The following is a 72,089-nucleotide window of genomic DNA, read 5'->3' as shown; positions in this document are numbered from 1 at the left end:
AAATATATATTTATACACAATAAGAACATCTATAGTATCCCACATGCCTATATGTATAACCTATTTACATGCCTTATGCAAACCTATATGACAAACATGAAAAAGAAAAGTTAAAAGGATAAAATAGTTTGCAAGACAATGCAACTTGCAAGGAATCGATGAATGATGGAAGAAGGCAAATATATACTTATTCTGGCTGAAGGTAAGATGAATGTGTGTGTGTGTGTGTGTGTGTGTGTGCGTGTACTTATGTATCATATTCATGACTTAGACAAAGGGAGAGGCGGACAGCCCACATCTCCACATATGAATAAAGTTTTGTTCAGTAGTTGTAGACAAAGTTCGAAAAACAAAAAAGTAATCATGAATTTGTTTAGAGATAATCTTCTTATATGCATTTCATTTCACATATATAAGGTGAATGAAAACATGAGATAGGAATAAAAAAATAGTATTGCAAGGAACACGTTTATTCATAAAAACAAACAAAGAAATTGACCCATCTACAATGACATATATGATGCAACAAATATATTGGAGGGAAATCAAATGATAACCTCAAGGTAGAATCCATTACCAAACCCTAGAATCCACTAAGAATAATTGAGAGAAAACTCACGTTTGTAATGAAAAAAATTCAAAAGGTAACAATTCCAACACCACAGAATTGAATTTATACGTGCATAATACAAAATAAAACCCTAGAAGGTCTTAACAATCAAATAGAAAATAAATAAATAAAATCGTAAACAAAGTTCCAAATACATTCCTAAGTTACAAAACTTGTACAAATTATGAATGGAAGACATTTACAAAACTTGTACAAATTATGAATGGAAGACATTTACAAAACTTGAACAAACTAACATCAACTAGTACCATGATAGGTAGAGCAGTTGCATCCCTAACATGTGTAATGCAAATGTGAATGAGGCTAGAATGTGTGACATAGGTGCATCCAATGATCTTACATTTCCAATACAACAAAAACTTGAATGGTATCTCAACAAATTAACAAGACACTGGGAAAGGGGTAGGGAAATATTGCTAAGATATATCTCCCCTTATTGTGTATGATCTCCTAGATAGTGGGAAAAATGAAACATAAATGATTCGCACATTTGCTAAAATTAGCATCACCAATGGCAAAGGTAAGTTTAAGTTCAACCAAATTAACAAGACACTGCATAGAATCTAACATATGGGACTTGAAAGCTCGGCCTAGTACCATTTCAAGAACACGACAATTATCTTTTTCCTTGAACTTATGAGGTCATCAAATTATCACAAAGGAAACCAAGAGGATTCAGAGTTGATAGAACCAGTTGAAACCTATCAGAGAAGGCAAGTCTTAAGATGAATTGCTAACTTTCCACGGTGACTATTATGCGTTTTTCTTTACTGCGCGCACTAACGTATTCTCAACTGTTTCATCATGAAATAGCTTTTAACAGGAACATATTGGGCCAATTTTGTATCCTTATAATTTGGTTTGTTAAGTTTACTAGATTACAGAGTTTGGACACTTGTTACACGTTTGAAACCTCACAAACGCAAATTTGGAAACAAAGGAAAGATTAAACAATTTGGAAGCCAAACAAATCTCTATCCAAAATTATATACTAGCCTTTATGCCCTGCCGTTTTATGATGTAAATTATACCAAGTCATTTGTTTGAGAGGACACTATCATCTAAAATAGCAGAAAGCTGACCACACTAATGCCTATATTAAGAGCGGAAATTGATAAGTTTTAATTCATAATGATACTTCGATTTCTCTCTATTTATTCTAAGAATGACATGAATGCCATTTAAAAGTTTGAATGATATATCTCACCAAATTAACAAAAATCTGAATGATATATATCTTCGATCCTTGAATCACAAGGGATAGGGAAATATTGTTGTGTTCTCCTAAGCAATCAGAAACAAAAGTATTAGTTTCAGGTTGTAACCATTGTACTAAAACCAGTAATGTCTATGAGTGAAGAAATAAGTCAAGTTTTGATCCCCTTTCTCGGGTAAGTTACAAGGTTCTCATAATGTGAATGCTTGCCCTATCGAGAGCAAGAGTTCCATTCCGTTTCCAAAAGAAAGGAAGGTCCAAATCTCATCTCAATTCAAAAACGCTAACCCAAGATTCCCAATTCGAACCCTAATGCTCAACCCAGGATTCCCAATTCAAAACCTAAATCCCTAAATATTGTAATTAAAATAATTCAACAAAAAAATGAGAAAATTGCACTAATAAATAATTGAATTAAGGGAGAGTGAATTAAGGGATACTGGGTGCTTACTTAGTAATGTTGTGGCGGCGGGGAGACGGTGTGGCGTCGAAGTGTGGCGGATGCGAGAGGGAGAGTGACAGAGAAACAGAGAAATAGAGAAAGTGTGAGAGAATGAGAGAGGGAGAGACTGAGATAGTGAGTGATGAAAGCGAGAGTTGGAGAGAATCAAGAGAAAGAGAGAGAGAGAAAAGAGTGAGTTCATACAGAATCGAGAAAGAGATAGAGTGAGTCTAAGATTGGGGTTTTCACATGCATAGAATGAGAAAGATAGAGTGAGTTTGAGATAGAGAGAGACAGAGTGAAGGCGCTAAAATAAAAACACGCCCAATTTTCGCAAAAAAATCAAATTTTTACATGTTTGCCCAATGAGGGTGTTCAAATTTTCATCGTGCGACCAATTTTTAAATAATAACAAAACGAATTTTTAAATTTTTGCACGACAAACATTTCTATACCGTCGTCGCGCATATTTGTAAATTTAATTTATGTTTTGGTTTAAATAAATAAATTTTTTTTTTGTTTAATTAATTTTTTACAAATTTTAAAGGAAACTTTTGTTTGTATAAAAAATAAATACCATTCAATAAATATCATTACATTTACATCACAAGTTTTCATTAATCCTCATCTGAACTAGAATAAATATCATCGCTTTCGTCAGATTTAGACTCTCATTCCTCCTCGTCTTTAGGCACGTCAACATCATTGTTTGCGTGCTCGGGTGAATTGTATCGTGTTAGATCCCCGAGATCAATCATAATGGAGTCGATCAGTATTTTGATTTCAGGACCTCCGGCTACCTGATACGGTTCTTGTACAATAATCATATCCCGCAGTGTATCTACACCGAGTTCCATTTAAGTCTTCAATTGTTGGTCAGCAACGTCACCATAATCATCATCGTCAGCAGGATCTTGGTCCGGAATATCATACAGCCCTCTATGCTCAATCTTCTAAACTACTTTCCATCCTCTCCTGCCCTTAGGATCATCTATATAGAAAATTTGTTCGGCCATCGTTGCCAAAATGTAGGGGTTGTCGTTATACCAACATCTGTTAGTGTTGACCGATAACAAACCATCGTCTCGCTTAACACCTCCAACCCTACGTGGGTTTGTATCAAATCAGTGACACTTAAACAGGATAACTTGACAACGGTCTTTGTGAAGCAATTGCACATAACTTGTCATCGCGATCAACTGCCAAAAACTTGATGCCATTTACATGACAACTGGAGTACAATTCTGCGCTTAGGGGCCCAATCGCCAAGTTGTACAATTCTTCAGTGTAAGCGGGCAAATTCATGTCCTTCAATTTCTTCACCTAAATTAATGACAAAAAGTTGACATGTTAGTTTACCATTTAAAATTATGCAAATAACCAAAACACGAACAACTTACATTTTCATGAAACCAACGAGGAAACAATTCACGGTGTTTCTTGGCATATAAATGTGCAAGATGTTCCTGCTTCATCAACTCTTTATGCTCATTTAGGTAGGTAATTGTCTCATCACAATTGTTAAGTACAAAGCAATATGCTACCTCCATGTCCATTTTGTTAAATGACTCAAATGCGACCCATGCCTCCACGATTGATCCTTCGGGCTTTGCCCTGTTCTATACACTCTTTTTTAATTCACCCAGTAGTCTGCATCAATAAAAAAAAAATAATGTGTCAAATTAGTCAAATCGTACGTACATACATCATGAACTAAAGGAATTATGGCGATTGTCTACCTTTCTATCGGATACATCCATCAATAGTTGACGAGTCCCGCTAGAAGTGCTTCATCCGGCAAGTGAATTATGACGTGGATCATGCTTGTGAAGAAAGTTGGAGGAAATATTTGTTCAAACTTGCATAACACTTTAATAATATTGTCACACAACTGTTTAACATCAGACTTATGCAAGGATCTTGCAGTTAATTGAGAAAAATATCTCGCCAACAACATTATAGGCTTCACCACATCTTCGAGCAAGAGGTGTTGAATTCCCATTGGGAGAAGGTGTTGAAGTATCACATGACAATCATGACTCTTGAGGCCTAAAAATTTGCCTCTATCCACGTTTGCCCAACGGAGCAAAATCCAAATGATTCACCTAAGCCAAAATTTCATCTCCGAACCATTCTCTAGGTCTTGGCCTAAACTCCGTGCCATTGAAGAAGGTTGTCTCATTCTGACGCCACTCATGGTCCCACGGCAACCATCTACGATGCCCTAGGTAACAAACTTTTCCTGCATGCCAACTAGACGTTGTGTTCTCTTTGCAAACTGGGCATGCGTATTATTCCTTAGTGCTTCACCCAGACATCATAGCGTATGCAGGAAAATCGTTTATAATCCACATCATGATTGCTCTCAAAGTGAACATCTTCCAGGTAGATTTATCGTACATGGGAACACCATTTTCTCATAATTCTTTTAGTTCATTGACCAACGATTGTAAATAAACATCAATAGATGTGCTAGGATCTTCCGTTATCAACAATGTCATGATCATATGTTCTTTTTTCATGCACTTCCAAAGCGACAAATTATATGCAATTGCAAAGATTGGCCACGTGTTGTGATTTTGGTTTAGAACCCCGAATGGATTAAACTCGTCTACTGCAAGTCCTAATCTACCGTTCCGGGGCTCACGTGCAAAATCGGGGTATAGCCGATCAAACTCTTTCCAGAACTCTCCATCTGCACGCAAGGTTCTAAAAAACGCTAGGCGCTAGTCGAGCGGCGAGCTGGTGCCTAGCTCCTAGGCGCCTAGGCGGGGTTTAGGCAGGCGCCTAGGTGGCCTAGGCAGATTTCGGTAAATTTCTTATATATTTTATGAATTAATTAAATTTACTATATCAAATGTAAATAATTATTTGACTAATATGTTATTTCTTATAGAAGAACATACATATGTGAATGTTTTATGTACATATATAATATGCTTGCCTAGGAAAAGAAAAACAAAATATTATCTAAATAATTTATAATTTATATAACATATATTATATATATAAAATATATCCCAAACTTTTAAAAATATAAAAAATCCACATAATGGGTGGTTTTCATTATTAAAACCATCAGCTTTTGACCTTGATTTGAGATCTGAGTCTTCAACTTGCACGACCACATAATGAAATGTTCAAGTCTTTTTCTCTGTCTTCGCACTTTCTTTTCCCTCATCTTCACAGACGAGCTGCAGAAATTCATCGGCAGCACTCTCTCTTCCCTCATCTTCACAGAGACGAACTGCAAAAATTCACCAGCAGTCTCTCTCTCTCTTCACACACACACACACACTCTTTCTCTCTTTGTACTCTCTCTTCCCTCATCTTCGCAGAGACGAGCTACATAAATTTTTCAAGGCCTTGCTGCTACGTATGAGATTGGAAGTTGTAGATCCTTTGCGAAAATTACAGCAAGTTTGGGATTTGCAGCAAGATTCAAACCACTTAGACTGCTGCCTATGTCCTCCCCGCCTAACTGAATTTTTTGGTCTAAATTGGATCAGAGCTTCGCCGCCCAGCACCTAGATGGCCGCCTAGGCCGATTTTTAAAACACTGTTTGCAGGATGTCTCATAACATTGTCATCCACTCACCTGGCCTTATGCCACCTCATGTCGCTTGCAGTGTGCGCCAACATATATAATTGCTGCAACCTGGGCTTTAATGAGAGATAACACATTACTTTTTGCGGAATCTTCGTTGTTATATTATGAGAGGTCATTTTAAACCGTGACTCAGTACATACAAGACATTTATCCAACGCTTCATTCTCTTTGTAGAATAAAATGCAATTATTTTTACATGCGTGAATTTTTTCATATCCCAATCCAAGGCCACTCAGGACTTTCTTTGCACTTTATGATCTTTAGGCAGACAATTGTCCTTTGGAAACATCTTCTTGAAAGCCCCCAAAAAGTAATCAAAACACTGGTTTGACATACGAAACTTTATTTTGCCATGCATTAACTCAACAATGGCCGTGAGCATCGAAAATCCTTCACAATCGGGGTATAATTCTTGCTTGGCATTTTTTAATGGTTTATCATATTTTTCAAATGCTTAACTATCCATAATTTGTATTTGATCTAGCGTTTGGAAAAGCATCATTGATAATGTCCATAATTTGTTCATTTTGGTCCACAACAGATTCAACTGTCTCCACTGCTCGGGTACTGTGTGAGGATGAAGCATATTCCATTTATTCTCCATGATCATTCAACGTAGTATAGGTCTCCATCATCCCATTTCTAACTAAATGGTATTGAACTGTTTCAAAATATTCAATCGTTGAGTTGTTACACTTTCTACACTGACACCGAATTTGAGTTAAACCCCGGTTGTTTGCAATTGCAAAATCAATGAATTGATTTATTCCATCCAAGTAATCATTAGCACATCTGTTTTAGATTATGTATCCACTGTTTGTCCATATCACCTACAAGCATAAAAATTTTACATGGGTTACAACAACTTGAATTATGACATGTCACCTTATGCCTCCGATATGAGTCCTATCTCATTCGAGAATGCACAGTTACTTGTTGTAATTTACGGTTCCAACATAATAGAGTTCGATCATGGGAAAACCTCAGCAGCATCTCCCTGCAGTTCTTCAAGTGCACAACGTAGATACAAAAAACTACGATGCACCCGAAGAACGCAAAGAGATGCTACCAAAATTCCCACATTCAAACTCTAATGCGTGAACTGCAAAATACAACATGTAATTGTGCATTCTCAAATTGTCCAAAATTTTGGGACAAGTCAAGAATTAATTGGACCGCAGTCATGCTTTCACATCCATTTGGGAAATCCAAGTAATTCTCAAACGAGAAACTAAACTCAGTACATCCATACAAAAATGTTTGCATACAAATACATAAACTCACAACAATTATAAATTACATACAACATAATTTAAATGATTGGAAATTAAATAAGTTAGTTAAGAAAATATACCTCCGAGATTAACGGCAACTCAGTATTCAAGGTTGCTGGAAATTCCAGAAAGAAGGCAATTGCTGCAATTGTTTTGCAACTTTTGCCTTCCTGTATTCTAGTTAAATTTAGTAAAGTTAGAAGACTTTTGCGCGACGAAAGCACTGTTGAGCAAAACATGCTACTTCCACTTTTGGCGCCATCCAACCACGATTTGCCGCGTTTTTTTATAACACTTTGCACGACAACTAATAGTTCGTTGCGCATTACCTTTTTTTTTTTTTTTAAAATAATAATTCTGTTTAAAAAAAAAAATTAAAATTTTTCCATTCGGTCTTCATTTATTTTTTCAAACCACATAAATACTTAATAAATCAAGAACTTATTTCATTAAACAATTTGTGCATAATCAAGTAATATAAATATTTATTAAAATGCATTAATTTTATTCAAAATGAACATTAAGTACATGTTTAAGTAAACCGTTCATAATAAAATAAAATAAACTTATAATTCATATCTCATTATTAAATAAGTACTAAAATTAAAATAAAAACACTATTCTACTCCTCTGCTGGTAATTCTGATTCTCGCTAAAGTTATGTCGCACGTTAGTTATCAAACTTCCACTCCCAAAAACGAGACTTGAACATGTTATCGATTGCCTTCATCAGATTTGGGTTACTTTTGTCAATGTCCCAATTAGGCTTTCATGCAAAAATTAATAAATTAAACTCTCACTATTATATTAAATTTAACAAATAGAATTATTATTTAACTAATAACTTAACACATACAGCTAACTCATCAATCATGTGCATCTTTAGCTCCTCAAGGACGGCTTTCCAAGAATCCCAATTTGTGGCACATTTGTCATGCACCAATGCTCAAACGTTCAACCAAAAGCTGGCACGCATATCTGACTTCACAACCCCTATTAATTCGTTAGCAATGATTCGGTAACGGCTCCCACCATAAGTGTGTCGAACCTGTACAGCAACTCTTTTCTTCTTGTCTATCAACAAAATATATATTCATAATACTGAAGCTAAATAAAAACCATATACAAATGCAAAATTTACAACTTAAACCTTTTCCAGAACCTTCGTCATCCATTGTCTTTGAAGAACGCTCAGCACTATCACCCATCTCACCAACAATCAAAAAACAAATTGATTATAATCTGCAAAGCTCGTAAATTGTTTCCAAAACGCATTCTGAAGAAGAAGGAGAGCAGAAATGCATATATATAGGAAGGTTAGGCACTTTGCGCGACGAAACCTTTGTTGCGCAAACATCTGTAGTAAATACGGTTTTGATTCCTTTGATTCACATGCACTGAATGCTCTAACTTAAAAACTAAACAACCTTTGAGCGACGAAACCTTTGTCACGCAAGGTTTTATCACCTAGCGTGACGAAACGTTCATCGCGCAAAACATATAGGTTCAAAATATGGTGGTAAGGTTATCCGTGTTTTTGCGCCCCTTGCCCGACCAAACTATTGTCACCAAAAATTTTGTGCGACGAATGAATGGATTGTAATTATGAAGTTTACGTAAGCATAGATCTTTAGTATCTATATTTACGTAAACTTCATAATTACAAATAAATATTCAGTTATAATATTTATTCTAAGAATAGTTAAAAGCTTAAGTAAATTGAATTAATATTCCATGCAATTATTTAAACAACAAAACATGAATTAAGCCCTAATTAAGTCCAAATACATAACCGACTAAAAACCTTAAAATTAAATATTGTCCTCAAAAACATAAATTTAAAACTACTGTTTCGATAGTCCTTCATTCTGCTCCATGGTATAACCCATCGCTTGTAAACCCCCTTCAACGCCTCATCCATCAACTTCATCAGCTCTTCGTTCGTTTTGTCAAGAGTATAGATACATTGTTACACATATATGCAAATAATTAATTCCAACATATAACAAAAAATTTAACAAAACTATATATTTTCAACTTTTGTCACACTTATTGATAATTGATCCATCACCACTTTCTTTGCATTCTCGATCATATATTTCCAAGAACGCCACTCAGCAGTAGGACAATTAGTCCACATTGCTGCATCAATCGCATACACAAACTCCACAAATTGGCTCATATCATAGGGCCCGGAGGGCATGCCCTGCTCTCGGTTTTTATTCTCCATTCGAGCACAAAGAGAATTGTGAAGAATAAGGAGAGCATAAGTGCATATTTATAGGAAGGTTAGGCACTTTGTGAGATGAAGCCTTTGTCACACAAACCTCTACACTAAATACAATATTGATTCCTCTGATCCATATGCATTGAATGCTTTGACTCAAAAACTAACTGGACTTTGCGCGACGAAGCCTTTGTCGCACAAGTGTTCTGCTGATTACCAAGTGCTGAATGCTTTGACCCAAAAACTAAATGCACTTTGCGCGATGATGCCTTTGTCGACCAAGGTAGCCGCGGGAAAAGTTTCGTCCTGCATTTATCTTTGCACCAAAAAAGAAAAATTACCCGCAGTTTTCTTAGTAACTTTGCCTGACGAGCATCTTTTTTTCATTGTGCAAACTTTATTAAGCAACAAAGTTCTCCCTCGCGCAAAGTACATCAATCTTGCGCGACGAATATATTTTTTTTGTTGTGCAAAACGCCCTTGAGCAACAGATTTTTCTTTGTCGCGCAAATAGTTTTTCCTACTAGTGTTTTAGAACTAAAAAACACTTTTACTAAAAAAAAAGCTTTTATTCATTGGAATGCACTTTCGTCTTCTAGCCATTATACATGACGAGTAGCAACAAAGCAACAGAAAATGCGGGTTTTTAGCCGACTAAATTAATTAGCAACCAGACACGGGGGACGACAACCAGGGAACGGTGTCGTGTTCTTCACTAATGTACAAGTTAAAGCTTACGTCGATTCCATGCGGTTGCGCTTTGGCCAAATTTGGCTTTGGGAATCAGGATCAGCACCACAGATTGACTTGGCGTGCTCTCATTGCCAACCCGACGAACAGATCTATACAAAAGTACGTCAAGGTCATTGTTACACATTTGCAAGATCAATATTATAGGCCAAATTACTTGGTTGGTCCCTGGTCTTTTCTTTTATTTTGTTTTATAGTTAATAAAAAAGGAAATTGAAAAAAAAAAAAAAGTTATTGGCATTGCAAAATACTTATTTTGCACGTTAAACTTTTCGTATCTAAAGATAAATACACTTGTGAGAAGTGTACAAATAAGACTTTTGTAGTGCCAATAATTGTTCCAAAAATAAACCCATATGTATTAATGCTTTTGTCACCAAATTAACTTACATTAAACAGATTGCATGTCATGTGTCGTTTCGATTCAATAATACTATGACCAAGATTATGTAGAGTAATACACTTTTGTCACCAAATTAACTTACATTAAACAGATTGCATGTCATGTGTCGTTTCGATTCAATAATACTATGACCAAGATTATGTAGAGACAATTTGCACCAAACAAAGTGTAGATAATTGTTAGCTTATTGTTAGACTTAGCCCACTCCCCCACTCCCTAAGTATAAATAATATCATTTGTTAAACAAAATTATTAAATTGAGATCTCACAATAATAGTGAACTCGTTTCATATAAGTTATTCTCCCTTGTGACAATCCAAAAACATGAATACACACATGCATTTCATAACAAAAAATAGTATTACGTGTGTTATTACGTGTTTATGTCCTAATATTCCTTTTTGGAGTAGGTAAACATAAAAAATATGGCCAAAAATAAGTAAAGTTTTAATAATATCCAAAATTATCTTTTTCCTGATTAGGATTTAAAAAGAAAATTACAAAAAAAAAAAATCAGGTAATAGGACTGATCAGTGGTTAAGTTCATTATTTTTTAAAACGTATTTAAAAATAATAATATCTAAAATAAGTAAAACTTACAAAAAAAAAAAAAAAAAAAAAAAAAAAGGTAAGACAATAAAAAGCCCATTACCACATATAATACCGTGTTCTTGTGTTTACTCTAAGTACAACTTAAAAAAAAAAAAAGTAAGGCAATACAAAAGTCCATTGCCATAGGCCTGTATGCGCATGTGATAAAGAGTAGTATGTATATAATACCGTGTCCATGTGTTTACTAGTTTCCAATATTTCTATATCCTTAAATTTGCGTTTGGTTAGTTTATAAATGACTTGTATTAGATAAATCTTCCTAATTCAAAACTGTTAAGGGTATACATGAAAGTTATATGATGTAAATCACTTGAAACTTAACAATTTCGGATCAAATCCAATTGCATTTGGGAAAGATCGAGAGCCAAAAAGGTTAAGTATGAAACGATTAACCTACTAAGCTAAGGTTTCCTCTTGATTTTACAGCTAATTTCAAACAAGCATGTTTACAATTCCTAATTAAACAAGGACCCTTCATACCACTATATATATATATGTATACCTTTCCTACGTACCATAACCAAGGCATTCAACAATTTCACACCACTATAAACACACTGCTTTGAGAGCTGCACGACTTGAGCGTCGGAGAATTCTTCATCAGCACCGATATAGTAAATTTTGTGCCTCGCGGGTGCGGCAAGCAAACTGCAAGTGTTGTAATTGTGCTGCGAAAGGTGGCAGAATTAATTGCTGGAAATTAAATAAAGTTAGGGTGTTATCGGTGGTTGGTAATAAAAAAAAAAGAATATTATTAGCCAGCCAAAAAAGAAAAAAAAAAGGAAAAAAAAAAAAAAGTTGGGGCAGAATCGGAAAAGAGAAAAGTTGCATGAGAAACTCGGAAGTAGAGGGAAGAATATGAGGACGCTTGGCGTGATGGCGGAACCATCTATTGCCAAATGCTAAACTGTCCCTCTCTCTCTCTCTCTCTAAAACCATCCAAAATCTCTCTCCCTTTTCTCAGCAACGAAACAGAAAGGTAGAGCTCTCTAGCTGTCTATCTAGCTCTCTGGATGATGGGGACAAGTAGTAAAAAACTGGCTGCGATTAGTAATTCCAGCAGCACTCATCAGCATGCATGGTGGTCGTCCTCCTCGTCGATTGCGGTTCTGTTGTTTGTGGTTCCGCTGGTTGTGGTTTTCGGGTTGATTTCTGTGCTGGGTCCGAACACCTCCAATTGGGTTATTATCTCCCCCTCTGCTTCTCCTAGTTTAAATTTAACTGCTACTAGTCCTAGTAGTGGTGGTAGTAGTGATTCGAATGACGACGTTTTGGGGTTGAGATCGACGGTGGCTGTTCTCGATATGCACAGCATAGAAGAAGCTCACTCCGATGACTCCGTACAAAATCAATCCTCGTCGCCTCCGATCGCCATTGAAGATGAAGCAGAAGCTTTGCCAACTCTTCAACAACCCGTAAGTCCTTCATCCTTTTCATGCATGTTAAATTTCTTTTCCTATATTTCATGCTTTAAATTTTTTTGGATTATTTTTAATTGCTTGCTTGTTCTTGCCATCTTTTTTATGCTTATCGGGTGGGAAAGTTAAATTAATTAAGCTCTTAACAAATTAAATCACAAAAAAATTAAAAAAATAAAAAAAAAAAAAAGAACCTGGATTTTATTTATTTATTTTGAAGTAAAAGAATTGTTCCATACTTTCTGTTCTGTAATTTTTGGGTGGCTGATCTGTTGACCCACAAGTCTAAGAAAATAATCTTTGACATCAAAATTTTAATAAATTTACTACACGTTTTTTTCATAGAGGAAAAATAATATAGTTGCGGTCGGTATTATGTAATAAAAATCTTGCTGTCACAGTTAATGTCCCTATTCCTCATCACCTCTGGTATTTTTGGGAATGAAGTAATTGAGATTAAAATAGTTAAAAAAAAAAAAAAAGGAAAAGAATTAATTAGGTGCTTAATCCCTATGCTGCACTCTGTGTGCTTTTGCATCTACTATTGTTACTTGTTTAGTGTCTCCTAATTAAATATTGTCCCAGGTAATATGCACCATATGTGTGTAACTGGTATATGTTCCAAACTTATTAATGTATCACATGCTCTATCTAAGCAACAATTTGATTCTTCTTCAGATTTTAATTGAAAGAGTGTTGATTATTTATTGATTTGAGTAAGAGTTGCGTGTTAGTCAATCTGACAATTGATTTTTATTTTTTATTTTTTATTTTTATTTTTACAGAATGTGACAAAGGGAGACGACTCGAGGAATGAAACTCATGATTCTATCATGGAAAAACGACAAAGAAAGAATACAAATTTAGGGTGGCTGGAGGCCCGCCTTAGAAGAGCTCGAGCTGCCATAAGAGAAGCTAAATTTGGAAATCAAACACATGATGTCGATTACATTCCTAATGGTCCAATGTATTGGAATGCTAATGCCTTTCACAGGTACGTACCTACTTCAATAATGTTTATAATGAATTAGTTTCAATTTGCAAGTTACAATTCAGAAGGTCAATTTGGTATTTCGTTGGTTCAAAATTTCATCATGTTATGGAATAAATTTGCTACCTAAAGATGTAGCACAAATTATATAATGGTATGATCATTGCTATTATTTTGGACATGTTATCTCAGTGGCACTTCCCATTTGAAATTGCAGGAGCTATTTGGAAATGGAAGAAAAGTTCAAGGTCTTTGTTTATGCAGAAGGTGAACCCCCATTGTTTCATAATGGCCCTTGCAAGAGTATATACTCCATGGAGGGGAACTTTATACATGAAATTGAGGTGAATAAACAATTTCGGACTCAAGATCCGGAGAAAGCACATGTTTATTTTCTACCCTTCAGCGTGACAATGTTGGTCCGTTTTGTCTATGTGCGCGACTCACATGACTTCAGTCCAATTAGACAAACAGTGAGAGATTATGTCAATATTGTCTCTGAAAAATATCCCTACTGGAACCGAAGCCTTGGAGCTGACCATTTTATGCTTGCTTGCCATGATTGGGTATGGTTCTCTTACCACCTTATATCCTTTACTATCGCATTGCAATAAAATCCCATATTTCATGAATGTGTTCTAATTTTGATTACTTGGATTGTAGGGGCCTGAAACTTCAAATTCCAATCCCCATCTTCGCAAAAACTCCATTCGTGCCTTATGCAATGCCAATACCTCAGAAGGGTTCAACCCATCAAGGGATGTGTCCTTTCCAGAAATCAATCTTCAAACAGGCGACACTCACGGCTTCCTTGGTGGGCCTTCTCCAAGGCTACGCTCGAACCTCGCTTTCTTTGCTGGAGGAGTTCACGGTCCTATTAGGCCTATTCTGCTAGAGCATTGGGAGAACAAGGATCCAGACATGAGAGTCCATCAGTACCTTCCAAAGGGTGCTTCGTACTACGACATGATGCGACAAAGCAGGTTCTGCCTTTGCCCAAGTGGGTATGAAGTTGCAAGCCCAAGGGTGGTGGAGGCAATTTACACCGGATGCGTGCCGGTGCTCATCTCAGACCATTACGTGCCCCCATTCAGCGATATTTTGAATTGGAAGTCATTCTCCGTCGAGGTTTCGGTAAGTGACATTCCCAATTTGAAGAAAATACTAACGAGAATATCATCAAGGCAGTACGTGAGAATGCAGAGGAGAGTGTTACAAGTAAGGAAACATTTTGAGGTCAATTCTCCGCCGAAGCGATTCGACGTTTTTCACATGATCCTCCATTCTATATGGCTCAGAAGATTGAATGTAAGAGTACATGATGATCAATAAGCCCTTTTGAGTTTGATCCTCCATTCTATACGGTTTAATTGTATTCTTCCTCATATGTACGCTTTCCCTGTAGTAGTCTCCTAACTCTGGACAAACAATATCCTGAGGTCACCTACAAGTCCAAGTGGTTAGAAGTCTCCCATTATTACACCAAGAATGGTCATAAGAGAATAATAGTGTGACTTCTTGAAAGAACGTTGCTCAAGGAGCACAACCCCAAAAGTTCCGAAGATATGCTTGCATACCAATGCCATATTGATTTCCCATCCTGAAGCAGGCCTGATTTTGAATTGTTTCTTTACTCTAAATTGTATCAACAATAGTTGACTCCCATGTTTTTCCTACATCAATAAACAAGTAAATTTTAATTTACATTTTGTCTAAACTTGATTTTATTGAATACTGAGTTACTAAGTTATGTTAATCACAATCCCACAGGAGAGCGAAGGGGAAGGAAATAAGTTAATATAGGAGGGAGAGTCTTGATGTCTGGACTTAGTTGTTTTTCGGGAGGAAAAGGTTGCCTATGCTAGATAGACAGTAACCGGGACGACATGCACTCAATTACTCTCATCTGAACCCTTTACCTTTTTGTGTAGCGAGGCTGAACCGGGTCACCATCTGCTTTGCTTGTCAATCTTGTATTATATGTCTCAATCTTGTAATTTATGTAGCACACATGCTCTTTATATCTTACTTCTTATACTTTTTGACTAGTGCAGTTGTCTCACTAGAATTGCTCGCTGCTTTCACTCAAGCTAAAAACACAATTTAAGACAGCCCACATGGGCTGACTGAAACTTTTTTACCTGAGAGTGAGCTCTTTCATGACGCTGTCCAGTATCTAGAGCTATCAATTAGTGTTCAGACAGTATGACTTCTTATACTTGAAACCCAATGCAGTATTGGGGAGTTATACATCAGTACTAGGACGTTGGTTCATAGTCCCATAGAGGCAAACATTACCAGAGTACCAAAAAAGTGTTATGTAGCGGCTTCGCCAGCGGGCAGGCTAATAGAGACAATCAAGACCGAGGAAATAAAAATCGTGGAATCAGAAGAACGTGCCATGTCGGAGGACAACAAACTCATGGCCATGTTAACAATATCACCCACAGATGATCAAGACAATCTTGACCTGATCACGGGGACATTAGATACTCCGATTCCTTCTTTAGGGTTTTGATTGACGCGGGTGCCACCCACACGGTCATATCACCCTGGTTGCTCAATTGACTTAAGGTACCTCTAACGGATACAACATTAGAATCGCAATGTCGTGAGGCAGAGTCTGTTACACATCCAGCGGAATAAAAAGAACACACTTTTCTTATTGAAAACCAAAAGGTGCAAGTTAATCTCCTTCCATCGAAGTCGTAGACTTCCACGTGATCCTAGGAACGGATTAACTGCATCATAGTCATGCTCTGGTGCTTGAGTGCTTCAATGTTTGAATTAGATATTTCAAATTGTATGTGAATTGTAGTTCATTGGAGAAATTTTTATTAAAATGTAATGGATGCCTTTTGGGTAATAATGCAAGACCTTTGAATTTGTTGATTCAGATGTTTGAACATAGTTGAAACTCACTATGTTATTTTTGCAGTTGGATTATGAATTGTTAATTAGAGTTGGCTAATTTTGTTACTAAGAGTTTAGGGCCAATTAACAAATCTATTGAGTGATTTGTAAGAGTCTAGAAGGAAACCTTTTGGAGAAGTTGAAGTCATTTGGAGTAAACTAATAAAATTTAACTATCCTGGTCAACATGTTTTTTGACTATTGACAACCTCTCAACCATATTTATTGATTGCAAGAACTGGTTGCATTTGGAACCCATAGCATTGCGTGGGCAAGTTTTACTAGTTACCAACTATATATCTATAGAAGTGTACAAATGAAAGATTACCCACTTGTCAATTGTACCACACATTTGAGTTACAGATGCAACTAGTTCTTAGACCTGAATTATCATTGGTTATCTCATGTTTTGATGAATATGATCTTTGGTCTCGCCTCAAAAATTCTCAAACAATAGCAGAGTCCTATAGTGTGAGGTTTAGGATCAAATGCATTAATATGAAGATACGTGAATGTACAACAAGTGATATGTCACCTTCTAGGTAACCATGAACGTTGATATTCGAGGAGCCCCTTGACGATCTATCTCCAGAAGTCTTTGGCCAAAACAACATGCAGGAGATACTTCAGGGAGGTCATATGCAAGCTTAGAGTTTGACAAATGAACCTAATTCATGTTTTAGTTAGGGGTACAATTTGGGCTAGGTAAACTCAAAGCTGCGAATGCCTAACTTGATTATAAACTGATCGAGCTTATTAAAATCAAATTCAGTTAGACCTTAACCAATCATTTATCAAGCTGGTTGGGGTGATGCGTTGCACACCTATGACTTTGCAAACCTAATACAATTTTGGGCCCAAATTTGCTCATCCACATAATACTCATCCCACTCCATATAAATTACTAGGACAATTTAGACTTATACTCAAAAAATGAGGCACATTGCTCCGGCCAACTTTATTAAGTTTATTCATTATTATTATTATTATTATTTTCTTTGTAATAATCCATCAATCTTCCATACATAAAGGCCACAGGAAAGTTCATGGATGGAGATTAAGTTCGCCCGAGGGTATAAATGGACTAATCGGCAGTACCAACCCGTTCATCAACCAATGGCAGTCGTTCAATTTGGATAGAGAAGAAAGAGTGTCAAATTGCGTGCTCTCGCAACGCAACCAAGTTGAAATTTCTTTTCTGGTATAAGTGAAATATCACTTGAATAAGAAAACAAAATATACTTGGATCCGTCAGTCCGTTGTTTAGTCAAAATTTGTCTGAGTCAATTAAGTGTGTTGAACACTTAAAATACGTTTCGTGAGTTATATATAATTATACATTTGCTGTCTTGCATGCGTAGTTGATTATTACTTGCTAGTCGTTTAGTCGTTTGTTAGATTGTACATTAGAGTAGAAAAATTGTGATAAAAAATAAATAATTATTACGATAGTGATCAGGGTTATGTAAATTCAATGAGTCAGGATGAGAAACTTAATCACATCGCATCAACACATCATCATGGTTGGGAACTTTTTCTTATTTTAGAATCGTTGCTCCTAGTCATATATTACTACTTGTGATTGAAAAGGCCAAAGTGGCAAAGGCATGGCCGAGGGATTTTTGCTTAAGGTTAGGGTTTAGGGTTGCGTCCGGTCCAGAAAAATTGCGAGTCAAATGGGGTCTCTCCACTTAAGACAAATTAGGGATTATTAATATTTAGTGTTGGTGACTAACTTTATCATCTCTTGATTGATTGAGTAGGAGACTTGAGTTGAATAATTGAGCACGTGTTATAAAACTGAAGTCCAAATTAAGATGCCATCATGAGTAAACAAATGAATAATTGAGCGCGTGTGACAAAAACTGAAGTTCAAATTGAGATGTCATCATGAGTAAACAAACGAATAGTACAAGTACGCAAGTGCGGCTTCTTTATACGACTCGAAGCATTTCTAACAATACTAACTAAAATTTTGTTGTCATAGCTAACCAAATAACTCAAATGTTAATTTGGTTAGCCACCATTTCAAACAATACTAGTTATTTTAGCTTTAGTTACATATTTTAATATTATTTTTTCGTAAGCTTAACACCCCAACTCCCAAGCCGTTTTTCTTCTCTTGAAGCCACAAACAATGCAACTTTATAATTTTTAATGATTAGCAAAAATTTGACATTTCCTCTCCTCCTAGTTAAATCTAGTTTGTTACTATTCGAAATATTAAGATAGCTAGCCTGTTATAGCTTGCTTTTTCTACATTTTTTTTTTTGTTTGTTAAAATAGCGGAAAAAACCTCGTTTAATTAGACTGTTGGAGATTCTCTATTGAAAGTTACAACTTGAAATCAAGCTGAAAACCCTAAACCCTAGATTGTGTTGAATCATGACTCTCCTTATGTCAATGTCTGCTTTGGCTGCTGATCTTTAATCCCTTTATTTGTGGGATTAACGTGTGATTGACTTCTTAGCATTGTGTTTGGTGTAATTCCTTAAATTAGGAATAGTTGTTAAGTGTTTTGTGTTTACCTGGTCTCTAGGGTTTAGCTTAAGGATGGTTGATTGTAACCAGTCCTTTGCTTTTCCTTTATATCTCCTTTTGTAAATTTACACAAGTTATGAAATACACAAACACTTAAACTAAAATTCAACATGGTATCAAAGTAGTGTCATTCCTAACTTGTCTCTGCCCATTTTTCCGTTGTTGTTCATCATCGAATTCCAATCATGGCTGAAGAAAGCTCGGTGAATCTTAAGGGAGAAAAATCACTTGAATAAGAAAACAAAATATACTTGGATCCGTCAGTCCGTTGTTTAGTCAAAATTTGTCTGAGTCAATTAAGTGTGCTGAACACTTAAAATACGTTTCGTGAGTTACATATAATTATACATTTGATGTCTTGCACGCGTAGTTGATTATTACTTGCTAGTCGTTTAGTGGTTTGTTAGTAGCAAAATTGTGATAAAAAATTAAATAATTATTAAGACAGTGATCAGGATTATGTAAATTCAATAAGTCAGGATGAGAAATTTAATCACATCGTATCAACACATCATCATGGTTGGGAACTTTTTTCTTATTTTAGAATCGTTGCTCCTAGTCATATATTACTACTTGTGATTGAAAAGGCCAAAGTGGCAAAGGCATGGCCGAGGGATTTTTGCTTAAGGTTAGGGTTTAGGGTTGCGTCCGGTCCAGAAAAATTGCGAGTCAAATGGGTCTCTCCACTTAAGACAAATTAGGGATTATTTATATTTAGAGTTGGTGACTAACTTTATCATCTCTTGATTAATTGAGTAGGAGACTTGAGTTGAATAATTGAGCACGTGTTATAAAACTGAAGTCCAAATTAAGATGCCATCATGAGTAAACAAACGAATAATTGAGCGCGTGTGACAAAAAACTGAAGTCCAAATTGAGATGTCATCATGAGTAAACAAACGAATAGTACAAGTACGCAAGTGCGGCTTCTTTATACGACTCGAAGCATTTCTAACAATACTAACTAAAATTTTGTTGTCATAGCTAACCAAATAACTCAAATGTTAATTTGGCTAGCCACCATTTCAAACAATACTAGTTATTTTAGCTTTAGTTACATAATTTTAATATTATTTTTTCGTAAGCTTAACACCCCAACTCCCAAGCCGTTTTTCTTCTCTTGAAGCCACAAACAATGCAACTTTATAATTTTTAATGATTAGCAAAAATTTGACATTTCCTCTCCTCCTAGTTAAATCTAGTTTGTTACCATTCGAAATATTAAGATAGCTAGCCTGTTATCTTGCTTTTTCTAAATTTTTTTCTGTTTGTTAAAATAGCGGAAAAAACCTCGTTTAATTAGACTGTTGGAGATTCTCTATTGAAAGTTACAACTTGAAATCAAGCTGAAAACCCTAAACCCTAGATTGTGTTAAATCATGACTCTCCTTATGTCAATGTCTGCTTTGCTACTGATCTTTAATCCCTTTATTTGTGGGATTAACGTGTGATTGACTTCTTAGCATTGTGTTTGGTGTAATTCCTTAAATTAGGAATAGTTGTTAAGTGTTTTGTGTTTACCTGGTCTCTAGGGTTTAGCTTAAGGATGGTTGATTGTAACCAGTCCTTTGCTTTTCCTTTATATCTCCTTTTGTAAATTTACGCAAGTTATGAAATACACAAACACTTAAACTAAAATTCAACATGGTATCAGAGCAGTGTCATTCCTAACTTGTCTCTGCCCATTTTTCCGTTGTTGTTCATCATCGAATTCCAATCATGGCTGAAGAAAGCTCGGTGAATCTTAAGGGAGAAAAATCACAAACTTCTCCTTCTATATTGCCCGACACTGAGATCAATATGAATCAGCGTCTATGTTCAGGCTTGTTGAGTGAATTCAACTATCTTCCATGGTCAAGAGTTGTGTCCCTAGCCCTAGGAGGAAGAGGAAAGCTAGGATTTATCAATGGAGCTGTTGAAGTTCCTGAGGTTGCCACTTCTGCACACGAAGCTTGGCTGTGTAAAGATCAACTGCTTATGTCTCTATTACTCAACACCATGGAGAAATATGTAGCTGAAATATTTAGCTACTCTGAATCCTCATAAGATTTATAGCAATCTGTGACAGAGATGTACGGAAACCAAAATAATTATGCAAGGGTTTTCCAGTTAAAAATAGACATTGCATGTGTCCATCAAGAGGGAAAATCTTTTGTCCAACATCTTGGCAGCCTCAAAGCCATGTGGAATGAGCTAGATGTATGTCATCGTCATACCACTGACCTTACAATCCTTCACAATCGTGCTAAAAAAGACAAAATTTATCAGTTGCTAGGAAGCTTAAACTCTGAGTATGAAGATCTCAAAAGCCATATCATAATGAGCATTGAGCTACCATCTTTCAAAAATGTATGTGCCACTGTGCAACGCGAAGAGGCAAGAAAAAGAGTGATGAACCAAGAGTCAAACCACAAGGTACTTGAAGCTTGAGGGTATGTTGCTAGTCATAGAAAAGCCGACAACAAGTGTACAAAGGGAAGAACCCACACTTAAAGTGCACACACTGCAATGCTACAGGGCATGTAAAAAAGATGTGCTGGATTTTACATCCAGAACTAAAGCCTAAGTTCAACAAAAACCCTAGGATGACCACCTTCGACCCATCTTCGATGACTTCCCACAAGGCTCACCACACCGCTAATCATGCCTTAAGCTTGCTCAACCATGGTGCAGTTGACTTCACTGCAAATCCTACGTCACTCATCAATGAATTTGCAGCTTACCTACAAGGCAAAAGACATGGAAAAGATGCACTGAATCCAAGGGTTGAAGATGAGAAACACATTACCCTTCTCAGACAATTGGCTGGGTTCCTTGCTGACCATGATCATGACCCAAGTGATAAAGCTCTAGGTATCATCCAAGCTTTCTTAATTACACTAAAAACTAGTATTGACCATGATTGTTGGATAATTGACTCAGGTACCACTGACCACATGACAAATAAGGTTTCAAACTTGCATACTTTTCAATCTTTGTCAAAACCTTCTCATGTGTCAATTGCAAATGGAAAAAATGTATCTTTCATGGGTAAAGCAAAGATAAATTTGATGTCAAGTAGCGTAGAGTCAACTACCATATATGTACCATCATTCCCTTTCCAATTACTATCAATAAGACAGCTTATTACTACCCTAAAATGCCTTGCTATCTTCTCAACCACAAATGTGATATTTCAAGATTACTCCACCAAGAAGATGATTGGTGAAGGCATTTTCCTAAATGGAGTCTACTATTTTTGCAAGAAGCCTCATTTATCAAAAGCTCTCCAAGTTGATTCAAGTAGACCTAAGGATCTATAACTTTGGCATCAAAGACTAGCTCATCCATCGGACATTGTTTTGTCAAAACTATTTCCCATGTTTTGTCACCAATCTGTCAATTATAAAACTTGTTAGTTCTCAAAATGAACTAGACTACCTTTTGGCTCTTCAATGTCTAAGTCTAGCATGCCATTTGAAATGGTGCACACTGATGTATGGGGTCTTACTATTGAATCAATGGATGGTTACAAGTATTTTGTCATATTTGTATATGACTACACTCAAGTTACTTTCCTTTACCTCATGAAATCTAAGAGTGAAGTTTTCACCATTTTCAAAGATTTTCATAACTTAATTGTGACTCAATTTCATTCAACCATTAAAACTTACATTCATAGGAGGAAATATTGTTACTTGGAAAAGAAAGAAACAACCAATTGTTGCTTGATTCAGTGTTGAAGCTGAGGATCGAGCAATGGCTAGCACTGCTTGTGAATTAATTTGGTTGAAACGTCTATTGTTAAATTTACGGGGTTCTAGCAAAGGTCGTATGTCACTCGTGTGCAATAATCAGTTAGTCATGCACACTGCTGCAAACCTAGTGTTTCATGAAATAACCAAGCATATTGAAGTAGATTGTTACTTAATTAGGGCTCAAGTATAGTCATAAGTCATTCAAACCATTTTTACTCGAAGCCATGATCAGTTGGCATACGTGTTTGCATTACCATTTACTCAGTTTCAACGACTTTTTGGCAAGCTTGGCTCAACTATACTCCTTTATCTAGCTTGAGGGGGAGCTAGTATTGAAAGTTACAACCTGAAATCAAGCTAAAACCCCTAGGGTTGTGTTGAATCATGACTCTCCTTTTGTCAATGCCTGTTTTGGCTACTAATATTTAATCCCTTGATTTTTGGGATTAACGTGTGGTTGACTTCTTAGCATTGTGTTTGGTGTAATTCCTTAAATTAAGGAATAGTTGTTAAGTGCTTTGTGTTTACCCAATCTCTAGGGTTTAGCATAAGAAAGGTTGGTTGTAGCCGGTCCTTTGTTTTCCCTTTATATCTCCCTTTGTACATTTACACAAGTTATGAAATACACAAACACTTAAACTAAAATTCAACATTCTCTCACGTTATCAGCACACACTCATAGAGATGAGAATGCTTATCTATCTTATCTTTGATCTAAACATACATTGACCATTGCGGGCCAGTTTGAAGGTGCATGCGTGTTGGCTTGCTGTCCAAGGATAAAAGATGTATTATATATATGACCTGTAGACACGTTTTATATATGTTGGAGATATCCTCTAGAATCTACGATGGCATTCATTTTATGTAGAACTTGTATGACACAAAACACCATATAGTGACGAATCTGTTCCATGCAAGCCTTTCTCTACTTCATAACTTATGAATAGTATTAGCAACAACCATAACTATGCCCTTAATCAAACACTAATAAGTATATATGAACAAATAATCCAAATGTTCACATTCTACTTCTACATGATTACAGCCACTGCTTCTCTCACTTACAGATTAGGAAAACATCAGAGGGGGAAAAGACAGAGTTGGCTATCAATCAATTCAAAAACAAGGTATAGACAAATGGCGCAACGTTCTTGTTCGAATATATATCCTCTTGCATATCTGCATTATCATTTATCTTTTCAAGTTTTGTTTCTTCTCTTCTTTACAACTTTGAGAATTCATATTACTTTAATTTCTAAAACAAGCTCCAAACTTTATTACAAATCACATTACTAAGTAAAAGACAGACGAGATTGCCATATTTGTCTTCAAGTGTTTCTTTTTTTCTTTTTCTTTTTTTTTTTTTTTCTTTTTTTTTTTTTTGGTCAAACGATAGATTTTTTTATATTAGATGTTAGATTAGTCACCGACGAGATTTGAACCCATACCGTTATGCAAGGACTCAACACTTTTCTACCATTGTGATAAAGAGCCACTTGCGTCTTCAAGTTTATCTTTTAAAATTGTATAAAGCCGTTAGAGTTCGGGGTTAACTTTGAAGATTTAAGATTTTAGAAGTTCCGTCAACCTTTGGGGTTGATAATTTAAGGTTTAAGGTTTTAGAATGTCCTGAAGAGGAGTTTAGGTAATAGGGTGGAGATATTGGGTTTTGGGGTGGAAGTCCAAAATCCGTGAACCAGAGCTTCCATATCCTAATCATTTGACGTGGTAAAATTTATTAATAGGAAACAAAAAATATTATGCATACACATTAGGGTTATGTTATCCACATACTCTTTTTTGCCTCAACTCATTCTTATTAATTTCCAGTCATTGGATCAATGTATTGAAGAAGACTAAATGACATGAATTAAAAGAGGTGTGTGGAAAGTAAAATGAGTGTGTAGATAACACCACTCTACATGTTAGTCACAATGTTTGAGAAAGTTAATGACTTATATGACATTGTGAATCGTACGATGGTGGTCAGAAAATAGGTGAAATGCCTCTGTGAGTTTTCTCGTAGCTCGGAAGGATGGATTGCCACCAATTGGTGACAATGTTTGAGAAAGTTAATGACTTATATGACATTGTGAATCGTACGATAGTGGTCAGAAAATAGGTGAAATGCCTCTGTGAGTTTTCTCGTAGCTTGGAAGGATGGATTGCCACCAATTGGTCCTTTTCTTTAAAAAAAAAAAAAAAAAAAAAAAACAGAAAAAGAAAAAGAAAAGGGAAGGGGAACTCCTATAAAACAGGAAAGCATGACCAAGAATTCTTACTAGCAGGACACCGTCCTCAGCTATCTGCTACCACTAAAATGAGGTAACGACAGCAGCAAAAATATTTATCGTCTAAAGTGCATATCTGTAAACTTAACTTGTTAAAGTAGGGTGAAGTCACTGGAACACGATCTTATCAGGATCCTCTTTGTGAGGATCCAATGGATCAGTTCATCCTATTTGTTCATCAGTCATCGTATGATCATAATCATTTTGATTTTTTTTATTTAAAATTGAATACAATAAATACCTAACAAAATCTGACTGCATAATATATGATGAACGACTAAGATGAATTTATCCTTAAAATCCTCACAAAGAGAATCCAAAAAATATCTTCATCCGGAGTCTTACATACGCATTTTGGTTTCTCTTACAAGAGTAGGTCATTGAGTTTTAACTGTGCTCGCCATCATGGACTTCAGTTGGTCCTGATTACTATATATGCACCATAATTTCGAGGGTTGAAATTACTGGACTACTTTTTTTTTTTTTTGAAAGCAACTGGACTTTCTGAGCAAAAATGAAGGCCACTTACTGACTGTACACAGCGGTTGGATAAGTTAAGAAGAAATAATGCTCTAAGCATTATAAAAATAAAAAAAATAAAATAAAATTAAAAAAAAAGCATTTTTAGCCTTTTTAAGAAGGAATTTAACGAAAAACTTTCAGTATTATTCACTTTAACGAAAAATCATATTTTTACACTAAAATATTAATTCTGATACTATTCATTTTACCTTTTATTTTGTTCTTATCGTTAAAACTCAAAATTTTCAAACCTTTTTCATTAGTTTTCTTTTTTAAAAATAGTTCCAAATTAAGTTTTATATATATATATATATATATATATATTTAAGTTGGAGAAGAAAGATACAACACGGTGGCTGTGTCTTCCGAGAAGAAATTGAACAGCATATTTAAGAGTGGGAGGATGGTACCACAATGAGCCTGACTCTCATGATCATGACACCCTGAGTTTGGTACATGGTAAAAGAAAATCATGGTTTTACCCTTTGAATTCACCATGGTGTGCTCTTTCTATCTCCATAAGCAAATTACGGGCAAGGCTTTTTTTACTGATTTTCTAGCAGTACATTTATGAACTGAGATTTGAAAATCTAGAGCACGTTTACTAATCTGTAATTATTAGAATGGAGAGATTGAATTGATGAATAATTGAATTGAAGAAGAATCAGAATCGAATTTTTAAAAAGTTGTTTTCTATTTTCTACCATTGTTTCTCCAGAATTTTGTGACCCAAAAATGATTATTTATGAGAAGTTCTTGCAACATATACAATTTTTTCTTTAATAAGCGTGAAAGAAAATTACTATGAAAAGAAACTGCTTGATTCTTGGTTGTTTCTCCTTGTTTTAGTGCTTTGAGCATTTGGGATTTCAACATATATACATGAAGGATGAAATCATAGTGACCAATAGGTTGGATGAGTTTCTCATTTTGTACACAATATATAAATTCTCTGTGATAAAAGTAAGATCCACTAATTTACATAGGTATCACATTTATTAAAAATATAGTTCGTCTGCAAAATATCGTCTCCCCACCACTTCTAAAATGGAATCTGCTACTTGCAAGGCTTGCTAATGTGGACCAGCCAGCCACCTTAGGCAAACTGTTTTTTTAAAAAATAAATAGTTGATGACAAGTTACGGTTATCTACTTCTTTTGAAAAAGTGGAATAGATAAAGAACTGGAATCCGACTGCAAGCATGGTACAACCTTTTCACTGTCCAACACCGAGGTAAATAAAGGTAAAATTCGCACTGTATCAGAATCATTGAGCAATCGCAAAGTTGACCCAGAAAAGATAAAAGAATAAAAAAATCTAGGACAATAACTTATTACGATAAATAAATATATATAATATATATATATATATATATATATTTCCGTTTGATTGGTAATGTAAATAAAAGGAACGTTTCTTCGAAAGAGTTATTTTGAGCTCTTGCTTTGACAGTGTTTTATTGCACGAACACTTTATGAAAGTAAATTTCTTTAATCAAACGTTGAGACATTATACTTAGGAAAATATTAGGGGAATTTTATTTTTTATACCATATTTATGTATCATCTGACATTATGACATTAGATGATGATTGTGTGCCTACCAATATATTAAAAATATATGATCTCCATAACATTACTCGTATATTTAATGTCATGATTGTCATCTTTGATTAGCATTTATTATTCAAAATAGAGAGAGAGAGATTGTTTTTTTTTTTTTTTGGTTGGAATTACAACTAAATAAGTATATGTTTTTGTTTCGAAATTTATGAAAGAGATTTCCATCCTTACATGTAAGTAGTCGATCTAACTATAAAAATAAAAAAAATAAAAATGGTTTGTTTTATTACCATTTCACATATTGTTGAATACACATCACATACTTAATACAGTCTACATTTGCTTTTTCAATTAAAAATTTATCTTAATATGTCTCACGTACTTTCCTATAATATCCTCACACCTCGTGCTCTCAACTTAAACCCCACATTTCCTACATATACCCCACGTTTTTTTACATATTTTAGGTGCAAATGCATACTTTAGTTTTTATTTTTATTTTTTACACCTAGACTCTTTACATATTCAAATTATGAGGTGATTTCTATGTTGTTTTTCCTCCCTTTCAAAGAATGAAGATTTAGATTTGAGAATCCATCAATGTTGTAGCAAAAAGATCTAAAAATGCATATAACAGGTTTTGCATTAACTTCATGAATACTATTTTGCGGTTGCTTCATACTTTCCCAGAGGCTACTCTTTGATAATGTTTCTACTTTTGAACAACTCGGCATATCAAAAAATGAACTGTGGTCCAATAATTGAGTATAATAAAACCAAAATGTTGAAGTTTTTAAAAACCTTATGAGGTTGAAATTGTCATTGCATATTAGGGTATATTAGTCATTTAAATTAAATTTTAATGTGGCTGATCTAAAAATTTCTTATATAACCTGCTAACCCGACCCAAAACAACAAAAAAAATAATGAGTTTCGGATCAACACATTACCTAATGGGGTCATTATGTAGTCGTATGTTAACAAGTTTATCCATGGGTAACCCGTTTCAACCCGATAAGAAAAAAGTTAGTTTGATAACTTTAAACTACTAAAATTCATAATAATTAATGTAAAAGTGTGAAAATAATATACAAACGCTCATGATTGCATCCTCTACGCTTAGATGATGGTTACAACGTTGTTTAGATTTTTAAAACCCTCTAAACACTCATGAATAGTGTTTAATGTTTGAATGAAAAATGTAATAAAGAAAATATACAATCACTTGTATTGTCAAACTTTACAATTTTCATTGGTCAACACCATAATCCATAAGCCTTAGATTTATATTTAACAGTCGATTGTCGTTTTTGCTCTATTCTTCTCACCAGATTTCGTTTTTCAGATTTTCTTTTTCGAAAACATGATCTTTTAGCGAATGCAGAAAAATGAACAGCTCGGTCGTTGATATCATGTTTCGATGTTTATAGTTAACTGAAATATGAGTCGATATTATATAGCTTCTAGAGACTTTATAAACTTCGAGAATATTTTTACTAACTGTAAAAATTTGAACGTGATATCAACTATCCACACTGTTCATTTTTTTTGCATCCACTAAAAGATCATGTTTTCAAAAGAATAAATAAATAAATAAATAATCTGAAAAAAAAAAAAATTGTTGAGAAGAATGAAGCTTATATGTAAACGACACTCAACGATTAGTTTTAAATCTATGGTTTATGGGATTGTGGTGGCGAATTTAGGAGTTGGCCTCTTCAGAAAAGTCATAAAGCTTACGACCGTTTGTATATATATTTTTATATATATTTGTCACACTTCTACATTAATTAAAAAACCTTACTATGACAATGGCCATAGGATTTATGTGAGATTAAATCCTTACCGTTGCATTCTTTGGCCTCACTTGCGTTTTTAGTATTACGTTTTTCATTTGATTATTTTTTAATTTAAAATATATTTTCCTTAACGGATCGATTTATATTACCCGTTAAAATTAACAAGTCAAGTCCTGGTTGGGTCATATTGCCCGTTCATTTAACAGATGTTACACGTCACAACCCGTTGCGATATCGGGTATGTCATGAAAACAACATGAACATATATAGAAAACAAGACACAAATGTCAGGTTAGTAACTTAGTAGGGGTGCTAATAAAAAAATTAAAAATTGTAAATTAGTCGTTCCGATGTATACGAAGCCAACTTGAATTGGCATACATAATGGAGTAAAAACAAATTCAATTGTTTCGCATTTAATCAAATATTAACTATTAACTTTACATGGAAACCCAATGAAGAGATTCAGAGAATATCTCCTGGTTTGTCTCAAATTGGTAAAAATTATAATTCATGAAAATTAATTTGATTCCTTTTTCCATTTTGGTGTCCTGGCTGACCCATGTGGCTGGACTTCTCTCTCATATATTATGCACGTTGTTTCTCACATTGTTCAGTAGGAGACAAAGCAAATAACGTATCTGGGTGCCAAGCAATTGCAAAAACCAGGGCTTTGCAGTTATATTGTAGTGATTATCTTGTGGTTTGTACTGACAAGATAAACAACCAACGAGTTCAATGGCCACAAGAGGCTTAGTGCTCTATCTTCTCTCAGGTTTCTCTGTGGCTGTTTTCTCTGTGCTCTTCATCTCTCACCAATATGATTACTACTCTCCCCAAATCCGCCTTTCCAATTCTCTCAGTTCCAATCTCTCCCACTTCTCCACCGCCGATAAAGCGTGGCCTGTAAGTCTCTCTCTCTCTCTCTCTCTCTCTCTCTTAGTTTTCTGTGTTTCTGTATGTGTGCACATGCGGTGCGCACACATCCAGACGCCTTTGTATGTGTGGAAAATATGAAGTGTTGCTCAATGGATAAAGGGTTTGTTTTGTTCTTTGAGTGCAGGAATTGAAGTTGGGTTGGAGGCTTGTGTTGGCAACAGTGATTGGATTTCTGGGTTCGGCCTGTGGGACGGTGGGAGGAGTAGGAGGGGGTGGAATATTTGTTCCTATGCTTACTTTGATTGTTGGATTTGATACCAAGTCAGCCGCTGCCCTCTCTAAATGTAATTTCACTTCTCTCTCTACCAATTCCTTTTTCCTATCTTTGTTCTGCATATTTTGAGTTTCAAAAACCACCCTTTGCCTTTGCTTTCCATTGAGTTCATGATGTCAAAGTCTTCATTTAAAACATGTAAAATGAATTCCAACCCGAAAGGATTTTCGCACTCTCGTGGTGTGTATCCTTTATAGATGTTTTAGCCCTTGGATTAAAATAAACGAAAAAGTGTGTCATGACTTAAAATAATGTGAAAGTGTGAAAGCCATTACTCAGTTAGACTTTTGGTATGATTTTAATTTAAAACAACATTGATGTCCAAAAGAGTGGGTACTTGATTGGTGCCTTCCTGCCTCCCGTTTGTGTCTCTCCCAAATTCTGAATTTTTTCCCTTAACTTTATCTTCTACTATATATTACTTAATTGTGAATAATGTATATTTAATTTAATCAAACAATTTGGTTTGGTTTGGATTGGATTGGATGATGCAGGTATGATAATGGGGGCATCAGCATCATCAGTGTGGTATAATCTGAGAGTGCCTCATCCAACAAAAGAAGTGCCAATTATAGACTATGATTTGGCCCTTCTCTTTCAGCCCATGCTCATGCTTGGCATCACCTTGGGTGTTGCTCTCAGTGTCGTCTTCCCCTACTGGCTCATCACTGTCCTCATCATCATTCTCTTCCTCGGTCTGTAAAAAGTTATTCACTACTTCTTACCCAACCCAATTTCATATCTTATTTTAATTTATTAAATTTCTTATCTTTTGTCCTTTCTAATTGTATCAGGGACTTCATCAAGGTCTTGTTTTAAAGGGGCTGAGATGTGGAAGGAAGAGACTATTTTAAAGGTCAGAATTCTTTTACAATTTAGACTGCTAGTAATTTAACGATGTTTACACTTCGTTCATTTGTAGCCATCTGCGCTCCAAATTGAATGTTTAACATGTACCCTCCATAGGCTAAAAGATGGGTGCTAAATCTGAAGTATTTGAAGATCATTATTGAAAGAGACTGGTTTCATTGTGCATTCATTTCTGAATTTTTTGCAGAAAGAATATGCAAGGCAGCAAGAAGCTACAGTGAACTCTCGGGGCGAACGTAAGTCACAATTAGATCTGTGTGACTATGAGTGCCTGCGAGTGCGTATTTATATATTTTTTCTGTTCCTGATATGGAAATCTACTGTTTTTTTTTTTTTTTTTTTGTGTAAGGTACAGTTCTAATTGATGCACATTATGAGTCATTACTTCCAAGAGAAGAGAAATCAATGATGGTGAGCAAAATATTGATGGCCCATAATTTCAAGTGTTCCATCTTCTCATCTCAAGTACTGAAAAAAGCCAACTTTTTTTTTTTTTTCTGTCTTCTTCAGCAAATACTAATATTCAACCTTAGATGGGAAAGAGTGTTGGTGCTGGTAGCTTTATGGGTTCTTTTCCTACTTCTTCAAATCCTCAAGGCAAGTAATTCCCCTTTCCCTAATCTGAGGACTTAGACGCGGCATGGGCACAGGCCACCGTGGTGTACCTATGCCAATCTACAATCCCATGTGCAGAGAACCTTATACCTGATAGCATACGATTAACATGGGACGCCTTGGTGGCTTTGTACTCGTGACATGTAAAGCTCCCATGTGACTGCATGATTTCTAAATGCTAATAAGTTGATACTTTTGAATTGAGTGCAGAATGATGTAACTGCTTGCAGTACATGGTATTGGGTCCTCTTCTGCTTACAGGTAGGAGAGCATGTCCTACTAGATAATTGCCACAACTTGTTTCTCAACTCTATTCTGATAGGGACACCCTTTTAACCCCTTAATTTTTACAGTTATCTTACCTCTTTTGTTCTGTTCTTTTTACCCCTTCTATTATTTTTATTTCTTTTCAGTTTCCCATAGCATTTGGAGTGTTTGGATATGAATCGGTGAAGCTGTGTAAAGAGTACAAGAAGAGAATGAGCACAGGGAACACAGAGTCAATATGCGAGGCTTCGATCGCATGGACTCCAATTCACATTGCATTCTGTGCTCTATGTGGAATCTTGGGAGGCACTGTTGGGGGCTTACTTGGATCAGGTGGAGGTTTCGTTCTTGGCCCTCTCCTGCTTGAGATAGGTGTCATCCCACAGGTATCAACAATTATGTTTACCTAGTCAATTCCAATTGAGTGTAGCTTGCCCATGTAACTACACGGTACAAGTAAATTTCTATGATTGTTACTGTTTGCATGAACAGGTTGCTAGTGCAACCGCCACATTCGTGATGACATTCTCGGCATCGTTATCGGTCGTGGAGTTCTACTTGCTCAAGAGGTTTCCAATTCCATATGGTATAGCTTTATTTCTGGTCTCATTTATTACTTGGTTAGCAAGCAATGGTAATTTACTAATTTCTTTTTCCTGATGTAAATTCATTTCGCAGCTATATACCTCACAAGTGTTTCGATCTTGGCTGGCTTCTGGGGACAGTTCCTTGTACGAAGAGTTGTCACAATTCTAAAGAGAGCATCAATCATCGTATTCATCCTCTCTAGTGTCATCTTTGCTAGCGCTATCACAATGGGTAAAAACATTTTTTTTTTCCTTTGAACCTAAAATCTCATGTTCTTGTTACTTTATAACCATCGGTGTCCTGATTCCTTGTTTGTGTGTTTTTTTTTCCAGGTGTAATCGGCATCAAGATGAGCATCCAAATGATATCAAATCACGAGTTTATGGGATTCTTGGACTTCTGCAACAGTCAGTGATCGTTGGCTAAGATACATAATGTTTGTATCCTAAGATATGCATCATAGGAATTGTTGGCCAACACCGAGTTGACCAACCCGAATCGACATTGTTATGAAGAAATAATAAGCAAGTGTGGTTTTTTTCTCTGGTCTAGGTTTGGTTGCTTGTTAGCTACTGGCTAACACATGAACCAAAGCAAGTAGTGTTTGATTTGTCTCTAGTTTATATAGATTAAGATTGGTTGTTAGCTCCTGGCTAACAACACATGAAAAATAAGTGTTCTATTTGTGGGGGTTAGGTTAAGTTGCATGTTAGCCACTGGCTAACAGCATCATCTCAATAGACCTCTTGTATTCCTTCTCTAGTTTTACAAATCAGTCTTAAATCGTGATAGGAGGTTTCGTACTGATAGCTCGTGAATGAATGTCAACCGTTAATTGTTGGATCAACGCTCTAAATGTATGTCCTTGTTATCCGTCGCAATGCTTTTTAAGCAAATAGTGACCTTGGAGTTCATGACCCAAATATGATTGCTTGGTTCTCAACTCACCTGAAGCCATGGTGGGAATTCCAATTGTGAGAACTTGGACCACAAAAGTGCCAAGAAAAAAAAAACTTGGACCACAAAAGTGCTTCTCCCTTTGTCAGTGGAATTGGACATTTCCCCCTCTATTATTTGTGGAAAAGATGTTGTTGGGAGAAAAATCATAATAGACATGTGGCCAAGATTTGAGGTTTTGTTTGATTGTGGATGATTTTGAGCTTTTGTTTGAATGTTTTGCACGGTAAGATACTTATTTCTTAATGTACCTGAAACGCAAGATGGTACATTACGTCTGTATTGAAATGTCTATGATTAGTATGGTGAGGAAGGAAAAAGTAGAATGTTTTCTTTTTATTTTTATTTTTTTAAGTTTACTTTTTATTTTTTATTTTTTATCAAAAGTAGAATGTTTGTATTCAAGACAAAAGCACTTCCTGGCCACATGGGAGACCAAACGTTTTGTACTTTTGTTATCATGTCTCTTTTGATTTAACTTACAACTTCTTAAATCTAATTTGTATTCTTAAAACGAATCATCAAGAACAATTTTACCCTTGACTCGCATCTGAACAAAATTAGACAAAATTTGGATAAAAAGTAGAATTTGCATTCAAATTAGCTATATGACAACATTGACGTTTGACGCATACCACATTATTAATTTGTCTAATTTAGCCTAACATTAATATCATAATTATTTAAGAATGATACTTGCATCTACGTTTTTACAAATATCATATCTTCATTGTATAAATCTCATAATTAAAACCATTTAATTTCTTAGCCTTTATGTCAAGGTCACCCCTAAAAAAAATCATTCGAATCACAGATGGTCATCCAAATGAATCGATGCAAATGTTATACAGTCAGTTTGTCCCATACATATAGATGCATAAACGAACACCAAGTCAAATGGTTTTTATAGAGTATTCTTCAAATGAAGATTAAGATATTCAACCGTTCCGTCGTGCATTCCCCTACGATTCCCAAAAATTATCTTTTGTGTTAATATTATTTCGAAGACTGAATCTCAAATTAAATTTCAAGTTTTACCAATAACATAAAGGAGGCTTGAAAAATAAAACATTATGGGAATTTTTATATTTCAAATTTGGTATTCAGTAGTACATGAAATGAATCACATTGAAATGAATATTTTCAGAGAAGAGTGTAGAGTGTTTGGCAATTGCGGCTGAAAGGATGTTCCCTTTATAATTGGAGCACCAAATTTCCCTATGCTCAAGTTCTATCATCCTCCTCCCAACCACAAAAAATAAGTTTGTAACTCGAGCCGGAAGCAGTCACACTTTGCCAGAAATTCCGCAGTCGAACAAAAAATCCGATGAAGAGGCATATCCGTAGACAAAACTTATGCTACAACTCTACCTGGATAGATTACCTTCGGCTGCCCTGGAAGGTTTACTACTGGATGGGACATCTTTGACCCGTTTAGAATCGGAATTAATGGCGATATTTCCCACTCCAACCTCCATTGCCTCCCTCTCGTCTTTTTCCCTCTGGTTTTCTTCAGCCGTGTCACTGCCCACTCCTTGTTTTTTATCAGCAGCTATAGATGGTTCCAGTAGCCGAGGACCTGCATTGATCCATGGATGAAGAAGGCACTGTGCAGCAGTAGGCCGTTTCTCAGGGACAAAGTCGAGGATGGGAACAAGGAAGTCGGTTAATTCACTTGCATCTTTCTCGCTGAATTCGTACTTTTCTACCAGAACCTTATTCAGGGGCCAAAAACGCAAGCGACGAATGTGCCTCAAATCCCCGTATCTATTAAAGTAATCTCTAGAATATCGACCACCTAAGGCAATCTGCACTTTACAAATTTAAGTTAGATGAAGTTCAGTTTAACTTCAATAGTGGGGTTTACAAATTTCTCACCTTTCGTGGCATCATTCCAAGAAGCTCCATCATCAATGCTAAGTGATCCTGAAAATATCGAGATAAGGTTACTAGGTTAATAAAATATAGACAAAGTAAAAAGCATCTGCCGAAGTTCAAATTGTTGATATCATTGAAGAAGTCTGTACAAGGAAGGACTCGCAGAAAAGTCGATAAGAAACTACAAAAGAGTACTCTATTTAACCCAAAAACACTGAAAATATTCCCTCAACGCTTAAGGACTAACTGTCAACCAAGGCATGTAGAGAGAAATAATAAAATAACAGCATAAGGCTATTGTAATCAATCGACAGCAGTCAGCAGATACCAATGAGTTACTATGGTCAGCCATCTTTTATTGGAGTTCATACTCTAATATATTCATACGTAGAGATTCTCAACAACCGCTAACAATGCATTCCCCATGGTTATTTCTACCGATGCCAATATGAAGTTATTAATGTAGCAATCAAACTATAGGTGCACTGTGAACAGAAAACATATATAAAGATGAAGAGTCTATATTAATCTTAGCCCTACTGAAAATGTATGAATACAAAGAGTAGGTTGAAGAAGGTATAGGGAAGGAGTATTAAAATGTCATTTCATGGTACAGCCCTCTGTTCATTAAAACTATATCATGGTGAGCAGAGCACTCAGTCATACAAGCTTTTCGGAGGAATTGTTTTCTTATTTGTGTTCTAAAAAAACTGTTTCCGAAAGATTTTTTCAAAGTCACAAAACGTGTCCATTCGTGTATCTTATTCTTGCCAACTGTACCATTAATCTCTTATTACCAGCCGTTTACAGTACATTAGATGTATTTATTCAAACATACGAGAGGAGGTGGGCAGGGGAAGAACAGTAAAATTGATTCGTCATTTCTAAATATGAAGAGTGTATGTTTTGATGGAATCATCATATGAACTCTTCCTTGTGTGAGTGTGATAGCGAGAGTGCTTGCAATCAGAGCAAAAGTGAATTGGAGAATCTTATATCTAATAGATAAGGCATGAACTGAAAATTGTAGTTTACAGATACATCCATACCTCATCCCTGTCAAAGTTGTCACCGCTGTGGGGATCAAAGAGTACATCACCAGTTGCAAGCTCAAAACAAATGCATGCAAAAGACCAAAGATCTGCCGAGGTTGAATATTTTGAGCCGAGGATGACCTCTGGACACCTATACTGTCTTGTTTGGATATCGTTTGTGAACTGTTTGTACGTCCAACATGCATTCCCGAAATCAACCAATTTGCACGTCAGGTCAATTGATGCCAACAACTTCTGCCTTGTGGTGCGATTGCCTCTCTTACTACCCTGACTTCCTGGACGAGAGCCATTTGGCCCACCAGCATCTGATGATCTATTCGCACTGACAGAACTAGTAGACTGGTCTTCGACAGAACGCACATTCAATCTTGTGTTAGGAGATGCCTCTACCTCAGTGGATGTTTCTACATCAGCATCAGCTTCATCTCTATCCACGCACTCTTGAGCTGCACGCTTCGCCTTTCTTCTAATCTTTTTCTTCTGGTTCCGACTCATATCCCCATTTAACACTTTTGCATACCCTGACTCCGATGCATCCTTGTCGTTACCACCCGGAAGAATAAGAGGTGCTCTTGACTTTGTCGGATCCTTGAGCGGGTCTATCATTGACATCAACAAGATATTCTCTGGCTTCAAATCAGTGTGTATAATCGACAGCTGTCTGTGCAAATAATCCAATCCAACCAAAACATGATAACAAATCTCCTTAACCTTATGTAGTGGCACTCCCCGGTAATCACTATACTTAATAAGCGTCAACAGATTATCACCCAAGTACTCAAAAACCATACAAACATGTTGCCCATTCGGACCCGAATGCTTAAAATGGTCTAGAAGCTTCACCACGCATTTTTTATCATCTGGGTCTCCCTCTGCAATCTGTTTCAAGATGGTTATCTCATCCATGGCCGCCTCGGTGTAGTGGTCAGCACTCTTTTGCACTTTCAGAGCAACAAATCTCTGGCATTTTTGTGCAATTCAACACCCACCCAACAAAAACAAAACACATTGGTCATTAATCCTCCACTAATTTACTTAAAACTAAGCATGTCAAAGATAAAAAAAAACCAAGAACAAGATTAAAATTTCAATTACTTTCCCCCACATTCTCAAACGCCTAATACCTACAACCTCAGATCAAAAAGTAATAAAACGCAGTGTCGTAAAAAGAGAAGAGAGAGGGAGAGGAGAGTACGGAGTGTTGGGCGTCCCAGGCGAGCCAGACGGTGGAGAAATGGCCCCAGCCGAGCTTGGTCTGAACGACATACCGTCCGCTCTTGAAAGTGTCGCCGATTCGGACGGCGTGGTAGCCGCCGCGCCGGTAGTCCTCGGTGCCTTCGTCCTCCGACGTGTAGTCGCTGCTCTGACTCCGATCGTCGTCCTGTTTATCCCCCATCTTCTTCCTCTTCCTCCTCACCCGATCCACTCCAAAATCCGATCTTTCTAGGGTTTTTGGGTTCCCAATTGGAAATTGCGATTTGGGTATTGGTGAAATTCGAAATATATTTATTTACATATATACATACATATATATATAAGGGTTTGCCTGGATTACTGGGTCAAGAGAGTATGAGAGTCTTCACAGTTTTGTCTTCAAGCGGCGGAGGGTTTACAACTTTTCAAGCAAAAAATATGAGAAAATAAAAGAAAAAACAAGTGAAAATTGGGTTTTTGATGGTGTTTCTTGAGCTTCAGTGAGATGTCATCTTCGTCGTCGTCATTTTTCAGCGATGATCATCATCCATCTCACCTCTGCTCAGCCACCTTTTTATTTTTCGTTTTCTTACAAGGAAAATTGGGTTTACTAGGTTTTTTACCCAAAATAAACCCAACTTAAGTACCCTTTTATGGACCTCATCAATGAATTCTCCACCTCGTTCAGAATTATTTTTCAAAATGATTGAAAATATTTTTTGTAAAAATATTTTTGAAATAAATCTATAGGCAAAATATAAGGGAATCTTGTAAAAGAACATAAAGTACTTTTTACAATAAACATATAATTAATACTTCTTATACAAAGCACTTAAGTGCTTTTTGAATTCAAATACATTTTCTCTAAAACGATGTCTATCAATGCCAAACCCAATCTAGCCCTCAAGACCTGGTTTGAGATAAAGGCCCGATTTCAGAAAGCTTGAGTTCAATTCCAGGCTCCTTCCTTTTCATCTCCTGGTCCTGGATTTAGCGTGCACAAGAGCAGCACCAACACTTTTTGGCATGCGTAGGTCTGAAGAGGACCATGGAGGTCAGCTTTTGTTTTCCCAAATGGGTGATTAATTTGTTTCTTGAGATTGTGGATTTTGTTGAACCTTAAGATGTGTATGAGCTATTGTAATCTTATACAATGTATTAACATATACAACTCTTTCGTCTCAATAAACAACCAAAATTTCATTACTTGAATGTTTGGTTAATGATTTTGCTTAATTATTAATTTTGGTTTTTTTTTTTTTTTTTAGAACAAATGACACCATTTGCACGAAGGAGGAGGGGTTAGCTTAGCCTCACATAAGGCTAGTAATAATGTGGTTTAAATTCATCTTTTGTGAGAATCGAACCTAAGACTTCTCAGTTACAAGTGAAGAGGAATACCACTAGACCGTAATACTAAGTGACTATTAATTTTGGTTATTGACTCATGTTATAAATTGGTAATAGAAATATGTTTACTGATTCACGTCAGTAAATAGTCAGCAATACTATCATGAGTTTTCTTTTAGTAAAAGGACGACATATATTCATTAGAAGCCTTGAATAGGCTTGGAAGCTTCTTCCTCAATAAGATCACAAACAATAGTAGGAGCTTCATCTAACCAAGTATAATGAGAGCAAAACGAGCAAGTCTATGATAGGTCCATCGATTAATGACAACAAATGTTTCACATCTTCCATGATAGGTCCCATTTGGGAGACATTTGTAGTTGTATCATGCAACGCCAAAATAATCTGGAGTGAGTTACTTTCAAGGATAATGTTGTGTTTTTGGATTATATCCATCTGACTGCCTGATTTGAATTCATTTTTCCTCCTATCCATCCTTAATTTATGGGATGTTTAAAATTGTTAACGTGTAAGGTTTGTGTTCTAGCGGTGATTGAAGTAGCGAAAGAATTAAAAAGGCCAGCATCCATTTACTGCTGGGTTTCTGCTTTTACCGACCTTCTAAAAATGAACACCTGCTGATTTATTTATTAATACTATTATGTAATTTATGAGGTTTATCCCGAGTAAATTACTTCCATTACAACTGAACCTGGTGTCCAAATGGTGGTGTTAAACTAGCCTAGTATCGCTATAGCTTTCCTAGTTATTATATGCAATTTTCTTGAGCTGATTTTAAAAAGTATGCTTTGCAAGTGGGAATTTTGCCCATATGACACTATGTTTCATTCTTGTTATTTGGATATCATTATACTGTTGATTTTGGATCAATATGTTGTCGATATCGTATCATTACACAAACGATATTGTTTCCATTTACTATCAACTCGGTAATGTATCAATATCATGTCAATGATGTATCAATGTTATGTTGAAGATGTATCAGTATCATGTCAATAATGTATCAATATTACGTGGATATTGTATCAATACATCTTTTATAATAATTATGCACTTGCAATTGGGTTTGGAATTCGGGAACATAGTTGTAAAAATGACAGTGGTGGTGATGGGTGGGAAAGGAAGGAATTTGTTTGTTGCAAACAAGGCAAACATAATGTTGATGCTAATCCTAAACCAATTGAAAAGGTAAGAGGGGAGACAGTAAAAGTGATTGCAAGGCAAAAGTTGTGTTATTGAAGTCAATCGGTCGTGATAAATTTGATATAACAATTTTTAATGAGGAACACAACCACCCTATGACAAGTGTCGTACACTTATTTAAATCTCATCGTCGGATTTCCAAGGCAAAAAAAACGTGATGATTGAACAAAATGTTGACACGCCCTGACCCCGATATTCCCCGAATACCAGGGTAGACACGTGCTGGCCGACACCCTAGGGTGACGAAAGCCATTTATTAAGTGCAAATGCTGAAAACAAAGGATAAATAAGGTTTATAAATATAAAAGAATAATGAATATGCAAATAAGGACTGTGTTCAGAGCACACCACTAATCTAGAACACTAAAAGAAAATAATATAAAATTGAATGAAACCAAGAAGTGGGTCCTACACCAAGAGGACTCGAAGATGCCGATGCGGAAGTGCCTGGACGTCGGGATTGTATGCCTCGATTCTAAGTCCTGAAGGGGGCGCAAAACAAACATGAGTGAACCAAGTTGATATATATATAATAAAATAGTTATCAACATACTAACCCCCAGGTTTTATGAAAACACATATATATAATGATAAACATAGGTTTTCCGAAACCTAGCATGTCGTGCAATGTCTCAAATCATAATTCGCATAAATAATAAACACTAGTGAATGTCCGATACAACTCTCCAGGCCCCATGTCGGCTCCCCGTCTCTGAGCAGACAGTCAGAGGAAAACACACTCCAGGCCCTATGCCAACACCAAACCGTCGCTCGGGACGGACCGGATCTATCCCTACGTCCCGTAGCGGAAAGGACCACTAGGTAAGTACCAAAACCAGTGAACATAGATATATTTGAAAATCAACTTCATAGTATAAAGTCATCCATCATCTATACTATAAAGAGGTGTTCTAAACATGTTCTAAATATCATATCGTCATCCATCAGATATTCTACAAGAACATGGGTTATAGGAAAAATAGTAATAATTCAAACAAGCATCAGTAAGCATGTTATCTCGTAAAACGTTTCATAAAACATAATCATCAAATCATGCTTTTCATGTATGCATTTATACTATCAAAACATGCATTTTTAGAAGGGGTCCACTCACAGTACTTCGCCGTCAAAAAGCCACGTCATCTAGCGAAGAAGGAAATGCCACAGATAATCGCCCCTAAGCACATAAACGGTACATTTAGTCAAACTCTACTCAAACGATTAAATTTGGAAAAACGGACATCGGAAACGGGTTCAGGACATCGAAATTAGCCTAGGAGGGGTCCCGCATGAAAACCCAAAAAGTCAACCCGAGGTCAAAGTCAACGTTGACCGTTGACCGGTCAAAGTCAACGCTGACGTTGACCGGGTCAACGGTCAACGGGTCCGGGTCAACGGTCCGGGTCCGGGTCAGGGTCAACGGGTCAGGGTCCGGGTCAACGGGTCAGGGTCCGGGTTTGGGCTTTAGGGTTTGGGTTAGGGTAAATGGGTTTAGGTTTTAGGTGAATTGGGTTTGGACTTGGGTTGGATCTGGATTGGGCCTAAGGGTTTGGGTCTAATGGGTTTAGGGTTAGGTTTTTAAGTGGGTTGGGTTTGGGTAAAAAGGAAAATGGGTTTGGGTTTTTGAACCTCACGGCCCAAGGCCTAATTACAAAGGGGATATGGGTTTGGGCTGCAACCAAGGCCCTAAGGCCTTTGGGTTTGGTGGTCGCCGGATTCCAAGGAGGGGGAAGGCCGGATTTCGGCCAAAGAATTCCCAAGCTCCGTTGGAGCTCAAAACTCAACCAAAACATGTCATTCAATATACCAAATTGAAGCCTCGAAGGTAAGAAATCGAAATATACCCTTGGTTCCCGTCATCGTGGTCGGAGTTGGCCAGAAAACAGCCTGGAAGCCACGGGTGTCCGCCGGAAACTGGGTAAGATTCAAATGAGCATAACTTCTTCCATACTCAATGAAATTAGGTGAAACAAAAAGGAAAGTTGTAGTACTCAGCGAGACGAAGAGATTGATACCTCGCACGCCGGCCAACTCGCCGTGGTTTGGCCGGAAATTGCCTCGAAAGTCACTGAGGTCGCCGGAAACTGGGTAAGATTCAAATGAGTATAACTTCTTCAATACTCAATGAAATTGGGTGAAACAAAAGGAAAGTTGTAGTACTCAGCGAGACGAAGAGAATGATACCTCGTACGCCGGCCAACGCGCCGTGGTTTGGCCGGAAATTGCCTCGAAAGGGGCGGTGCTCGCCGGAAAACTGGGAATGTCTCCAAGGTGGTTTCTTCATGGTTTGACGTCCAAAACACAACCACGGGGTTAGAAACGAGCTATAGGTGTGGGCATGGGTGTGTGTGTGTGTGTGTGGGTGTGTGTTCTGCTCGGAGAAATAGCACCGGGAGGGGGAATGGAGAAAGAGAGATGAAGAAAGAGAGAAGAGAGACTGAGAGAGAAGAAAGAAATGAGAGGCTTCGGGGGGGGGGGACAGGATCAGGGGGTGGGCCCCTTGGGCTCACCAATTAAGACTCAAAAACAATTTTTAAAAGGAACGTATCCCCCAAACTTAGTGAAAATACAAAAATACCTATTTTCTTACGTAAATCCCGGGACGGGTTCTTACAATCTACCCCCCTTAAAAGTATTTCGTCCCGAAATTTAAAATCACAACTTAAACCGAAATACTCGAAAATAGAATATGCCACACCGTCGCGAGCGGGTTGCCAAATCCTCTATCATGCCTCCAAGCTCTTACTTTCTTCCCCATCAGTGTAAAAGTAGAAACATACTTTAATAAGATATAAAGTTGAAAACATATATAGACGTAAGTTCAAAAATAAGTACGCAAAATACTATAGTGTCAAAATAGTCAAAACAGTCAAAATAGATATATACTAACATATAGGTCAAAAATTTGTGCTGAACTTAAAACTGAAAACGAGAATACCTCCCCCAAAACATTTTAACAACAAAAACAAAAAAAATTTGAAAAGGAAGTTAAAATACTTACTGAAAATCAAAACTGAAACTCAAAACTGAAAAATGAGAGTGGGTCTCGCCTAAGCATACGAACGTCACGTACTCCGAGAATGGATCTGTCTTTGGGTCAAGTCCTAACAATAGCAAATCTGTACCAACTGCTAAAGATGAATCTTCCTGCCCACTTGCTTAACGAACCCAACGAATAAGTTTTCAATACCACAGTCGGCCGCCCGTGATATCGATCACACATTTGTTGTCTCGATAAGCAAGCAGTAATTTGCTGAGGGTGCACAATTTCACGCGTCGTAAATTCAATCTTTCGAATACTAGTTCCCAATACTCATCTGCTAACCAGTATTGCCTGTAGAAATCTCGTACCATGTCGCAAAAATGGCGTACTCAAACCGAACAAAACAGAAACTATCGTCATAAAACTCTATCCAGTATCAAGCATACTATCCTCCTCAGTTCTTCCAAATGTGACCAACTACTCCAGTGTTGCCAACAAAGAACCCATTTGAAAACTGTACCTTGGGATTCAAAGGAAGTGGCTACCATGTTAATAGTAGACTCCAAAGCTCGAGCCAAGCAAGTAGAAAACGAGAAGTCACCTTTCCCAACAAGCGGTATCTCTTGGGAATCATTGTAGTGCTCAAACCACCTCTCCATTTTTGCTTAGTTGCAGATTTCTAGTAAAACAAGGTCAAAGTTGATAGAAAGAAGGACTCTTAAGTGATCAACCCAAAACAAAAGAGAGTACACACCTTTCAAGGAAAGTGTAAAGATTATCCGATTCTCGCCTCGACCGCGCTAGGGTGCCAACCCAGAGTGCACTAAACAGATCTGCTAGAAGTGTTTCAATAACCACGTACTCACAACAAAAGAGTCTTGGAGTGAAACAGTGAAAATATGAGTTGAGACGGCACATAACATTGGAAAAGAACCGATGTGATGCCTATGAATTATAGTAAGATGGTGATACAATCCGCTGACCTTCTGTACTCAAACCTTCATCCAACTCTTACTAAAAGATCACATAAACATCACGCTCACGTGCTCACGAACCGAAAGATCCTGGTGCCAAGGTAGTGGAAAGCTACGTTGAGGCGAACACATCACATCATCGAAAAGGTCCACCAAAGTACGATATGATGGTTATGAATTGTAGCAAGATAATGAGTGGTGACCATTCAATTCAGCGTGAAGATAATGATGCAATCTGCTGCTCACCTGCACCACAAACTTCACCAACCTCTTACCACAAGACGACTCCAACCTTACACCCACGTGGAACTCTTTCTGGTAAGTAGGGTAAGCTTATGAAAAGATTAGGCTCCCAACATTTCTCTCTGAAATGATAAGAATTAGGCGCATACTTCCGCCGAATTGATCGATCGTGAATTCTTCACCGATTGAGCGAGAAACCATGTAGACAAGGCTAAAAGAACACTCAAGAATTTGAGGATCAAAACAAGTTTATTAAAACTAGAGTACAAGATATCTGGATGAGTGAGAAATCATGCCAAGAACAAATGAACGAAAGAAGGTAAAGATGCAGAAATAGAAATCACTGTTTATGATTATTTAGTTAATCAACACAGTAAGGTTGACTGGTTCCTTAGCCCAAAAGGAAATAGGTATAAGCTCAAGAATAGTCAAGAACTGTTAATAAAATTTGACGAGGCCAAAGACATTTCAAAATTCACAAAACTTTGTGAGGGCTGTTTCAAAGTTCAAAAATTAAACATAGAACCTCTAAACCAACAGAATGACGAAGAAGAAAGATACAAAGCAGTCTGTGTAAGCATGCAGTGACACGATTGGCTAACTTAAAGTGATGCCCTTGAGCAAACCAAAGCTCAATGAGTCCAGATAAGTTCAAAGTAAAGCTCGATCTTCGTACAATGATGAATATGGTAGTCTCAAGCCATTACACTGAAAAGTTACAAGGCTGAACAGTTAGTGGATAAGAGCACTGGTCAGTTGGGCTACACGCAAGAGGCTAAGTTCACTTCTACTGAAAAGTACGTGGACAAGGTGCTAGGATTTACCGCCTAGTGCCAAACCCAGATGAAGTTCAAGAAGTCTGTTTATCCAAACAAGTATGGATCTTCATTAACCAAATCCAACTACAACAACAAAAAGAATCGCAACTCCTTTTGGAAAATTGATGGGAATAGTGTCTGCTACCGAAGAGTCACTTAAGAAATTATCTAATTTAAATGAAGTCAACGCCCAAAGAATTTGGTGTAGAGCTAACGGTCAAAGGTTAAGGAACTTGACTTCGCCGTTGAGGTAAGCAAAGAGGTTACTGATAGAACAATCATCGAAGATTCATTCTACCGATTCACACGAGTTTCTTCAGTGGTAATGAGCCTGAGAACCTTGATTTGCTCTCGTCAACTACCACTTACTAATCGTCGTCACCACTAGCGCTTACTTGCTTTCTCAAACACGCACTTCGAATATTTCAAGTAGTTGCCACTGCAATATGACTCTGCCCGCCATTCCTAGGGAACGCATGTCGCAGAGTGATGTCATCGTTTCAGGGTTCTAGTTAATCCCAACCAACTCGTACCGTCAAGATTTTTCTGTTTCCCAAGATTTCGAGGTAGAGCCGACTCTGCCCGCAATTCCTAGGGAACGCATGTCGCAGAGTGGCATCGCCATTTCGTATCTACAGCTGGTCTCGACCAGACTTCCTTAAACTGAGATTTCTAGAACACGTCGTTTCCAAGTAACACTAATTGTGCCCGCCATTCCCTGAGAATGCACGTCGTAAAGTACAAAACCGCTTCATATCTTCCAAATTCAACTCACTTAGGGTTTTTCCGTTTCTCAACGCTCCTAGGTAAAACCAATTATGTCCGAAATTCCCAGGGAATGCACAATGTAGAGTATCGATCCGACGTCGAAAGTCATCCAACAATCCACTTCATCACTATTGAGGCATAATCCCGACACGAATTCTTGTATTTCAACCAGAAGATGACAATTCAAACAAAGAAAGGTTTGCACAACTATGTCAAATGACACCAAATCTGGAAGTCGTGACATCCAAATGATGTCATGACAGACACACTACTACAGTAACAGAAGGTCCTAAGTATGCTCTGAACAAAACCATGCTCTGATACCAATCTGACACGCCCCGACCCCGATATTCCCCGAATACAAGGGTAGGCACGTGCTGGCCGACACCCTAGGGTGACGAAAGCCATTTATTAAGTGCAAATGCTGAAAACAAAGGATAAATAAGGTTTATAAATATAAAAGAATAATGAATATGCAAATAAGGACTGTGTTCAGAGCACACCACTAATCTAGAACACTAAAAGAAAATAATATAAAATTGAATGAAACCAAGAAGTGGGTCCTACACCAAGAGGACTCGAAGATGCCGATGCGGAAGTGTCTGGACGTCGGGATTGTATGCCTCGATTCTAAGTCCTGAAGGGGGCGCAAAACAAACATGAGTGGACCAAGTTGATATATATATATAATAAAATAGTTATCAACATACTAACCCCCAGGTTTTATGAAAACACATATATATAATGATAAACATAGGTTTTTCGAAACCTAGCATGTCGTGCAATGTCTCAAATCATAATTCGCATAAATAATAAACACTAGTGAATGTCCGATACAACTCTCCAGGCCCCATGCCGGCTCCCCGTCTCTGAGCACACAGTCAGAGGAAAATACACTTCAGGCCCCATGCCGGCTCCCCGTCTCTGAGCAGACAGTCAGAGGAAAACACACTCCAGGCCCTATGCCAACACCAAACCGTCGCTCGGGACGGACCGGATCTATCCCTACGTCCCGTAGCGGAAAGGACCACTAGGTAAGTACCAAAACCAGTGAACATAGATATATTTGAAAATCAACTTCATAGTATAAAGTCATCCATCATCTATACTATAAAGAGGTGTTCTAAACATGTTCTAAATATCATATCGTCATCCATCAGATATTCTACAAGAACATGGGTTATAGGAAAAATAGTAATAATTCAAACAAGCATCAGTAAGCATGTTATCTCGTAAAACGTTTCATAAAACATAATCATCAAATCATGCTTTTCATGTATGCATTTATACTATCAAAACATGCATTTTTAGAAGGGGTCCACTCACAGTACTTCGCCGTCAAAAAGCCACGTCATCTAGCGAAGAAGGAAATGCCACAGATAATCGCCCCTAAGCACATAAACGGTACATTTAGTCAAACTCTACTCAAACGATTAAATTTGGAAAAACGGACATCGGAAACGGGTTCAGGACATCGAAATTAGCCTAGGAGGGGTCCCGCATGAAAACCCAAAAAGTCAACCCGAGGTCAAAGTCAACGTTGACCGTTGACCGGTCAAAGTCAACGCTGACGTTGACCGGGTCAACGGTCAACGGGTCCGGGTCAACGGTCCGGGTCCGGGTCAGGGTCAACAGGTCAGGGTCCGGGTTTGGGCTTTAGGGTTTGGGTTAGGGTAAATGGGTTTAGGTTTTAGGTGAATTGGGTTTGGACTTGGGTTGGATCCGGATTGGGCCTAAGGGTTTGGGTCTAATGGGTTTAGGGTTAGGTTTTTAAGTGGGTTGGGTTTGGGTAAAAAGGAAAATGGGTTTGGGTTTTTGAACCTCACGGCCCAAGGCCTAATTAAAAAGGGGATATGGGTTTGGGCTGCAACCAAGGCCCTAAGGCCTTTGGGTTTGGTGGTCGCCGGATTCCAAGGAGGGGGAAGGCCGGATTTCGGCCAAAGAATTCCCAAACTCCGTTGGAGCTCAAAACTCAACCAAAACATGTCATTCAATATACCAAATTGAAGCCCCGAAGGTAAGGAATCGAAATATACCCTTGGTTCTCGTCATCGTGGTCGGAGTTGGCCGGAAAACAGCCTGGAAGCCACGGGTGTCCGTCGGAAACTGGGTAAGATTCAAATGAGCATAACTTCTTCCATACTCAATGAAATTAGGTGAAACAAAAAGGAAAGTTGTAGTACTCAGCGAGACGAAGAGATTGATACCTTGCACACCGGCCAACTCGCCGTGGTTTGGCCGGAAATTTCCTCGAAAGTCACTGAGGTCGCCGGAAACTGGGTAAGATTCAAATGAGTATAACTTCTTCAATACTCAATGAAATTGGGTGAAACAAAAAGGAAAGTTGTAGTACTCAGCGAGACGAAGAGAATGATACCTCGTACGCCGGCCAAAGCGCCGTGGTTTGGCCGGAAATTGCCTCGAAAGGGGCGGTGCTCGCCGGAAAACTGGGAATGTCTCCGAGGTGGTTTCTTCATGGTTTGACGTCCAAAACACAACCACGGGGTTAGAAACGAGCTATAGGTGTGGGCTTGGGTGTGTGTGTGTGTGTGTGTGGGTGTGTTCTGCTCGGAGAAATAGCACCGAGAGGGGGAATGGAGAAAGAGAGATGAAGAAAGAGAGAAGAGAGACTGAGAGAGAAGAAAGAAATGAGAGGCTTCGGGGGGGGGGGGACAGGATTAGGGGGTGGGCCCCTTGGGCTCACCAATTAAGACTCAAAAACAATTTTTAAAAGGAACGTATCCCCCAAACTTAGTGAAAATACAAAAATACCTATTTTCTTACGTAAATCCCGGGAGGGGTTCTTACAAAATTTGCACAAACAAATATTTCCACAAGTAAAACAAGTGGGCTTATTGGAGGTGCAAAGTGGAAGAATTGGTTGATGAAACTTGGTTTGAGGACATTTATTGCGTGTAAATTAGGTTCCCTTATTTCGTAAGCACGTTTTTTCTGCCAGAATGTCAAGCAGTCAACGTGCGGAGAACAGTCATTATGTTTTCAAGTAGTATTTGCATCGGAAGCACACTTTGATTGAATTCATCATATGTTTTAATTGATCCCTTGGATGACAATGTCATAAAGATGTGGTTATTGACCATAACCATGAAAACTCAAGCCCTCATATGCAACTTCGCACTTTAATGGAAGTTCAAATGCTTAAATTGTACACCGGTTTGTGTTTGAAAGGTTTCAACTAGAGAATTGAAGAGTGCTACATGTTTCTTGAGGAAGAATTCAGCGGATGGCAATGAAGAAGTGTATGAAGTACTTGAGAGGTTTGTAAGGGTGACAAAGGTAAAAAGGTTGGTGTGCGGTATGGTCTTGGATTATGCTAAATGCAGCTGCAAAGAGATGAACTTTTGGGGAGTTTCTTGTTAGCACATATTGGGCTATTTGAGAATGAAACAAATAATGTTGTTGCTTGAACAATACATACTGAAAATGTGGCTTTAAATTGACGAGTTTGTTATTGTTTTGGGTAGCGAAGGCAAAGAAGTTGCCGAATGCGTTGAACAACTAAGTTTAAAATAAAATAAAAAAACTTCAAATTTGATTGACCGTGCGGTGATGTCAGAGGAAGGTACTCAACTTCTATCCCACACTTTGAATGGCTTGCATATGAAGCTAAACTCAATAGTTGGTGCTAGTAATCGTGGGTGAAAAAAGAAAACAAAGTGAAAATGCAGGTACCAGTTTTCAAAATAAGGAGCTGAAATATCTATTGGAAGTTAAAAAGAAAAAGGGCGTCGAAAACAAGTTGAAAAGACAAACGAAGCAAAAATTGGAAATGCACCAGTGGAAGCAAAATTGTCTATTACCAAACAAAAGGTAAGCAATGAGTGGCTTTGTCGCTTATGTTTTCCCTCAAAATATTATAGTGTTAGTAATTGTAAACACGAAAATCCTATGACAAATGACAAGAGGACACGTGTACAATATAATATTTGTATTAATGTAATTGTAGGGTTACAACTCTTACAACTTGATCCTCTGATTCGATCTTTGAAATGTAAGGTGTGTAATGTTGTTAATCCAAGGGTCGCGATGACTTGATCTTTGATGAGCGGATGCCGCAAGGTTTTGGCTATTGGCATTAGAAAAACTGGCACGTGTAGGGGTGCTTGGTGGTTCTTCGCGAGTTTGACGAAGAACGTTAAGGGTTTCCGAGTCTTCTCGAGTGTTTGAGTGTTTAGGGGGTTTGAGTGCTTGAAAGCTTCAGAGTTTCAAAGGTTCAGCGTTTAGGAGTGAATGATTTTCTCTAGATCCTTTCTTTGTCATGGAGTCTCGTATTTATAGACTCTCCAAGCCTTGACTATGGATGGATTTGGTCTTGATTGTGGCCTTGATTAATTAATGAAAGAACCAGGATTGGATTCGTGGGCTGGTTTGTGATCTTCGGTTTTGTTGGGGATGAATTGAGTTTGGATTGTTTGTAGTTGTCCAGGTCTTGTCCTACCGATGGCAAAGAACCAACTGCAACCGGCTCAAAATAGTAATAATGATGTGGTGACTGGAAATTTGGCATTGCTATACGCGTTTTATGAATATATGCTCGATGATCCATTAAGCACAACTTGAAAAGGCATTTATCGTCACTCATATTTTTTATTATTAGTGTAATATGTCCAAGGGGATGAACTTTTGCTTTGCAGTGGCTAAACTTGTGTGTTTTAAAATGTGTCTTCTATTACGTAACTGATGAATTATGTGATACAGTATTGTACAAGTTATGAAAATTTATGACTAATTGTGAATTGTTATGAAAGTTTATGAAAAGTAAAGACAAGCACAAAATGAACGTGTAAATGTGATACTGACTTTACAAACAAGCATATTAAATACCTTTGGATTTAAAAATGAGTCCGTAGGAATACAATGTAAGATACTAAACTTGATGACAAAATGTACAAATTGTTGGAAATGTGCCCTAAAGCCAGTCATGTGATGATACTTTACGGACATTTCACATGTTAAAACTAATCTAGTTTAATATAAAGGCTAAAATTATTGTTTAAAGCCGTCTCATATAAATGTTATATGCTTGAACAATAAGTCCAAAGAATATGTAATTGAGACAATGTGATCTAAAGAAGTTAGATTCATGAGACCATTCTTTTTCGTACACATATCCTAAACGTTTATGATCATAGGATTGCCAAATGGGCATTAACAGTCCATTAAAATTAGTACATGCTATGTCTTTTCTCAAAGAGAGTGATTGGTCTCGAGTCATTAGTGTGACTGATACCAAGACAAGCATATAGGTGATCAATAGAGAATAAGTCCACTGAACGCAATCAACAACGAGTTCTCATACTCATGTCACATGAGAACTCAAGGTTAGGATAATGCAAGTAGTCATTTGACTTAAGGCATCATAGTTATCTTATGGTTAAGTCCTTGATCTTTAACTGTGTCAAAGGCACTCCATCAGAGGGTGTCCATGATATAGTTGGGGCTAAGCCACTTAACTATAGAGGTAGGTGAATGTACAAGGGATCTCTTATCTTTAAACTGTTGAGGGAGAATACTTTATGATATGATTAAGAATCTCTGGCTAAAGTGTGAATGAGATTTAGGAAGCCGTTCCAAATCACATTCAAGGTAAGCATATTAGTAAGAGAATCACATTGGATAGTAGACATGAATAAACTATCAAACCAAACAATGTGATCAAGAGTATTGTATTAGAGAAAGCCCGTATTGCATTGTAATCCTAAACTGAATAGGTTCTCCAACCTCTTCTGATTAGTTTGGGTAGCCATGACATACTACTAGGTGTCGTTCATGGCTTGTGAAAGCCCTAAAGGTGTATAATCACTAAAGAGAGAATTGAAAGCAAGTTTCAATTCACAATCGATTAGTAAGAGTTCTAATCGCCCACTACCTCGCTAAAAGGAACATAATGGATCACATACCGTGTAAGGTAATCATTGAAGAAAATAACGAAGATGAGTAAGGATAGTTAAATAGTTTAATTGTATATGGCAAGGATTAATTAAAAGTTAATTAATCAAGAGCGAAAGGTTCGTTTTAGGCCTTAAATTAGTTTTGGGTTTCTTGACTCAAAAGGGTTTTGGTCCACAAGGCACATAAGGTTTAAGTTGTGTGAAAACTAAAACAAAATGGGCAATTAACCCATTAACAATAGGAAGGCTGGCCATGCTTAGAGAGGGAGTGGTTTTAAACTTATTACAAGTTTGCCACCCCAATGAAGGTAAGTATAAAAGTAACTTTATAGCCTTTTCTTCAAGGTTTTCTTTGAGGAAAGATGAGAGAACATAAGCTCACTCTTTCTCTCTAGGAGGCCGGCCACTATGGGTGAAGATTGCTAGCATTTTCTTCATCCATGGTCACTCATCTTCTTCCTCAACCATCCTACTTAGAGGTCTCCAACTTTAGAACTTTTGGAGAACCCATTCCTCCATCCATATCTAAAAAGTCATGGAGCCAAGAAGCAAAGTTCCTCCATCCACATCCATGGAGCCAAAGAGCAAGGAGACAAAGGAAAGAAGGCCCTCACATGTGTGAATATCCTTTGCTAAGCAAGAGGTGCTTCAAAGGTATAAAAGTTTCTCAACTCCTTTCTTTAAGATTTGAGTGGATTCTTGGTTCATCACAACTAATAAGCTTTGAATTACATGGTTTAACTTTTGTTTTAAAGTGCATAGAAACATGCTTCCGCCATTTAATCATTAAATGCATGTATTATGTTGCTTAATGAACTTAGTTTTTCCCAAATTTTCCTTCACAAATTATAGAGGCAACTTCGAGCACCTTAATAAGAAGGCATATGCTCCCTTAGGATCTTGGGGGCCTTTACGAGCAGCTTTTACGTGCTCATGCTTCTCATAGTCACCACCATCTTTGACGACCTCTTCCATGTGTGAGGGCATAATACAGTCCCAATCATAGCCCTTGTGATTACCATGGAGAAACACACGAAATTGCTCAAACCCATAATGGAAAGCCAAGTCCAAATCCTCTTTGAGATTCTTACTCTTCCGGCTATGTATTTGGCGTTTTTACTTGCATGATTTATACAATGGCTCATTCAGCTTATTGTTTAACTCGACCAATGTGGACTCTTGTTCCACTCACTTTTGATGCCAGACACTTGAGACAGTTGAGTTGGCACCAAATTTGTTCTTTGCTTCAACAATTTAATCGATCAGATCTCGGAATCATAATGCTTCCCACCTATTACATTTGAGCTTCCTATGGTTGTAAGAGTATGATTCACGAATTTTATAGACTGAGTTTTGAAGATATGGCTTTATAGGCGTATCAGGTAAGTGAATAAATGCCACACTAACAAAAATTTGTTGGAAGTGACTGACAAATGACGTTCTAGCATGGATTTATGATTGTTTGTGAAAATTTGTTCCCTCCTTACTGCATTGTCCTTCAATCAGTTTACAACCAAATGGTTCCTATTTTGCCTTCCAATTCAATCACAATTTTATATAACAACATTAAGAATGTCCTAGACAAGCCAATTTGTTTGCAGTTTGTATTCAGTACGGTTTTGATACATTTAATAGGGTTGAGAAATGACAGTTTAGCATTGTTTTTGTTTATGAAAAGTTATGTCTGCCTACTGCATTCTTATCAGTTCATTCCCTCCAAAAGCACACAATAAATTTTGATAGTGAGACATTTCACTAGTACACAAAGAAGGTTATCTTACATACAAAATACATGTAGTCATCCCACTTCTACAACTAAATTTAAAGATATTCAATGACCATCTTTGAACCAAAATTAAAAGGAGACATAGGAAAAGACAGTTTTATGATGAATGCCATATCAAATATAGCCAATTTGGTGAAGCTTTACCAAATTTCATGACCTATTCTATTGCTACATCATAAATGCCTTTATCATTAGGCAACATAAGTCGAGCGTAGAACTTAAAAGAATTAACTCATTTGTGTACAACCAATTCCTCTTCAATTCCACTTCCTTTGTGGTGTAGCTGCACACAATTGATTTACCTGTTGGTGATAGAAGCATATTTATGCGACTTTGTTAGCTTGTTTCTTTGCATTTACATAGTTAGTTTCCATTTATTATAGTGATTTAAGCTATTTTCGTGTGTTTGTAGGTCCTAATGGCAAAGTTGGCAAGAAAGTGCATTTTGGAGCTGTTTTGGGCATGGAATGGATAGCTTGCATATGGAGCAAGGTGGATAGACGAATTTGAAGTCAAATAAGTTAGAATTCATCATTGTTTTGTGCTGTTTTGAGTCTTTTTAGTTTGTTTTGAGTCATATAAGCCTAGTTAAGTGTTTTTAAGTTTAGTTTTGTGTTTTTAAGTCAGTTTAGAGTAGATTAGCATCCCTTCTAATCCCCGGCCTAAAACGATCCCTACTTTCATATACTACAATAATAGGGTTTTAATTTGAGTGTTAAAATATTTCACATCAGTTGGTTCAATTTCATTCAAGTATTTCACGTGTTGCACCTTGGAAAGATTTCTAGTTGCCTCTGTTTTTAGATCTCGGTTGGCATATGCAATCGTTGTAAAATGACAATGAATACGTTCGATTTCTTAAACAACTACACGTGTCTATTCTTCCAAAACAAAATAGATTGGGTATAACATTGTATACATGAAACAGATGCTTTGAATGATGTCTTGCATCACTTATGTCAGAGTGTACCCGCTTGTGGGCAGACTTAAATTATTTAGCTGGAGGTGTATTCAAGGTAATTAGATGATGAGATTTGGCAATGAGCTCTTTCACAATTTGCAAGTCGGTACCTCTTAGGCTCTTCTGAAGTCTTCGGCTCTTTAAAAGTCCGGTGTTGTGGCTGAATCTCGTGTGTCCTGGCAGTATAGGCCTACTGCAATTTATCAATAGTATAGTTGATTTTCAAGAAGAATTTTGAAACTGATTTTTGCAAAATTGCTTGAATTTTGAACTGATATTGCAAAATTGCTGGAATTCTGAAACTAATCTTGAAAAATTTGTTAGAACCCAACTTGCGCACATCTACTGACAAAGGCGTAATTCAGTTGGAATTTCCTATGAACTCTGGCAATGGGAGAATAAGATTGATTGGGAGTGCGATTGAATCCATATCGACTACCTTCATATCTTCAGGAAGAAGGATTGAATCATTGATGTAGTTTTAGAAAACAAGTGGTGTGGTTGTTACAACATCATGATGCTTCCCCATGTCTACTTGTAGACGAATAGCGTGTAAGAGAGAATATGTGATGATTCTTGGTAAAGAGTCTTGGATCATAAGAAACGTAGAGAGATAGTACCAGGCTAGGGTATTTTATAGATCTTGAGAATCCTTGTTTGGAGAATAAGTCTCAAATAAATCAGAGTGCTGATATGCCCCACCTTATTGTCTTATTTTCCCACCCAATTTTTAATGAAAACTTTAATACTGAATTTAACCTTATGTAAAAAGTTTTCAAAAGTCTTGTTAAAAATTAATCCTCTTATATATTCTTTGTAGTAAAAGAAAAAAAGGAATAGAAAAAAAATTAAAAACTTAAAATGAGGAACGAATTAAGTTGTCCAGCAGCCTCCCCATTTTTTCTCTTCATCTTTCACCCCTTTTAAACTCCTTGTCTACCTCCATCTTCTATTTCTTCCATCCACCCCACACACACCAAATGCTCTCTCTTCTTTTCTTGCTACTTTTTAACCCGTAATTTTGAATTGGAATTCGGGAATAAATATAGATATGAATCTTAAAATCCAGATCTCGTAGGAGGAGAAAGAAACAGATAGAGAGGAATGGAGAAGGGAGAAGAAAATGAAACGAAGGTAATAACTTTCTCAGCGGCAAAGAGAAAAGGAGTTGCAGCTGTCATATGTGGTGCCTGGTTGTGGTTGCTTTCGGCTGGGTTGCGCGAGGATGTTTGTGGTTGTTTTATTTTCCTAAAATCTCCAGGATTTAAATAATGCTTTATATTTATTATATTTAGAACTTAAAACAATTAGGGATATTATAGGAATATAAGTAGGTGGGAAAAGTATTCGATTTTTTAAACTTTTTATAGTGGGTAAAATATAACGTGTGTGGGGAGCAAGACAATGGGGTGGCATAATAGGCATTCTTAAATTGAGAGACTACCTAGGTGGGAATCTAGGATAAGATATCAAATCTTCCTAAAATTATGATTACTTGCCTAATCCCTAAGGTATCCTAACTTGACTTGAATTAAATGTTCCTCACATGGGAGATAAGTAAAATAGATATTAGACTTAAGGCTATGTCTGACCGTTTGACTAAAGCTAAGTCTGATCATCTGACTAAAGTTAAGTTCGATCGTCTGAGAGTCATGATCTATGGGTATTCTGGTCCTTCTTGCCACTTAAGGTGCCATGTGCCAAGGCCTAGAAATCATGGTCCTATAGAATTGTTAGAATTTGAAATTGATTTGGTAGAAGTGCAAGAATTTTGAAATCGATCTTGAAGCAAATTTTGAAAATTAGTTTTTACAAATCTATAATTAGTTTAAATTTTTCATAGGTGGTGTCAGTAACAAGCATATTGTAGGCATACTGGAATTAAAATTTTTTGTTTGCTTGTTTTTGGGTTAGGTTTGCTGAGGTTTGAGTTTTTGTCTCCCCTTGAAATGGTTCAAAACTAGTAGAGTTCTATGAAATGATTTTTGTGTTTTTGTCCTTATAGGTAAAACTCATTTTGTATAAATTAACTTAAATCCTGTTGAGAATGAATCCCACATTAGGAAAATGAGGAACCTTACATGTGCTTGAGATTGTGCAACTCCCATACTGCCAATTGGTTTTATGGTGAAACCTTAACTTTCTTCATGGTACCAGAGCATGTTGTCTCATGTATGAAGTCCAACGGGCCACACCTGCTCCACATCCCTCGATTTGTGTTGTCCACGTGTTTTTCGCCACATGTGAGGGGGTATGTTGAAGGTGAATCCCACATCAAGAAAAGAGGGACCTTGCATGTGCTTATAAGAGATTAGGCTACTCTCCATATTGCCAATTGGTTTTATAAGAAACCTCAACTTTCTTCAAATCCCTTAAACCATGTCTAATGGCATCAGAGTAGTTTAATCTGTAATACATGACATTCTAGGATAAATGGAGCATGGAATCCTTTATTATTGGAGTGATGGGGTCCTACTTGTATTGCTACATAAGCAATTTGACACATTTTTGACAAAATTGACAGAATTCAGATAAAGTGAAAAGAAAAGCGAATTCCAAGTGGTTAATTGGTGAAATTTGAGTTTTAGAGGAAAAACAAGATTGAAGTCGAGTACAGTGTACATTACAAAAATAAGCGTATTTTTATACAATGATATTATATCCTTAAGGGAGGGATATTCTACTCTTAAGAGATGATTTATTAGGTTAGGCCACACAAAGGTCCCAACCACTAACTAGGTATTGAACGTAACATAACTATAATACGTTTTTCGCCTTTATGTGAGTTGAACTTATGCCTTCGACTTACAAGTGAAGAGTAATATCACTAGACCGTAATAGGAAAAGTATGCATGAGGGACTATGGAAGAGTGAAGCAACATTTATGACCAGTAACCCAAACTGAAGATGCTCTGACACAATTACAATGACTCCTCCACAACAATATTTGTAACGACCCATGATGTTCCTCTTACCACTAATCGATGCTGATTGAGATAGTCCACACCTATCCCCGTTGTATGACCCAAATCAAAGACGAACTCACCAAAAATGGTCGTTGAATCGAAGAAGAAGAGCAGCGACTAATCGAACAGAAGATCAAAGGCCAAATTGAAGAAAACAGATCGCACGATGAAGAAGAAGAAATTGCGCACAGACGAAGGAGAGGATCGTTGAAACGGGACCTGTAACCGTATTTCGGATTTGTAACCAATCCATTTTGTGTATACAATTTTTCTCATAAACATGGGATGTGTAATAAGTCCAATTTGATTAGAAATAAGCCATATCATCCGGCCCACCAACAGAAAGTAGTCTTGGGCCGAAAAAGACAACAAAATACAACGTCCAGTGTTACTTGCGTGGTTTTTGGTGAGATATTAGGGTTATATATGAAGAATGCTGATACACTCAGCCGCGTAAATCCAAATCTGCTTCTAGGGTTTCCGCTCCATCAACACACAACAGCAGGAGGCAGCAGCCATGGTTCTCAAGTACGCTTCTCTCTCTCTCTCTCTCTCTCTCTCTCGTCGAGATCTGATATCGAAATGGTTTCATTTGCGGTTCTTAAATTTTTCCACATACAATAACCGATGAGAATCCTCTATTTCCTATTTAGATTTTGGATTATGCTTTTGCAGTAAGCTGTTTACATGCTCTGTTTGGTGCGTGCTTGTGCTTTTCTGGGTGAAAAGCGCTTTTTGATTTTGTTGAATGTGAACATCTGTGAAATATTGCGAGAAACAATGGACGAAACCCAATAAATAAGTGTTGGATTTTTACTGTTTGAATCTGTGTGAAAGGTTAGGAATTTTAGCTAATTGTTTGTATGAAATTGTGGAAATCGTGTTTAGGCGGATGCCATTTGATGGTTCACATATGTTACAGATAGAACTAAATCCAGTGAGTTTTCAACTTGTTGGTGTTTTGGTATTAAGTTTTTGAACTCTGTATCACGGAATTCGGTAATTATATTTTCCAGTCTCGGGGAATGCTCGGGGTATTGCGAGGTGCTCGTATGGTTAAAGGCTGTTGATCCGCGTTTGTAGGCAGAGATGTGTACTTCTTCTAGTTTCTATGGATGATATTTCTATGTTTGCCTGTTCGGTGAATATCTATTCTGGTAGTTGTGTAGAGATTTAATGGGAGGTAGACGTATATGAATGGTTTGGGGTTTTAGGCTTAGTAGTTTTCTTCTCTATTTCTTGCCCTTGTGTGGTTCTGTTTGAGCCACGAACATTTGATTCCGCTTTAAGATATTTTGGTGTCGCTTGTCAGGACGGAACTCTGTCGTTTCAGCGGTGACAAGATATACCCAGGAAGAGGCATCAGATTTATTCGTTCTGATTCTCAGGTAAGCAGTCATTAAATCTGAGGTTATTTTACTTTGTATCAGATTATATATTGAAATTGTCATTTGAAAAATGTTGTTATTTCTTCCTTTTTTTTATAACCTGTGGTGGTCTTTCAGGTGTTCCTTTTTGCCAACTCCAAATGCAAAAGGTACTTTCACAACAAGCTGAAGCCGTCAAAGCTTACCTGGACAGCCATGTACAGGAAGCAGCACAAAAAGGTATACTTGCATTTTTCACTTGATATATTAAATCTTAGATGCCAATACTCCCTCCCAACCGATATAGTTATCTTAGAAATGTCCTGATTAGTTACATTGGATATAAGAAGCGATTAAAACTCTGGGAAATTGATTTGGTTTTGATCATCTGTTTTCATCATACATTAGTTATATTCCCATAGAATCTGTATAAATCTTTCTTCTGCTAATCTCCTTGTGATCAATCTTTCATGATAAATTTAGCCTCTTAAACTGCCCCATAGTGGCCATTCTTTTAGTATGAGGTAGCTGGCAGCCTAGCAGTCTGTTGTTTGTATCTCGTAGTTGTATGAAGTAGCTGGCAGCCGAGCGTCTGTTTTGTATCTCGTATTAATTGCAGATGTTCTTGACATAATTAGGATATTGCTCAAGAAGCTGTGAAGAAGAGGAGACGTGCCACCAAGAAGCCTTACTCAAGGTCTATTGTCGGTGCTACCCTGGAGGTTATCCAGAAGAGAAGAACCGAGAAGCCAGAAGTTCGTGATGCTGCACGTGAAGCTGCACTTCGGTTAGTGTTCTTGTCTATTCTTGTAGCCTTGATTCACTTTATCAATCATCTTGTTCAGTTTCAATGTTTTTATGTCAACCTTTTGTGATTCATCGTTTGATTTAATGTCTGGATGTCTTCTGTAGTGAAATTAAGGAACGAATCAAGAAGACCAAAGATGAGAAGAAGGCCAAGAAGGCAGAAGTAACGAAATCTCAGAAGACTCAAGGCAAGGGCAGCATTCCCAAGGGAGGTGCACCCAAGGGACCAAAGCTTGGTGGTGGTGGCGGCAAGCGTTAAGCCACTGTTCTGTTGTCTACTTATTGCGGAGTAGAGTAAGAGATAGGACGTGTTTGTTTAATTTGAAGGTTTTGCAAGGATTGATGGGCCATGCTTGATGGTCCGCTCGTAATTTTCTTTCGTCTATCCTATATCTGTCACTTCGATATTACCAAGTACTTCATGGTTATTCAGTTTGTTTTGGAATTAAAAGATTTGGACCGAGCTTTCACTCGGACCATGCCTATGAGACATGATGGGTGAGTTTTTCAATTGTGGTCTTTGTTCTTGTTCATAAAAGGTCACAGACCCTATACAAGCCTCTGTAAAGCATCAGAAATCCTCTGTCACCATCATATGGATTTAGCACATACCCAAAGAGGCTGAAAACTCGGGTGCTATATTTTTGTTTTTGACTTGCTGTCCAAATATTTTTGTGGCCGTTCCAGGAACACACGAATATGAACGGAGATTATCAAGAAGACGAAACTTGTAAGAGCTCCAAGAAATTGACAAACAAACGGAAACTATATTTTCCACTATTTAAACTATAGGTTTATTTTTAGTTACGTTCCTTGGAACTCGACTTTAGTTTCAATTAGCTTTCTGTAATTTAAAAGTCACAACTTTACTCTTTGAAACTCGTTCGCTTCATGTTGTCCTTAGAACTCGATTTTGATCCTATTTTGCCTCTTGAAATTTGGAAGTCGTCTCTATAAAACTCTAAATTGGCTCTACGTTGCCTATTTTGCCTCCTTATCAATTTCTTTTTTATTTTTTTTCATCTCTTCCATTTCTTTTAAACTTAATGTTCTGTAATTGCTGAATATTAATGCATACTAGAGATTTATAATCAAATTTATTGTACATATGACATAGTCTCATTGGTTGTTGGGTCTCACATTTCGCATGAGGTGACCTATAAGTTTCAGGGAGAAAAGAGTCCACAAGTCAAAGTGAAATGAATTTTGAATTTCAGGGAGTAAAGTTGCGACTTTTGAATAACAGGGGGCTAAGTGAGATCAAAATGAAGTTTCAGGGACGTAACTAAAAATAAGCCTAAACTATGTTCTATTGAAGAATTTAGCGTTGAACATACTTTGAGGAGTTCAAATCTTGTCCAATTTTACAAGTTTTAGAGCATCTCCTATGAACTCCAAGGGAGTTAGCAAAAAATATCTTAAGTGTCCTTTGCTAACATTGTGGCACTTTTATGTTACCCTAAAATTTTGTCAATCCAACCTAATTTTCAACTAACGCTTTAAATTTTTTTCTTCATCTTAAATATATTTTGGGGTCTAATCGGTGCATGTTTAATAGGAGGTTGCAACAGAGCAGGCTCACCGATAGCGTGACGTTCCGGTCAAATTACACAATGCCTTATGCGAGTTTTATCTCTATAAACACTAAAGACCGTTGGGCAACCAGTACAACAAAGTGTACAACATTCCTTACACTACTAGGGACAAAATCAAGCTAAACACACTATATTAACCACAAAGTTGGCCTCCCGATAAACATGAACAACGCTAATACACACAAAATTCTGGAAAAGTTTATGTAGGTCTCCAAGTAGCAAACCAATTTTCCAAGGAATAGAGCAAGCATCATTAACACAATCAATTTAGGCGTTTAGTAGCTTTATGATGTCATATAAAATAGCACACAAACTTAAACCCTCTTTTTGATAGTTGTAGTATATGAAAGTAGGGATCGTTCTAGGCCAGGGATCAGGAGGGCTTGTAATCTACACAAATTGAACTCTAAATCACTAAATGAGACTCGAAAACAGAAAACTAAACTTAAACTACTCAAAGTAAGCTAAACTGATTCAAAACAACAAACTAAGTTAAATTGACTCGAAACAGGAACTAAAGGGGAATTTGGACGAATATTAGACTAAAAAGACTCAGAATACTAAATGGGGCGTTGTTTTGGCGAATTTAAGATTTAAACAAACAAACAAACTTGTAGAAACAAACTAAAGGGTATGAAATTGGGTGAATTAAGGGGGTGAAAGGCTAGCTAGAGGGTCATTCTCCACACATGACACATATGCATACAAATTGATTTCCAGTTATTATTCCTATAAATCATAAATGACAATGCCCCAAGTTTACCATGAACTGCACAAATTAACCATCATATTTTCCTAAATTCATTGAATTGGACTTAGCGACTCAACCAAATTATTCTTATCAAGTTCCCTACATGAATTGCATAATAGAGATACATATCAAAGATCATTAAGTTCTGTGAAAATCATAAGCATTGACCTGGCATTCGTAACTATGAACTGTATGATACTCCTGCCAAGAATTTACTTAACGCGATTGTGACTAGCAACCTCCATTACTTGTAAATATAAGTTCATAACTATTAGGTGACACTCCCTTATATTTTAGCATCAAATTCATGCATACAAACTAAGTGGGCTCCCTTAATCAACACACAAGAATAAGTTATCAATCAAACAGTTAAGTGAATTGCATTCACGATTTATGAAACAATAACTGGATGTAATCAATTCATATCACATATATGTTCATAGCTTTGAATTCACCTCTAGCTAAAACGAAATTAGTTCCTCATGTTTATCATAACTGAAAACCAAATTAAAATAAATATTGAACTAGAACTAAGGATAGAATAAATCCAAAAGCGCTCCAGAACTCCAATGGCAGGCTGTGGCACTCCCTTTGGATGGTAGATTACAACACAAAGCTCTTCTTCCTTCCTTGTAAGACACAAGCTTTAAAACTCTATAAACACTCTTTGAAAATCTCTCTCCACTCTCTCCCCATGCTGTGGCACAATGTATGCATATATATAGGCCAGGCACGGCTCCAAATCCTGGAAGGAAAGGGATAGACTTGGCATACTTATAGGAGGAAAAGGATTAGTTGTTTGCTTGATTTTAGGACTCCTTAAATCAGATGGGAAGTGGTTTAATGTGATAAGGAATCCCCCTTTCAGCTGGAGATAAGGTAAGATAGGATTAGGATAGGATAAGATAAGATAAGGTTAGTTTGGATAAGGTTTGGATAAGATAGGATTGGATAAGGTCTCCTTGTTTTCAGCTAATTCCAAGCCTTAATTAATTCCTCCTGATTCCTTGCACATTCCTAGAACCTTTTAAGCACCAAAAACGTCATTCCTTGTGCTCCATACGCAAGCTATCCATTCCTGCCCAAAACTGCTCCAAATGCTCCAAAATGCCCTTTCTTGCCAACTTTGCCATTTGGACCTACAAACACAAGAAAATGGTTAAAACATTCTAATAAATAGAAAATAACTTACTAAATGCAAAGAAACAAGCTAACAAAGTCGCATAAATATGCTCCTATCACTTTATTAGATTAAGAGTTGGAAAAAACAACAATCATTTGCAAAATAAAGATTAGCTGTTGTCCAAATTTCATTAGGAGTGCGACTGTGTAAATCCTAATACGTTATGTGTAGGATTCTATAATGTCTTTTAGATAGTTTTCTAGTTGTAATGTATTACTTGAATGAAAAGGATTATCCCTCCTTACTACTACAAATAAAGGCACAATGAGGGTGAGAAATCACACCATAGAATTCACACGTTCTCTCCTTTCTTTCTATCTGCTAATGGCCCTCTCCCTCTCCTTTCCTTCAGTGAAAAAGGCTTACAACACATTAACAACACGGTCTTGACGCTGCGCTAAAGAGAGTTTGATCATCATTAATTTAGGGGAGTATTACATTTTAGTCATTCTTATTATGATTCACTTATTATTTTATTGAATTGATCCACTTGCTATTAATTTAATTACTCTTTCTTTCAATGTTTTTGTCGGTTGTAATACAACGCATTGTAGATGAAATTTCGGATTTTGGAGACGAACCTTCTACAACTAGCATTCAATGGCTTTCATCATTTCCATCCAATCCAGGTTCTTTTAAAACACGGAATTGATATTTTATATGTTCTTGTAGCATGAAAATATTCACCATGATGCATGAACCCCCTCCCCCCCAAAACAATTTATCTATGTTTTATATATTTCCTATACTGCACAAATTGCTCAAATATACATATTGTTCATGCATATGCAATTTTTTATTATGTTATTTTTGCTATGCAAAAAATTTATTTATTATGTTATTCTATATCATTGAATTGTGTGAGTACAAAGAAAAAAAACTAAATATAAGCAAAAACTAGGGTTTTACCCTAATTGTGAACTACGCCAAACTCGAACTGCACTATGCCTAAAGTTGCATCATCGACCCGCGTTGAGCCTGAAGCCGCCTATAAGCCTAGTCGAGCTACGCTTGGATTCATGCCGCTCCTACTGCACCAAGCTGTTGCTCTAAGCGTACTTGCTAGGCTTCTGCTATCAGTCCTTGCCTCGGTCTAAACTCACTTGCTGGGTGATACACCTCAACCCCAATAACACAAGTTACGAGGTCGTGATGTGCTGGCAGACACTAAATTGACTACATGACCCCTATTTGAATATGATGTCACAAGCCAACTTAATGATGAAACCATAGTAAGATATTTATGATGTGTAAGAATTTGAACCAAAAGATGTTCATTGAAATAATAAACCAAAGCTGCTAAATAAGTACTTATCATCCTCCCCACTTGGGGACACAAATTATCTCGGGTTTAACCCCGTTATTAATCACATCACATTAGAGTATTTAGAAGTTTCACACAACAGTAAATACAACAAAGTGCAGTGATATGCATAATCAAAAGTATGATCATGCAAATATTATTACAACTAAGATAAAATTGCAGTAATGGAGCCATCTGATAGGAGCATATTTATGCGACTTTATTATCTTATTTCTTTGCATTTATTTAGTTAATTTCTATTTATTGTAGTAATTTAAGTTATTTTCGTATTATTGTAGGTCCAATTGGTAAAGATGACAATAAATGGCAAAATGGAGTGATTTGAAGCAATTTTGGACTTGGATTGTATAGCAGGCGTGGATAGCATATGGGCTGGACATTTTTGGTGTTTAAATGGTGATAGATATGTGCTAAAATCTGGAGAAATTAAAGTCGAGGACTAGAAGGCAAGGAATTACACAAGAAAAAGAATCCTAATAGAAGAGGAACATTATCTTATCCTATCTTATCTTATCCTATCTTATCTCCAGTTGCGAGGAGGAATCCTAATCACATTCCAAGACTCTCTACCTGATTTTTAGAGTCCTAAAATAATTCAAAATGCCAAAACCTTTTCCTCATTGGATTCAGCCATTCCCCTTATATATATGCAATTCCTGCAGAGATTTAGAGTGTACCATGCCTACCATTCATCCATTAAAGTTGCCAGAATTTTCAGAGTTCTTTCTATTTTTTTTTTAAGTTTCAATATTTATTTTAGATTGTTTTTCAGTTAGGTTGAACATGTGTAACTAAGTTTCTTTTTAGCTAGAGGTGAATTCAAAGCCATGATCATATGTTTTATATAAATTGATTACATCCAGTTATTGTTTTATAAAACATGAATGTGATTTACTTATCTGCTTTATAGAGAACTTATTCTTGTATGTTTATTAAGGATGCATATTTAGTTTGCATGTAGGGATTTGATGCTAGAATATAAGGGAATTTCACCTAATCATTATGAACTTATATTTGCAAGTAGTAAAAGTCACTAGTCATGATTGAGTTAAGTAAATTCTTGGCAGGAGTATCATGCTTTTCATAGTTACGAATGCTTTGTCAATGCTTATGATTTTCACAAAACTTAATGATCTTTGAGATGTATCTCTATCATGCTTTTCATAGTTAGGGAACTTGAGAAGAATAATTTGGTTGCGTCGCTGAGTCTAATTCAATGAATTTAGGAAAATTTGAGAGTTAATTAGTGTTATTCATAATTAATTTGGGGCATTGTTATTCATGGTTTATAGGAAGAATAACTGGAAATCGATTTGTATGCATATATTTCATGTGTGGAGAAGAATCCTTTAGTTATCCTTTCATCGATATTTCATTCACAAGTTAATTTACTTGCTGCCCTTTACTTTCGTTTTAATGAAATTCGTCCAAAATCCCCCCACTCATTGTTTTGTTCTTAATTTAACTTAGTTTTCAATTTTATAAGTTTAATTTGTGTTGATTAGCATCCCTTCTAATCCCCAGAATAGAACGATCCCTACTTACTCATACTACGATTGCATAATTTATAGGGTTTAATTTGTGTGTTAGTTTTTACCACATCAAAATTTGGCGTCGTTGTCGGGGATTAGTAAAATTGCTAATCACTCTGTTTTTTGTTTATTTTTCTTTTGATGATTTAGTTTTATTTCTTTGATTTCAGGTACTAGAGAAGCAAGATATGGCATTTGCTAATCTACAAGCTGAAATGGTGAATCTTACTTTTCTTATGTCGCAGTATATCAAAAGGTCCACAATGCAAAGTGTGGCTACATTTGATATGTCCTACAGGCAAGGATATCAAACTAATCAACATCCTCAATTAATTGAGAATGGAGGTTGGGATAGTGTCAATGCTTGGGGTTATCAAGGCCATAACCAATCAAGGAACAATTTGTTTTCCAGCACTTACAATCCAGGTGGGAGAGATCATTCAAATTTTAAGTGGAGGGAACCTCAGAAAGTTCAACAAAAAGGATATTGGCAGCCATTTGAGGAGTTCTATTCAAGACCTATCCAGCCACCACAATCCCCCCCCCCCCAAACAACAATTCCAACCAAATTCAAGTATGTTCTCCTTAGTCTCGTTACGTCCTTAAGGGATCGATGAAACAAAACGTGAGTGGACCAGTTTTGTCACAGTTATAAATCATAATAGTAAAGTCTCATTCTTCAATATCAATGAAAAACCATCAAGTCAAGTCTGGAAATCATACTTTCCATCAATCAGTCATGCTAGCATCCACTAACATAAGTATAACAAGCAAGAAATATACTAGCATCAACTAGTTAAACTTAATACCGGTAATAATCATCAATCCTATCATCCATTAGGACAAATACAACCTGTAAACAAATCTACGGCCGAAGATAGCTATACCACTCATCACATGATGATCCTGTGGTGAAAATAGATAAAGAATGATCTAAAGATATTATCAATATCACCACTAGTCTTGTTAGAGACTAACATATTAATATGCATCCACATATTAAGCATATATATATATATATCGTAAAAATGTTTTAGTTTTTCGAAGTATTCAACTCACAGGTAAGTTGAGTGTTCACTTCACAAATAGGCTCCTTGCCTATATCCATCTGATCTTCAATCAACCTCATGAATATGAGCTAAGATAAGCTTAAATTATCATTTTAATGGAACATAGTCTAATTCAACCATTTAGGCTTCAGATTTGCACAAACGGAGGGGATCACGTGATTTAGAACACCGAAAAACCTAGGGTTAGGTCTAGGGTTAGAACCTTATTCATCAAGTCCATGAAAGTTGCAAGAGCATTCGTCAGACCAAAAGGCATGACAAGAAATTCATAATGGCTGTACCAGGTTTGAAATGCAGTTTTAAGAACATCCTTAGCTTGGATCTTCAATTGATGATACCCCGATCTTAAATCAATCTTGGAAAAGATTTTTGCCCCTTTGAGTTGATCAAATAAATCATCTATCCTCGGTAGAAGGTAGCAATTCTTGATCGTCACCTTATTCAATTCACGATAGTCAACACACAATCTCATACTACCATATTTCTTCTTAACAAACAGAATCGGAGCACCCCAAGGAGAAATACTCGGTTGGATAAAACCTTTATCAACAAGTTCTTTTAGTTAGATCTTTAATTATATTAACTCGGTAGGTGCTATACGATACAGAGTAAGAGAGAAAGGATTAGTACCTGGCAAAAGATCAATGGTGAATTCAATCTCCAGGTTAAGGGGTAATCCAGGTAATCCTCTAGAAATACATCGAGATACTCGTTCACGACATTAGGGACTTTTTTTTCTCCTTCACCGTGACATAAGTGATGTATCCTGCATATCCCTTAGACATGAGCTTCTTAGCTAGAAGACAAGAAAAAGACTATTTGGCAAAATCCTTCGTTCACCTTGAAATTCTACAAGTGGTCATCCAGGAAAATGAAAGGCTACCAACTTCTGAAAACAATCAATATGGGCATGATGCCTTAATAACCAATTCATAACCAAGATAAGGTCAAAATTAACCATATGTAGAGGTACAAGATATGCTTCCATGAGTATAGCACCCATGAAGATTGGACAATTTCTGAGCTCCCAATTAATTTGAATAGTTTATCTCGTAAGGATAGATAGCCCCAATTCATAATTTAGAGGGGTAGGTTGAACATTTGCCATAAGAGCAAATTGAGGAGATAAACAAGAATGGGTAGCACCCGGATCAATTAAAACCTGAGCAAGATAACCAAAAGCATTCAACGTACTAGTAATCACATTAGGGTCCTTATCCGCCTGCTATTGATTCTCCGTAAACATCTGATTATGCGCTGCACCTCCTGAACCAATAGACCATGTGATCTTTGAGTCTAATTCTCATGACTCTACTGGTTACTTTGAACTTGGCTACTAGAGGCCCCCCCAACTGGTTTGCCCCTAAGAAGTATTATGCTGAATGAACTACAAAGTAGATTGTGGAACTAGAGGCATATTAGGTTAAGGAAATTGGTGAATATGAGGATACCATATGGATTGGACTGAAAGAACTACTGCCTAAAAGTAGGATAAGGTGCAAACTGCTGATAAGAATTATCTGGAACTTTAGGCTCAAGCTTCTGAGTTATCTCATAAGACATCCCGAAAGTTTTCAAATTAGGGCGATTCTTCCGATAATGTCCAAGCTGACCATAACTAAATCCAACTCGCGTACCTGCTCTGTATTCACCTTCATGATATGTGAAACAAGTAACGTAAAAAAGTATGAGATCCTTACGAAAAGAGCCACCCTGAGATCCGCTGCCAAATAATCGACTTCTACTACTTGAATCTTTACTGGCATGAGGTGTAGTATTATTAGATCCATCACTAATAGACCCAGAAGGCTGACCCTTCTTCTTAAAAGCTATCTTACTCTTCGTTCCACCTATAGACAATGTTTCCTTGATATTCTTGGCCTTGAACTTACTTTTGAATCCTCCAGACTGTTTTCCACCACCACTAGTGCTTGCTTGTTTACCCTTAGCTATCCACTTATCCTTCTTCCTGTTGATCACTTGTTCAACTTGCTAAGCTGTACGGAAAACTGTCTCATAGGTAACACCATCATTGACCACGACATAGGTGCACAACTCAGGGTTTATGCAAGAAATAAACTGCTTATTCTTCTCATCGGCGTTATCACGAACACTAGGACAATACTCAACCAAATGATAGAATTCCCGCTTATAGTCGACAACAGCCATATCACCTTACTCAAGAGCAAAAAATTCCCGCCTTCAGATTGCTTGAAATTTAGGGCTAAGATAACTATTCTTGAACCGCTTCTTAAAGAGATCCCAGGTCCAAACCTCATTAGCCTAAAGAGATCCCAGTTCTTGGCACTATTGACCATGAAGAAAGTCTCACTCTCTAGTCCATCGGACATCTCATAACTTTAAGAACATCATCCATATGCTCCAACCAAGACTCAACTTCTTCTTTGGCACCCAGACCATCAAGAGAGAGGCACCATGGCTCACGGCAATTTCTGCTTGAGTGCGACCAAGATTTACATTAGGAATGAGCTGGGCCAATGCCCCAGTCAATGGTTGTAACCCTGGAATAAGAGTATGCTCACGCCTAAGCAGCATAATTCTGTCAAGTAGACATCAAATAATTAGCACAATTAATGGCATCATATGATGTAAATGTATGTTTCCCCCAACTGTGTTCTGATAACAAATGGACAGACCTTAACTCCAATAACACAAGTTACGAGGTCATAATGTGCTAGCCCACACTAAATTGACATATGACCCTATCCGAAGATGACGTCACAAGCCCACTTAATGACGAAGCCATAATATGATATTTATGATATGTAAGAATTTGAACCAAAAGATGTTCATTGAAATAATAAATCCAAAGCTGCTACATAAGTACTTATCATCCTCCTCACTTGGGGACAAAAATTATCTCGAGTTTAACCTCATTATTAATCACATCACATCAGAGCAAATAGTAGTTTCACATAACAGTAAATACAACAAACTATAGTGCTATGCATAATCAAAAGTACAATCATGCAAATATTATTACAACTAAGATAAAACTGCAGTAAAGGAGCCACCACCCAAATTCCAAAGGATGAAAGCCTCACTGCCAAGCCCTCTTGTCCCCACCGATGTTCTCCTTAGTCTCGTGACGTCCTTAAGGGATCGATAAAACAAAATGTGAGTGGACTAGTTTTATCACAGTCATAAAATCATCGTTAAACATAATAACCCTTGTTTAGAAAACATATATAACGAAAAACTATGTAATATAATACTACCATAATAGTAAAGTCTCATTCATCAATATCAACGAAAAACCATCAAGTCAAGTCCAGTATACCTTCCATCAATCAATCATGCTAGCATCCACTAACATAAGTATAGCAAGCAAGAAATATACTAGCATCAACTAGTTAAACTCAATACCGATAATAATCATCAACTCTAGAGTCCACTAGGAAAAATATAACATGCAAACAAATCTACGGCTAAAGATAGCTATACAACTCATCACATGATGACCCTATGGTGAAAATAGATAAGGAATAATCTAAAGATATTATCAATATCATCACTAGTCTCATCAGAGACTAACATATTAATATGCATCCATATATTAAGCATATATAAGCATGTGTGGGTTATATATCGTAAAAACATTTTAGTTTTTCAAGGGGTCCACTCACAGGTAAGCAGAGCGTCCCTCGCAAATAGGCTTCTTGCCTGCATCATTTCGATCCTCAATTAACCTTGTGAATATCAAAATGAGCTAAGATAAGCTTAAATCAAATTTTAATGGAACATAGTCCAATTCAACCATTTAGGCTTCAAATTGCACAAATGGAGGGAACCATGTGATTTAGAACACCAAAAAACCTAGTGTTAGGTCTTGGGTCTATCACATGGTGCTGCATGCGTTGCCATGCACCGCCGAGCTTTGGCTACACGCCACCACGCACCACCACGGTGGTGTCATGTGCTGGGAAACATGCACTGCCATGGTCTGCCACCGCGATTCAATAAGTAGACGTCACACTTGTCGTTGTTGGAGCCATGCGCCAGTGCGGTATAGTTTTTAAGTAAGTTAACGGAATATGCATGTGCCATTAAAAGGTTTCATTAAAACTAATGGAATCTTAGCCTTTGCCGTTAAACTTAACGGTGACCATTACTAGTCACCATCACCTATCGTCGGAGCCTAGTTAGAAATTGCAATGAGAACCGATAAAATGATTTAGGGCCTCTTGAGCTCAATTTCAATGGTTTCAAGGCTAAAATCTAAGTAACTAAGTCCTAAAAATCACTAGAAACATACCTAGGATCTTTTTAGGATAAGGAGAGGTTGAATCCCTCTCGGATTCGACTGTTGGAACTCGATGCAACTTGCCGGAATCTGGAAAAATGCAGGGTACATGCATGTCAAATCTTGGCAAACTTTGAGCCCAAAACTCACATGCAAGTAGATATTCAGGTACCTAGGGTTGTTTTCAAGTGGGTTTATGCACTACCAGTTGCAAACTCATTGGAGTTTGCCTGGAGAAGGACATCGAAATCTATGCAAATTGAACAAAGGGAAAACAGGGGTTAAAATCCTTGGTTCAAACTAGAAAATGACAAAGGTTTCATCCCAAGCAAGATAAATGCTCAATGCAATGAAATTTGGAAAAAGAACCTCACTTGGGTTTGAATTTCAAAGCTTGACACTCTCGGTTTCAATGGTGGTTTACACTGGGATGGTCCGATTGTGCATGTAAGAGCATCCCCAATTTTTTCTCATCTCAGAGATCAAGATTTCAAGGATTTTGGGTTCGATTTGTTATGGTTTCGAAGAGAAAAGAGGATGAAAGCTCTCAAAGCCTTTAGAGGGAGAGATGGGGTTTTGAGAGTTAGAGAGAGAGAGAGAGAGATTGGTTGTGTTTTCAGTTGAGCGAAAT

At 36.9% G+C, this 72,089-nt stretch overlaps 4 protein-coding genes across 6 annotated transcripts; 3 read left to right on the top strand and 1 right to left on the bottom strand.

Moving 5' to 3' along the window:
- Positions 1–11,692: 11,692 nt before the first annotated feature.
- Positions 11,693–15,275, top strand: LOC103933042 (probable glycosyltransferase At5g03795). Of its 3 annotated transcripts, none has more exons than XM_048567531.1 (5): positions 11,693–12,580; positions 13,369–13,577; positions 13,792–14,140; positions 14,238–14,882; positions 14,983–15,275. In XM_048567531.1, exons 1-5 carry the CDS (start codon positions 12,179–12,181, stop codon positions 15,010–15,012), a joined length of 1,635 nt encoding a protein of 544 aa, XP_048423488.1. In that variant the 5' UTR covers positions 11,693–12,178; the 3' UTR covers positions 15,013–15,275. The 3 variants fall into 3 exon arrangements, with proteins under 3 accessions (XP_048423488.1, XP_048423489.1, XP_009340969.2); XM_048567532.1 differs by having other exon boundaries at positions 14,980–15,275; XM_009342694.3 differs by having other exon boundaries at positions 14,238–14,998.
- A 14,276-nt stretch (positions 15,276–29,551) lies between these two features.
- LOC103933044 (sulfite exporter TauE/SafE family protein 4) lies at positions 29,552–33,305 on the top strand. Its single transcript, XM_048567528.1, has 12 exons — positions 29,552–29,849; positions 30,007–30,166; positions 30,651–30,851; positions 30,951–31,012; positions 31,214–31,262; positions 31,382–31,437; positions 31,537–31,623; positions 31,852–31,902; positions 32,055–32,294; positions 32,401–32,494; positions 32,587–32,727; positions 32,829–33,305. Exons 1-12 carry the CDS (start codon positions 29,682–29,684, stop codon positions 32,909–32,911), a joined length of 1,392 nt encoding a protein of 463 aa, XP_048423485.1. The 5' UTR covers positions 29,552–29,681; the 3' UTR covers positions 32,912–33,305.
- A 1,212-nt stretch (positions 33,306–34,517) lies between these two features.
- Positions 34,518–38,178, bottom strand: LOC103933043 (SRSF protein kinase 2). The gene is made up of 4 exons (XM_009342695.3): positions 37,582–38,178; positions 36,381–37,346; positions 35,332–35,379; positions 34,518–35,261 (listed from the first exon to the last, which is right to left on the bottom strand). Exons 1-4 carry the CDS (start codon positions 37,780–37,782, stop codon positions 34,821–34,823), a joined length of 1,656 nt encoding a protein of 551 aa, XP_009340970.2. The 5' UTR covers positions 37,783–38,178; the 3' UTR covers positions 34,518–34,820.
- Positions 38,179–57,953: 19,775 nt separating this feature from the next.
- Positions 57,954–60,250, top strand: LOC103927671 (60S ribosomal protein L24). Its single transcript, XM_009336615.2, has 5 exons — positions 57,954–58,093; positions 58,878–58,953; positions 59,071–59,172; positions 59,571–59,719; positions 59,845–60,250. Exons 1-5 carry the CDS (start codon positions 58,083–58,085, stop codon positions 59,996–59,998), a joined length of 492 nt encoding a protein of 163 aa, XP_009334890.1. The 5' UTR covers positions 57,954–58,082; the 3' UTR covers positions 59,999–60,250.
- The last annotated feature ends 11,839 nt before the right edge of the window (positions 60,251–72,089 follow it).

The sequence above is a fragment of a genome, unplaced genomic scaffold (genome assembly GCF_019419815.1).
Source record: "Pyrus x bretschneideri cultivar Hongxiangsu unplaced genomic scaffold, Pyrus_bretschneideri_v1 Contig45, whole genome shotgun sequence".
NCBI lineage: Eukaryota > Viridiplantae > Streptophyta > Magnoliopsida > Rosales > Rosaceae > Pyrus > Pyrus x bretschneideri.
This window is presented reverse-complemented; position numbering and strand designations above follow the sequence as displayed.

Excerpts from the sequence above, each read along its gene's own strand:
- LOC103933043 (XM_009342695.3), bottom strand. The coding sequence starts at position 37,782 with ATGGGGGATAAACAGGACGACGATCGGAGTCAGAGCAGCGACTACACG. Across the intron at positions 37,347-37,581 it reads CCTGGGACGCCCAACACTCC|AGATTTGTTGCTCTGAAAGT; the intron begins GTACTCTCCTCT and ends CAAAAATGCCAG. Across the intron at positions 35,380-36,380 it reads ACAACTTTGACAGGGATGAG|GATCACTTAGCATTGATGAT; the intron begins GTATGGATGTAT and ends CGATATTTTCAG.
- LOC103933042 (XM_048567531.1), top strand. The coding sequence starts at position 12,179 with ATGATGGGGACAAGTAGTAAAAAACTGGCTGCGATTAGTAATTCCAGC. Across the intron at positions 12,581-13,368 it reads TGCCAACTCTTCAACAACCC|AATGTGACAAAGGGAGACGA; the intron begins GTAAGTCCTTCA and ends TTATTTTTACAG. Across the intron at positions 13,578-13,791 it reads AATGCTAATGCCTTTCACAG|GAGCTATTTGGAAATGGAAG; the intron begins GTACGTACCTAC and ends TTGAAATTGCAG.
- LOC103933044 (XM_048567528.1), top strand. The coding sequence starts at position 29,682 with ATGGCCACAAGAGGCTTAGTGCTCTATCTTCTCTCAGGTTTCTCTGTG. Across the intron at positions 29,850-30,006 it reads CCGCCGATAAAGCGTGGCCT|GAATTGAAGTTGGGTTGGAG; the intron begins GTAAGTCTCTCT and ends CTTTGAGTGCAG. Across the intron at positions 31,438-31,536 it reads GAGAAGAGAAATCAATGATG|CAAATACTAATATTCAACCT; the intron begins GTGAGCAAAATA and ends TGTCTTCTTCAG.
- LOC103927671 (XM_009336615.2), top strand. Across the intron at positions 58,954-59,070 it reads TTATTCGTTCTGATTCTCAG|GTGTTCCTTTTTGCCAACTC; the intron begins GTAAGCAGTCAT and ends GTGGTCTTTCAG. Across the intron at positions 59,173-59,570 it reads ACAGGAAGCAGCACAAAAAG|GATATTGCTCAAGAAGCTGT; the intron begins GTATACTTGCAT and ends TGACATAATTAG.